We start from the raw sequence: 60,948 nt of genomic DNA, 5'->3' as shown, positions 1-60,948 counted from the left end.
AAGAAAAAGAAATTACGAGAATATCCCAGCTTTGACCAAATATAAACAAACAGTCTTACTCTCACTTGACTCAGTACAGTGATTTATATTATACAGCTATTCAGGTGGGCTCTACATGTGTGTTGAGGCAAATTAAACAAATGATCATAGTTATATCAATGCACAGCAGCTACAGTATAGTATGGTGAAATATGCTAAATACATTTGCAGTGTACAGCACTGTACAGTATGTCCACGTTGTAAACAAAGCACAACTTAATGTCAGTCTGATGCTCCACAACACAAGGAACACAGGTGGCCATATTTGCCTTGCATAGCCCAGTGATCGCACTGTTATGAAACTATTACAGATTACCCATGAAATCGCCTTTGTAAAGGTTTAGACAAACCCTCCCCACCGTCAACCGAAATAAAACGTCTCTTGTCCCCAAGGTAGAGCCAAAGCAGAAATTTAATTGCTCCATTTCTATTGAGAATTTCAGCTTAGGAGACAATTAGAATTAATTGGATGCAGTAGAACCGTTTTAGAACTCTGAAAATAAATTAAGCATTTTTCTTTTATTTTCTTATATTAATTTGAGAAGAAGGGGAAAGTTGGGAAACAATTATCTTCTTCCAGTCGTCAAAGTGCACAGAGGAGGTACGTAAAGGAACTCTGGTCAGAGGAGAGAAGGTCAGTTTTTCCTGGTTTGGTCAAGTTTTGGGCCAGAACGTGTTCATTAACACTTCACACAGCCAGCACAAACACACTTCTTCTTCACACGGTGTCTCATACGGACAAAGAGACCTGTGCCGAATCAATGCAAGTATTGACTAAACAAAAAAGATGAAAGAGTTTCATTTTGTTTTGCGGTTATCATCAGCATCGTTGGTTTAGAGGATGCTCAAAATTAATAGCAGAATTAGCCGAATGACAGTATAACCACTTAAAACGTACTGTAAATAACACCCATGGTTATGTGGAAACAGAACGTCCTCTGATCGGCTCAAACTGCAGTTTTACTTGTGTTTCATTTTAAAGTATTTGAAGACGCTACGCTTTGGTTTTCTACTGTACAGAGGTGATACATCACTCACTTCAATCAGGGATGGTTTCGCTGGTTACACATTTAGGGAGTGCATCATGGGAATTGTATTCTCTACCGTATTGGGTTATAATTATCTATGCATTACATTACAGTGAATCAATAGCGTCTGTTCCTGTGGGATCTTTTTAAGCTTAGGAACTGGCCTGCGTTTGTACTAACTGGTCGCTTGGCTTTATGTTTTCTTCTTGTTTGGGCAGAAGCTAATGGCACTTGACACTTTAAAGACACTACTGCTTTAAAGTCTTCATAAGGGACAATATCTGTCTCACTAAAATCCTAAGAGCCGCGGATTAACCTGTTATTGTATTATTTTGATCTTTTGATAGCGTGTTGTTATCCGTGTCACATAATTCTGATTGCTTTCTTTGAGTAATTTGGCAGCTGGTTTACAATTTATAGATACTGCACTAAAAAAGTTTACTATCACTTCTGGAATATACAGATTTATTAACTAGTTGTGTGCACCTCAGTGCATCAGAGTGCCAGCTAGTTTATAGAAATGCACATACATTGCCAGTCTGAATGATTAGCACCTTCATTAAAACATGAGCAAAAAAACTCTCAAAGACACAGAACATCAGTGAGACGTAATCTGAGCAATCTGATATATTCTGTTGTTATTGTTGAGTTTCAGTTCAGAAAGTAACGAAGTTTCTTCTCAGGAGCACAAGTGTCATTATATCGTTGTATTGTTGCACACAAATATCTAAAACTCTGCTATAGCGTTACGTTCAAACTGTTTTAACAATCCACCTCAGTTAAAAAAATAAAATGCATGAGTTTTATTTGTACTTGCCACCCTAAAACTCAGACAGATCACAAGGAAAAAGGGGAAACGTTATCCGTCAACCAGCTGTGGCAGTAGTGTACACTTGTATTTGAGAACATCCCTGTTGGCTGTTTATGTCTGGGAGAGTTTTGGCCATGTTAATATAGCCTGGAAAACTTGAAACAAGCTTATAATGAAAAACGTTTCAAGTTTAGCTGCATGAGGCTAGCACACAGACCTTTACATCAGATACGATTTTCACCAAAAACAAACGGCTAAAGAGATTAGCTGTGTAAATAATAAATAAAGGTCAATATAGTGACACTTGTTTGAGCATACAACCTAAATGAGGGGGCTGGACACAAGACAAAAGAAAACCTACACAATATATTGCAATCTAATACAGCACCATCACAAACTACAGACTCAAAAATGACCAAAGAGCTGAATCTGACACAATCTATCTGAAACAACCTGAACATTATAAACTTAACAAAGGTAGTATTTATTGCAGGGCTCTCAGGTTGCATTAAAGAGCAGATTAGATTGCATTAAATTGCATAGATGCTGTTGTCACTGTGTCCTTTACCTGTAATTAAATAAATCTTTTTTTTTTTCACCAAGCCATATAGTTTAAAAACCTTCAGCACAGAATATAGCTTATCGTGTGTATTCTTCACAGTATGCTTAGTTGCCAATATTTGTGTGTGACGCTGAACACAAAGAGAAGTGAGGACGGGATTTTATGAGCAGAAACCACTGACGGAGACTCAGGCGCTACCAGACAGAGCTTGCTAGTACAATACCCATTATTGCCGCGTTATTCATTGATACTTAGTGCAAACTCTTTGTGAACTTTGATCACTGGCCAACCATTGTCCTTCTGTAAGCACCAAGTTGACTAAAACCGCTGAGTCGATGAAGCTACTACGAGGTAAATATATTACGAGGAAATTGAGAATCTTAGGTGCCCATGGCGGGTACGAGTTGGTTTGATGACGAATATAAGAATATGTCTAACAATCCCCCCCCCCCCGCCCAGTGCAATTTCACACAATATACAGTACACATATTATATGTAGACCAGTTAGAGAGTATTGCTTTAACAACTCAGATTAGAAAATATGAAAGAAACAAAACAAAAACACAGAATGTGGCTACGTGGCCGTACAGTTCATTAGGACATTTATAATAACACACTTTCATTTTGAGATGAAAATAAGATAAACAAATTCACAGAAGCTTCAGGTGATATAGAGCAATGGGTCTCTGGTTATAACAAGACCTCGGTTGCCTGATTTCTGTACACAACATATTTATATACATCATCGTGATCCCATGTCAATTAGGTTGATATTCACCCTTTTTAAAACCATTTCAAGTCCCTTTTTCTTTTATGTTTACCATTTAAAAGTGTTAAAATGACTCAGTAGTTCAAGCTTCCTCCTTTCTCTGTCAATTGGCACACCGCCTTTATTTTTTATGGGCTGTCCCTCGCCTCCCATTGGGTGATGCAGCTGTCTGTCAAACATCTGACCCGAGTGTCAAGCCTTGGCCTCCAGCATCTCGAGGAATAGTTTGTGCATGGGGACTTTGCCCTGCATTTTGATGCTGTAGAAGTGCTGAACAGCCTTGGTGGCGGTCTGACGGAGCAGAGGCAGCGTCATTAGCAGCTTGCCTGCCCGTCGGGGGTCGTCTGGATGCTGGGAGCCCTCAAAGTCCTGCAGAGCCTCATGGAGAGAATCCTGGAGCCTCTGGACGGCCTCGATATTCTCTATGTGCATGGAGTCTGGAGCGAGAGGGGTGGAGGGGAAGGACGGAAAGAAAACAGAGAAGAGTTTTATTATTCGGGCTTTAAAGCTACACATTAAATGAAAAAATGTATCAAATGTAAAGCAAACATTTTCTATCTGCAGCATGTCAAAACATCTACAGCTGCAACAACAGCTTGGCATTTTGCAGCTTAAATTCTGCAGCATGTCTTTGCAAACATGCCATTTTGGAGAGAGGTTTTCTCTTGTTAGTGGTTAATGACGCTCCTTAAATAAATGCCTATGCGTGGCCAGGACTCTAGGGAGAGAACGGGAGAGGGAGAGGTACTGTAGGTCTGTATAAATATATGATGGGAGGGGAAAAAAGATTCATTTCTTTTGGTATCATGGACCACATACATCCCCCCTGCTAATGAATTCAGATGGCTGCATTACTAGGATATCGTTCAGCTGAATGATGGCGGCAGATGGCCTTCATTTCCATAAGAAAGAGCAGTTGGCCCCCTTATGTATAGGCTCTAAAATAAAACCAGTTGAGACTTATTAAAAACTGCTCTCTATATGTAAGTCTACAAGTCAGAAAAAGAAAAAAAAACAGCCTTGTCCTCCACAGGACAAACTGACGGGGAGTGTTTTTACGGACGAGCAGTGGTTTGCTGTCAGCCAATGTCACAGTATCAGGTTTAATCTGCAGACGTATCACATCCACAATTCATTAACTGATAGATAAAATCGTGCAAAAAAATGTGAACTTAATTAAATGTTATAATTGAATCAAAACAATTCATCTTGGTATATATTACAGCATAAGATGGACTAGTTTCATCCCTAAACTCGCTGTATTACTAGAGCTAAACCAAACATGGCTGCTGATTGAAGCGTGTGAGTGAATTAGATCAGCTCTGCTATGTGTCATGAAAGTTGTGGAGTAAGACCGTGTACAAACATGTAAATGAGGCAGAAAAAAGTAAAGTACAAGGCTAATTATGTTCCTAACTGACTGATTAAGTCTCTTTTACCAGTCGCCTTCTGTGTAAATTGCGTTTCTATCTTGGGAAATTAACTAGGCTATGTGGACCGCACATGTGTTCCAGCACTCTTCATTTGAAACCTTCATGTTAATACCGATCTGATCCTCGTTTGGCTGTGCGTGCACGTGCTTGTGCGTGTGTGTGTGTGTGTGTGTGTGTGTGCGTGTGAAGCAGAGAGAGGAGGGGAGAGGGGAAGAAAGAATATGTTTTCAAATGTGTGTCAGTGTGTGTAAAAGCACAGAGAGCCTGAGCGTTTTCAGATGTGTGTGTGTGTGTGTGTTGAAGGAGGTTAGGGGAGGAATGCAAAACTAACTTTGAAGAAACAATTTCCATGTAATCCGTCAGCAGGCTGGCGTCAATCCCGTCGATACTCCGCTAATTACAAAATCAATGGCCATGAATTTCCACAGCTGTCACACCCACAGGACCCCTGGAGCCGAAGCTCTCCGAGACTGTGTTCAAACGAGCCGAAGCTGCCCTCTCGCCCTCCCTGAGCCTCCCCCTCAACCCCTGCCTTCCTCTCTCACACTTCTCCCTTACCTTTACATCCCTGTCTTTGCATCGCCCTCCCTTCCCCTCCAGCCCTCCCATTTATCCTCCCCTCTCTCCACTCTCCCGTGGAGAGTTTGTCATCAGAAGACTAAAGCTCTGGGCTCAGCATTTTTCATTTTTCAGTCAGGCAGGAGAAAAGACTCCTAACAGGCATTGATTAGTACGGGACAGGCCCGGCCTCATGAAAAGCAAACTGTCGATACGGGCGCAGCATCTTCACATTGGAACAAACGAGGCCCGTCGCTCCCCAACGCTCATTCCACTCCACTTAACACATTTTATTGACAGCCCCTGTTTTCCTAATGAAATGCTAAATATATCTCCCTCGGCTGTGGCGCGCTGGCAGCTACTGTTATGGAGATGGAGAGAATGAGAGCGCAATGTGACAGTCACACACACACACACACAACACATATGTGCACACAGATTAAAATATAGATGCACACACACTCTCACACATAGGGAGTGTTAAATTAAACAACCATGCGTCTGACCTTTTTGTCCCCCCTTATCAGGTAACCTTCATTGTGGAAGTGATCGGCTCACCAGATATAGACAATCACTTGACATTTTTTTTGTTTTATTTCTTTGTTTGCTCTAATTAAATGCCAACTATCTAGATTCATTTAAGATTTAACGTAGCGATGAACCTTCCTGTCCAGCCCGTGAGACATTTGTAGGACAAAATAAAGGATATTTACAATAAAAATACAAGTCCCTAATGATACCTTTAATATATCATATTTGTTAAGGCGAGTACCTAAACCAAAAGGAATCTAATGTCACACTTGAAATATTTTCTATTACATGTTTCCTTTAATTTCCACTTTAAGCTTTAAGGTTGAAAAAATCTTACTCCACATGTGACAGTCATAAATATATTCCATATCATCTTGTTCTAGCTTTTCATTCAACATAATGTTTACACAGAGTGAAAAAAAACCCCAAACTCCATCAAATGAAAATATTCTTGATGTCTGAAATATTTGGTATATTTGGAAACTATGGAATCTTCGATAGAAATTAAAGGAAAGTTCTGTGTGCCTGAGTCTGTGTGGGACTGAGGAGGTTGACTATACCTGAGTTGGCGAGGGCGATGGCTTTGAGCGTGACAAACTCCTCCTTCTCCATGCGCAGCTTCTTGTAGCGTCGGACCAGTGGCAGGATGGCGACGTGCAGGTCCAGCAGGCCTGAGATCCTGGCCTGCTCCTCGTCCACCACGTAGTCCTCTGCGTACACGATCTCGTCCTCGCAGGGCAGCGAGCGAAACACGATGCTCAGCACCAGGATCTCCATCCAGGCGCTCTGCAGTAGACTCATCTGGTCTGCCAGCGAGAGCGTGGAAAAACCTGCAGAATTTAAAAGAAAATCTGTGAGTTTGGGAGATTTTCTTTCCAGGTATTGCACTCACACGGTATAACCACATGGCAAATCATGACATCCACCCATTAACCTCACTGCACTGTCAGTAGACGTCTCTAGTCCTCCATATGTTTTATGGGCTGTGTATATAACACTACATAATCCCCGGAGAAGTCCAACTTGAAACGGAGGCCGACGACTGCATGAGGTGGCTTAAGGGGCGAATATAAATCAGTCAAGTGTAGAGGCCTTTGAAACATGAGCCAGGGCTGCTTCAACCATCAGCCGTCGACAGTCGGTGCTTCTGCAGCCCAGCACATAAGTGCATGAGACAGCGCTTAGTGAGGACAAATCCACTCTTAAACCTAACCATCTCTTGTTCTTGTCACGGTAAAAGAAGAAAGAATACAAAATGAATCCTTCGTTATTGCAACAAAAAAAGTGAATTCTGGGTTTTAAAACTGACTAAATGAATGGGCTGAAACTTAAGGACCTCAGACACTCAAGCATTATTTCTAGTTTGTGTCACAATCAGTCATACCATGACATTATCCATCTAACTTAAAGAAGCCGTAAAACTGTTTTACTAACTTTTTTACAAACTTATTTCCAAAGGTTTCCACTGCCTCTCACAGCCTGCATCAGTGGAGCAGTTTTCTCAATTTCATTTGATTATATATTGGTTGTAATGTTATGTATATTCTCTATTTGTAGTAATTGATATTTCTCTTGTAAAGTGATGAACTATATACAGAGAAAATTGAATGATACCACCCTGATGAAGGCTGATAGCAGAAAACTTTTAAAATAAAATAAATAAAACAGCATATTGAAAAGCAGTATGTAGTAGTATGTAGTATTTAAGTTCACACTGATGTGCATCTTGTGTGTGTGCTATCAAAATCAAAAGTTATTATCGCATGATTCCTGGGAATCTCTTTGAATTAACTGCATTATCATTATTAAAGAGTGATATAATGGATTTATGATGGGAAAGCTGAGGTCTAGGACAAAATGAACACGCCTAACATTTTCCACACAGTAAACACCTCGATCCTTTTGTCTCTTATTTTCAATGCTCTCAACTTGGGGCAACAGTTCATCCAAGATATCGAGGCCGACCCATTAACTCGCTTCTCTAACATTCACACACACCACATTAAATAGACGGACATCTGAAAGGACCTCGAGGTCCACAATACCTTTCACTACTCTATAGTGAATAGGAAGGTGATTGGGGGTATTGACCAGGGCCTTGAACGCACCACTCTGCTTACTTAAATCTGAGGTTGTATGGATGGGGAATGGGGCAGGCTGACTTAAAAGAGGTCCTCCCGATGGTTCTTATCACGCAAATAGAGAAACGACGGGGAGAGAGAGAGAATGAGGCAGAGAGAAAAGAGTGCTGGGGGTGTCATTGATTAGTAGATTGTAATCAGTCCACCAAATGCGAAAGGGGGATCGATCCAAGCCTCAGATCTGACAAACAGACAGCTGATGGAGGACATCCGGTACACGTTTAGTGGGGGGATGGAGGGACTAAGGGATCACTGGATGCAGATACTGTAGGCTGCATCAGGAACTCATGAATTTACTCTTCGTCCCAAAACACACCTTTGCAAGAAAATGACTTAGTTTAATCCTATTAGGTAATTTAGAGTACTGAAGGAGGATCAGTGATTCCACTCATAACATGTTACATGTATGGAAAAAGTGACAGTAAGTTAAAACAAAAGCTTTCAAGTTTTAAAGGAGCAACATTTCACACATAAAATAACGGTTATTATGTGTGTTTAATACATCAAACCTCCCATGCGTTTCACCAAAAAAGTCTTAATAAATCGGATCATCTTTTCTGCTTGAGGCACCATTTCTTTTGTTACAGTGCGTGCTCAGCTTTCTCTTTTTTTGGAATCCTACTTTTCTTTACACATTTTGTGAAAGAACCGTCACCCTCTCCAGCAGTCTCCTCCTTTTCACCATCATTCTTTTCTTTTCCTCAGCCTGTGTTTTTTTTCCCTTTCCACTCAATTTACTGAAGCGATGGAGTGACTTCCTGGCTCCCCGGGGGTCGCCCCGGAGCTTCAGGTGCGTCGCCCGGAGGTGGCTGAGTTAAGTGTCGCAGTGGAGGGTGATTCCCCCTGATGAAATATCAATATTTCACCCTACTGATTTACTGCCGTTTGACCAAACATGACACAATATTGAGCAAAGTGGGGAATGTCTGTCTGTGTGTGCAGTTCTCTTTCCTTGTGAAGACAAAAAGCGTGAACAGAGACAAGAGATACCACAGGTTTCCAATGCACTACGAGAAAATGAATTATTATCTACTATACCGCACTACAAAAGGCAGAAAGCAGTAAAGGGAAGAAATTAAGGAAAAGGAGTTTAAGGTTTATAGGCTGTCAGGCAAACTGTGCTACAGATAGAGGGGCTGTAAAATCTTTTATACATTTTAAGGGTGAATATAAAGAAATCACTGTCACAGTCTATATGAGATACCAAAAATGCAGATACAGCACTCTGCCTGTGGACAAGCTTTCTTTCTTTCTACTAAACTAGTCATGTTGAATTAGTTTCTCTAAGCAAATAAACTATATATTACAGTCTATACTTCATGTGGGTTCTCTTTATATAATAAATGTTTGTTAAAATAACAACGAATACACAGTTTAATAAATTTAAACATGTAATTCAAAGGAAATTTAAACACACCAAACTGTGTGAGTACACCAGTCTCAGACTGAGATGGCCAAGACTGCCAAGCTAAGCTAAGCTAAGATAAGCTAAGCTCATCAAAACTAGTTCAGCTGTTTTTTCCCCACCTTAACATGCCACTACTTTAATTCGTTGTGCTGGATAACAATCTGAATTACCAACATAATGGTTCAAAATTGGCACGTTTCAATTAAAGAGAAAATGGGGTGAGAGTAAACTTAGCTTTAACTAAACCTGCTGCTGCTAGCTCACCAGCTAGCATGTAGCTAGTGGGTAAAGCATGATAAATGTTATAATATATAAAAAAATCATTATTATTATTATTAATAAAATACAGAAAAAGCGCAAACTGACTTGAAGCACGAGGCCTGATGTGTTTACTTCTCAGTCTTTCCCTAACCTTAACTAAAGTCTTTCTGTTTCTGAAACCTGATCACATGCAGGGCTCTGGGTGCAACACACAGTCTCCAGTGTTAAAGTCCATCTTGTCTTTGTAAAGCAGGATTAAGATTAGGATGGTGAATTAAACTGAAATTAAAATGTACTCTCTCAGACTGTAAATCTAAACCTAGCACTCTATGATGTTGCAGGCTATTCTGAACCACTGTACCATATGATTTAATGCTATACCATGTGTCTTTTTCTATAAGTTACCCAATCCTCATAGGTATAGGTGGGATGTTAGTGATTGTTTGCAGAAAAGAAAAGTGCTCTTTCTATTCAACAGTACAGTACAAGTACAGATCAGATAAGTAATTGAATCCCTATTCAGTGCAATGAAGAGACTGAGTGGTTGGCAGTGAAGCTTGAAGCTGTCATTGAGAGCTAGGTCTAAAACAGACAGCAGTTCACTCTCTATTCATTTAGTATCATTACAGGCCTCCTAAGAGCCCTAATGGGCCTAATAAAAAGACAGAGGTAATAATGAGACTAGAGGGCCCTATATGAGCAGGAGGAGTAGGAGGGGGGGAGCCAGGGGAACAAGAGAACAAGGAAGCCTGAGAGAGTGTGTGAAAGATATGATAGCAGAGAGAGTCTGTGTCTGTGTGTGCGTGAGTGGCAGAGAAAAAAAGCGAGAGGAAGAAAGCGATGCACTGAACTGAGTGAACGTTAAATACCAGAGGGCACTGGAAAATAAATCTACACATGTTGTGTGCAGTTACATGTCTGAGATGGTGTGTGTGTGTTAACAGCTGCACAAATTAGTGGCCAACTCTGACCCCCTGACCACCGTGCTGTGACTCCGTTTCCATTTCCATGACAGTGAGTGTAACATCCAATCAATGAGTTACATCCATCTTTTCCAACATGTTCAACTTAACACACAGGAAAACCCTCACAGGCCTCACAGTTTTTATTTTCAAAGCTTCTAACTTAAATTGGATGCAAATATTTACAATAGAATTTAAAGAAAAGGTAAACTAACTGATTAACTAAGAAACTAACTAAGTAAGCTAAGTTAACAGAGTAAATCACAGAAAGTTCTCTTGAGCTTTGCTATTCACCACAAATATTTAAGCCATCAAAATGACAACAGAACAGAAACCCCATTTAATGCTACATGTTTCCTCCAGGTCTCCACATCTGGATGTTGAAGGACTTTTACATTAATGCAGCGATCTGCAGTAATGACTCTTATTACCTCATCGTTAAGGCCATTTGCTCAGTGGGCTATGAGTGTAATGGTGGGAGTGGACTGTTAAACTGTAGGGACCCCTTTTGTCTTAATCGTTACTTGGTGACACCCTGACCTGGTGGCCCCGGGTAAAATGTCCCCAGAGTGTCACATGCCCCTTTAATAACTCCGTCGGGTCTGGATTTAGATCTTGATCGCGTACAAGATCAATAGTTACACACAGAAAATTTAACAAAGATTGAGGTCCAAATATATGACTAAATGTAGCTTTATAACATATTTCAGCACCCCTGTAGCTATAATTATTTTAAATGTGATTGTAGATATCCTGTTTGGCCTTTTTTCACTGTCAGGAAAATATCAGGTCCCATGATGCTTTTGTCCCTGTTGAAGCATCCTCACGGTGCAGCACCACTGCCTCACACCCCATCGTCCCATCAAAGCCAAATCTCCAAATCAGACCACACAGGTCCGCTTGTGTCTTTCCTCTGAGGTTCCCATGGATCAACACACCATCAGCCAATCAATGATTAGGGCAAACCTGGACAGACCAGGGAGCTTAACAGCTGGCTAGTGTCGTGCCAGCTGGGAAATAAGTGAATAAATTCACAAGCAGGAAAATTGTCTATTTGTGAGGGAATAATTCATTTACATGTGGCATTGCATTATAATTCATTATTTTGTTTTATTTTTTATTTTATTCTATTTTGTTTTAAGGAATAATTGTTTCAACATCAAGAACTATTTGGTTTCAGAGTCTCAAATGTGAGGATTTGCTGCTTTTCTTTGTTTCATATCACTGTGAATCAAGCATGGGTTATGTACGGTTAGTGGGACAAAATAAGACATTTGAAAACGCTACAGCATGCTCTGAGAAATTGCCTTTAAGTGATTCATTGAAAAAATAGCTGGCAGTTAATTGATTGTTGCAGCACCACACTGCAATCAAAGAAGTTGAACTGAGCTGAATTGGCCACATTTTGTATTTACTATACTTGATTGGATCAATGAGACGAATCTACTTTGAATCCAACCTGCGCTCCCTTTAAACATACAAGTGTTGACGGACAGAGATGAAAAGAAAAGAAGACCTTAGAGCATTTGCATAACAAGTCTTATTTAAGAATTCGTCAACAAGGACTGTGGAAATCCATCAGTATTTCCCTAAATAAATCAATTTTACCACAGGCCCTGTGTAGTCTCCTTAAGTAAGTAAGAGGATTGCTTTCTTTAAGTCTGGGATTGAAATGGAATACATTGACATAGGGGCGGATCCCAACCCCCCCCTCCGACTCTCCCACCCAACCCAGTCAAATCAAAGGTTTCAGCTGCTCTTTATTGATTAGATTTTAGAATATGGGACTAGCTTCTCCCTTAGGTGCAGATGAGTAGCAGATGTTAATTATCCTGTGTGTGTGCACGAATGTGTGCAAGAGTGTGTGTGTGTGTGTGTGTGTGCATGAATGTGTGTGTGTGTGTGTGTGTGTCATGGGGGTGTTTATGCGTGTGCAACACTCAGTGAACTACTTCAGTAATCTCTACTGTATTCATTTCAGCAAATTAAAGTACAAATGCAGGTTTACGTCCTTGCTTTACCAACAGTGTAAGACCTATGAATTTGTCATTCTTGAATCCAGTTATCAAAACTCCCAAATTACTGCATTAGAAATAGAGTTTTTTCTTAGAAATTTTGTGAACCAAAACGACTGGTCAGATAATAATCCTAGCTCTTTTTCTTATGTCATACAGTTATTTGTCTATCAATTAAAAAAAATAAGTATTTACTAAGTGCTTGAAATTGTTGAAATGCAATATCAAAAAATATCCCAGACACCACAGTCATTCATCAGCAGTCATGTCTCTCTACCTGGGATATGTTTTGCCCAGCCGATGATGACTACCAGTTCGCGGTCGGCCAAGTCGCACAGTGTGGTCAGGGCCTTGATGTCCCCGTCGGGCATGGTGGGGTCAGGCATGGCATAGATCTTCTCTGGCTCCACCACCAACAGATGGGAAACGATCTTCGTCACTGAAAGGTTGGAAGGGTGGATGCAGAAATGAAGAGAAGAGAGACATGTGTGAGGCAATTTTCAGGCAACGACATATTCAGGTTTTATAGAATATAACAAAAACTAAAAGTGTAATTGCAGAATTGCAAAGCAAAGCAAAACAAATCCTTTCTGTAACGCTAAGGTATCATCCACATTTGCAACATTAAACTGAGTGAAATAGAAAAAATAAAACCAAACTGTGCGACTCACATGGCTTTTTGGCTGGAGGCGGGATGGTGAGGCCGAGGTAGGCGCTGTTCTCTGCGTCCAACCTCCGTTTGTACTTCTGTCTCCCCCCTCTCACCCGGTCCAGACGCACACCTGCAGAAAAAATATCATACATGTATAAATGGCAATAAAACCAAAAAGTGCAAAAACTCATTGGCTATTTTGCAGAATATAATGAACTAGAACTTATCTGAGCAAAGAACTCCCATTCAGTTGCAACAGTTGTAGCTGAATGTCCTATTTGCTGATTCATTTTTTCTCTGTCCACTACACCTGACATCATCAGATTCATACTATTACATCCATTGCTATAGCTACAACTACGTGTAATGATAATATCATTTGTACATTTATTTTGCTGAGTCATAAAGCTTTCTGATGATTTTCAACTTTTCTAAGATTAATTTTCAAATTCATCATCACGTACCTTTTTCAACTAAAACGGAGGACTATTTCTTTAGTATCTTGCCCAAGTTTATTTTTTCTGGTCACAGTCTGTCACAGTCTGGTATACCAAGCAGGAAGCCTTTCAAATAATGTAGCAAGTTATCCTTGTGGTAGAAATTGTCTATCCATATATGTCCATAATTGGGACTACAGATTTTTTTTCCCTTTATTTTTGACCTTTTAACTGAAACAGGGACCGTTCAATACCTCCCTGTTACAGATGGAAGATTGTAAGTATCTAGTTAGTATACAAACGGACATATCTGGGATTATCTTGAAAGCCATCTCCGAGGACAGGGGCTACATCAGATGCACCGTGTGTGCTGGATTTTCACCCTTGTATTAAAAGTTGTTTGAGCATTGAAGGAGTGCAAACAGATTTTACATGGTCAAGTGGAATTGAGTCGTGTGAGATTTCCCAGTGACTCATATAAATTCCTTTGATTCCCCTGGAAACAAAAGAATCCGATTAGGATGGTCTTTCAATTTCCTGACACCGACTATCCACTAACCTAATTACCCACCGTGCCCAGAGGGAGCTCATTCTTCCCAGCAAACACAGTGAGATCATTTTATGCCTGGCAGATTGAAGCTAAATCGAGAGCCCCTCTCCTAACAGAGCTTTCCATTTGTTCGCCTTAAAGTAATCAATAAGGCTTGCAAATAGACTTCTTGTTCTTTGAACACATGTGGATGCGGTTTTAATTAGTCAGTTAGGCAGCCAGGCACTGGGTTTGCGATAGATGGAGCTTTAGTAGTTGTTGTTACCATTACTCTTGGTTAAGGTAAATTTAAAATTATAAATTGTGCTTCAGGAAACTGTGCACATGTACTCCAGATATTAAATCAGTTGAATAGATTCTCTCTATCTAATGACACACATAGGCCTGATAAAGGGATATGCAGTTAGTAAGGCTTTCAACAATAAGCTTGTGTAATGCAAAAACATATTAAGCAGGTGTGTTGTCCTAAATTCATGTACCATAGACTTGTCAGACTAAGTGACAGTGAATTGTTGGTGGTTTTGTCCCTGACATCTACCACTCTGCCACATCCTGTCATGTAGGCACACACACGCACACAGAAGCTCAGACACACGCACACACACACACACAAACGAACACACTGTTTCCCCTGCTGTGGGCTGCAGGGTCATGTGGCTGCGACAGGCGACAAGTGACCAAACAGCCGGAGTTAGAATTCCAAGATCCGCGGGGGCTGTTTGAACTGGAACATCCAACTGGCCCATAATTAATAGACGCTGACAAGAATTAAGAGCTCAGTGCTAACCAGTTTAAGTTTACAGCTTAGCAGCGCTGCAAACGGCAGAGACCAAAAGCAGGAGGGCAGATGGCATGACAAAGAGGGGAAAAAAATTAGACAATGTTGAAACACGGGAGGGTCAGGGAGTAAGACGGAACAAGCTGCTGTTTTTGGCCGAATGTATCAGTTTTCTGCAAGATCTCGGTTTCTCTTTCTCTCACTTTTCCTTGTCTGTCTGTCTCTTTTTCTCTCCCTTTCAGCATCGGGTGTACATCTCCTCCCTGACAGCCCCGCTTGTCCCAGCCAGCGCCTGATCCGACCAGTGCGGGATTATCTCCTCCCCATGTGATACGGCACAGTACTGAGAATCTGACCACAACAAGACAGCTGGATGAGGCCCCTTGTAGAGGGCGAGGAAGGGGAGAGGGGGGGGGGTTCGTGTCATCGTCAGCACCACATTCCACACCTCAGGCCCAAAACCGCAGCAGCCTTCATGCTTCAAGACAATCGGGTCCAGAGGAGAGCCTGTGTCTCAGCAGTGAGAGAGCCTGTGACACGGGGGGCCGGGTGGGTGCACAGATCATCTTAAAAGCATCCAGATCCATTTTTTACAGTTGCTGGCCCTTCATAAAATGTGGCAGCCAAAATATGGATGCCGGGGGAGGTTATGGGGTAAAAGAGCGTTGGGTGTGGGAGGTGGCAGAAATGTGTGTGCTGAATGTTATGAGCTCGGTAAGATCATACAGTGTAGTATGCTCATAACTTGACTATGAGAGAGGCGGCCTGAGACACAAAGATACTAGCTGACAGTCCATCCTTGCTCTGTGTGTGTGTGTGTATGTGTGTGTGTGTGTGTGTGTGTGTACATGTGTGTGGAAAGACGATGAGGCATGTTTGCATAGAAGCAATCTTTACAGCCACCTGACCCAGGCTTCCCTTTCACATTCAATATCTTTATTGACATGTGCAACCTTAAAGCCCATTTGTGATTGAGGCGGTTGTGCTTTCCTTTATGTGGTGACTGCTGTGTGCATGTGTCACATGGATTTATTTAATCCTTTTATGTGTTTATTATTTATTCCTTATTTGGGTCCCAATTCACTTCACCAAGGTAGCTGCCAATTCTCCTTTTATGTTGGCATAAAATAAAACAATTTAAAAATCTCACCAAATCCAAACCAAGACCAACACAAACACCAAAAACACTGAAAAAATGAAAGAAAAAAAAAAATCACTGAAATGTTGTAAGCACATGGAGTTGTCATATTTTATTTTTTTGTCATTAGCTTTAATCACATTTTGTGTAAATAACATTAAAAAAAAGACAGATCTGAACGCACGTTCTCTATCCTGCCACGAACAAAATTCAAAAAAAGAATACTTAATTTATTTATCTTTTGATTGGCCTAAAGGGATTTTAAATTTTGCAAATATTGATTCTAAAGACTGGAATAATCCTATAAAATACCATTTTTTAATTTTTTTATATTATGGCATGTATAACGTTAAAACTCTAAAACTCCCAGACAGAGTACAGACAACATGAGCAACACCGATTAAGTGGAAAGAAGGACCAGAATAAAATAGAATAAAAGAATAAAAATAATGAAAAAAGTCACAAACAAAAAGTCACAAAGTATATCTGAGTGAGCTCTGTAGGGAACAGAGGTTATCACACAAATGTACATATGGCTCACACACTGTTGATCAAGCTGGTGGGTTACACATGAACACGTGTGTGTGTCTGTGTGTGTGTGTGTGTGAGTATCTCACGCAACTATTTTCAGCCCCTCACCTGTCAGAGGCGCTTCTTTCTAGAGAATGTGTCAGAATTGGCTGGCTGGCTAACGTTGCCAAGAGGAGATTAGGAGCTCCCTATTTTAGCTGGGAAAAATCAGAGGGATGCAGCGTGCGCCCCCCTCCTACACAGTCGCTCACCCTTTACAAGGCACAGGGACCTTGTCCTTCCAGAGCTGCTTCTGAGGGCCGAGTCTGCAAAGAGCTCAAGGCATCGGACAGCTTTTGTTTGATTGTACTGAGTCTGGGTGGGCTGCAGAGAGAGAGGGAAGGTAGAGGAAAATGGGCATGGGACAAGAGGGGTTTGGGGTGGGGGGTGGTGGTGGTGGTGGTGGTGGGGGGTATCAGGATGCGGACCCACCTGCTCTAACCCCCGATGGGCTGACGAGACAAAGCTGGAGTTGTTCTCCCATAACCGTTCACACTGGCACCGCTCTCTTTATCATGTTTTACACTTTTCATAAATCTGAGCCGGCGTGTCCACAAGGGGTATTACTGTGCGTTACAGAGCCACGCTGACCACAAATGCGCCTGTAATCGAAAACATCTGCACGGCTGGAGATGGCCGGGTCGACTCAGGATCCTCTGTGTATTTTGGTGCAGCAGGCCTTCGGTTTGTGGTGTTCACACAAATCAAGTGGGTGAAAGAGAAAAAGAACTAGAGGGAGTAAGGTGCCAGCTGGAAACATGTACCTCAAGGTCCGATTCCATGTCACTTGTCAGGGGTGATATACATTTGGCATGCATGTACATGAATGTGTGTGTTGCGAGTTGAGTGCGTGTATCGGAGGGTTGTAAAGAGGTCAGCACTTCGCTAAATCCCCTTCTTCAGAGGAACACGTGTTAGCCTCCGTGTCTGATCTATCACCTGCCAGACAGTGAGGACAGGCCAGTGCAGAGCCGCTGGGTGGGCTCTGACTCTCAGCTGCAGTCTGCCAGCTACTTTGACACCCTAAAAAGCAAACAAGGCCGCATACATGGGCTGTTAGACGGACATGTTTGCTGTACAAGAACAAATTAAGTGGCATGGAGTCAGAGGGCATTCAGTCTTTACAGTCTAACTAGAGCAAGGCGGGTGAAACTGAATCAGGTCTGGTTGACATATGGTGTTCAAATGTATTGGCAAAGACTTTAAAGGCACCCATACAGTATAGACTTTTGCTATATCTTTATTTTGATGATGTAATCTTAGTATATAGATTGGTTTCTGATCTAAGCCTATTGATTGGAAAGGGACCTGACAATCTGTGATATTGGATATGGCTTTACTAATCTTTTGTGTATGTGGCTGGAGGAAAATAAGGCTGTAACGTTACCCCGGTAGCCACGTTCACTCAGGAAAGACTGCTGATCCCTATCTGTGGTCGGACGAGGGCGAGACAGCGGTGTAGGTTGCCAAAATAGTCTGGCAGCTTGTATTCATCCACCACATTACAGCTGTGTCAGAAAATCCCCACAAGCAAAGGATACGCCACAGAAACACCGAGCTAACACCAAAACCGACAAGCACTGACTTCAGAAGAGCAAAAGCTTAAGTGTCTTTTTATGAAATTGTTAGAACTTCTAATTCATGACAGAAATTCAAAGGGCCAACAGGGGTTGTATGCTTCTGTTTCAATAGCACATGCCTTTTAAACATGCTAATTTGCAAACATGATGATGTCATCACTTGATCAAAGAGCTACACAGATTTTGTTGCAACACTAAAGCTATAAAAAGCTAAAAAAAAATAAATCTTCCCTCTTGAGAACAACAAATGTTAAAGCAAAACTCAAATCACAAAGTCAAATAAAATGCCAATTCAGTCCAGAATTCTCGCATCATTTAACACCATACAGTAATGCTATGGGGTTATTAGCGCTGCTATTAGCTGCGGGCACTGACTCCTGGCAGTAGTGACTGACACCATACCTTCCGCGAGTTGTAATTACGTGAGGGTTTTTCCACTGGACCTGTGACCTTTTATCAGCCTCAGCTGGACATTTAAGGGGTCACTGAGCGAGGCTGGTTTCCTCAAACAGCCGCCTGCTGCTACCTTCCACCCCGCTCACCCAGTCGCTCTAGTGTGGCGCAGCAGCAAAGCCGGATCTGGAAAGCAGCCTGTCATCTACAATATTTTTTCCATGAGTCTCCTTGATTTTCCTCTCAGATACAAGATATGAAATACATTTTTGGTCTGGTCACCAAACTCATTTAATGTGGTCAAATCCCATTGCATTGCTGAGGGATAGGAGGGATGGGTTTATTTAATTTACTGACGCATTTTGCTCCTCCTGTTCCTTGCTTAAGTGTGAAGAGCTGCTGCTTCAGTACAGTTGAGCTGCTTGGATCTACACTGGGCTCCAAAAACACCTGAAGCCACCAAATCGGGCTTGACAACTGAAGTCAGCTGATTAGCGGCAGGTGTTACAGGGAGGAGGGGGTTCTCCTGCCCACCAATGGTGCTGGTCTATATCTGAGGCAGCTGGCACTTTATAATTCAGGATGGCATGCTTAGAGCGCAGCTTACAGGGTCCTGGTGGAAATATTAGACACTTTTAGAGCGAGTGATCACATAAGTTCTCTCTACATCTTCTGTGGGAGGCATTTCTTGTGATGCTGCCACACTGTAACAAGTAAGAATATAACTTTGGGGTGTCGTGAGCAAGAGAAGATTGTAATGCTAAAAAGGATAAATGAGGAAATGTGGATGATGTGAAACGTGAATATTTGGGTCACTATTTGTATGCTAGCAGCTGTAGAATAGAAAGAGGTTTATGATACAACATCTGGTGGTAAATGTAATGCAGGTCAAGATTAGGTTGCTTCATACACAACACTTGGATTTATATTACACTATGTGACTGTTCCTTTTCCATGAACAGTGCTTGGCCACTTGTTATACGGTGATCTCATTACATGAAGTAGGGCAAGCCACTGTCTCCCACTGATTCCATGATCAAAGCCCCCTCAAGTCCGTAAGAGGCCACGCCATGGCACTATGCCACGATTAAATGTCCTTTTTCCTTTTAATTGAATGCCATCACTTTCAGAGAATCACCTACTGTGCCACATGTCGCGGTGGCTGTGATGCTGCGTCTCAGGAGCGGCAGGCGGTGGCGGCTACGGCGTCAAATTCCCCCTCACACACACACACACCGACTGTCCACATCAACGGCTTAGCTCGGCCCGCCACAGACAATACCCCACCGTTTTTCCTCTAAGCATGCGCTAATAGTTTCAGCTTTATTTCTGAGGCACTGTTGTTTTTTCTGGCTGAGAGTCAAAGCCTCGGTGTGAGATTTTTGGGCCGGGATAAAGACATCAAGAGTGGGTGCATGTATAAATAGTGTGGTAATGGCAATACAATGGATGACCCTTCATCGTGAGATGAACAAACACAGCTACGTCAGGAAATAGTGCGGCTGTATTAGTGGAAGTGAACCAAGACGCTGACATACAATCTTGTGTTACCAGCACAGATTGCAGTTAACTGCTGCTGGCTTCTATTATGAGATGTGTTTGGTGCTGGCAGAACACAACAAAACTGTATGACCATGGTTTTATTTTAGGAAATGTATGACTGTTGTGTCTCTAAGTGGAGCCTATAAACAAATTCTTTAAACACTTATTTTTATGTTAGGATATACTGTATATCATACAATCAGTGCAGGCATTGGGCTGGACATAACCGGGTGTAATATGTCTCTAAACAAGGATACAATGTTGTACCCGTGTCATGTTGATCCTACCTTTGCTGAGGGAAGTTAATGCCATCAGAGCTCAAATAATATCCTATTGAATAAGTATTACTTTATCAACTAAACTTTAAAGTGAGTCTTTGTATGGTGGATCTAAGGCAGGGCAGAGCAGGGGATTGGGCTTCAGTAACTATAGTGCCACAAAATGATATTGCTGAATTTCGTCACACCTGTCATTATTCTTTATTCTATTTAGTAGATACTGATGCACTAAGTTTTGTAACTACAGTTTTCATAATGATTTGCGAGATGTAAACAGGAAGTATGTTGTCAGTTGAGACGCATTTAGTTAGATGTGACCTACAACTTGAGCCCAGTTTCTTTTTTTAGCTCATACTTATTTACGTTTTGGCAATTGGCACCATTGCAAGTATGCAGAATTACCTATTAGCAGTTCCTGTTTGCAATGTGCTCATGGATGTTCAGACAAATATCAGTGCATTACGATAATACTAAAGAAAACGTTCTGGAGTTGGAAATCATGGGGAAAAGAGACACTTCTTATAAGTGGATGTATGGATGTTTATTCCTGATGGATATAATGATATCCTCAGAAAGTGCTAGTTACACTGAATCTATGTGAATCAGGTGTGTGCGTGCAGAGTAAGCTGAGTTATGACTCCAAAAAAGGAGTGTGAATTTTGATGCTGATTGCAGTGATGAGGGGTGCAAAGGGTTTTAAAGTCCTTTTCTTTAACTCCCTCCATGAGATGCGTCTTACAGACACTTCTGCAACTCCAGCTGCTGGCAAGTGGGCAAACCCCCCCCCCCCAAAAAAACCAACAATAACTAAAACCCTGTTGTTTTCAGAACATCACCATTCATCTGTCCCTTTCATCCCATGCAGTATCTTCCCCTCCCCCTCATATCTCCCACCACACCTCACAGGTTGAAAAACCTGATTTAAAACTAACTAAGACCCAAGGAAAAAAGTGTTTGCCAGTGAAATACACGACACAAAATTCGAGAAATAAATGACACCTAATACACACTCTTTAGCTTGCACTCTGCACTGCCACCAACTAAGAGTTGTGTTGCCACAGTAACAAAATGTTCATCAAATCATTCTACGAAACTTGCACATTAAATGTCAGTGGAGACTGAATATTGACACTGTTATAAGAGTAAGTGATCACTGCGCTACTGCGCCATCTTTGAGTTTTTTTTTTTTTTTATCTTTGGATATTTCCCACATTACTGCTGCTCTGTCTGTGGTTTTGCAAAGAAAATATTAAAAATAAAATGGAATCTGTCAGCTTATGGAAAATTTATCAAATCGCTACCTTAGATGTATTTGTTGTCACAGAAAGAAACTTCATAAAGAAGGCGGCATATTTTTATAACATAAGGCATTTTTCAGGTTTGGTTGCATAAACATCCATCCAAAAACAACTGAGGTTTATACAGTGGAGTCCCAATTCAGCAGTAGGTGTAATGACAATTTCTACAAAAGCATCGCTTAGAGCTAGACTGTATGCAGTATGGAATAGTTCCTCTAGCTAAACCCACAAATGCAAAAAAACCCAAGCAAACAAAAAATACACCCGTTTTCTCTTGGAAAAAAAGAGAAAGAAAAATCTATCGGCTAGATTTTCCCTTTGTACTCCCAAAGGTCTCTCACTGGAGGAGAAACAACACATGCAGGAAGTGAGGTGGGATGTTCGGAAAGCATTTAGTGGATCAATATGCCAGGCAAGAGAGGGGAAGGGAGACAGACACAGACACAGAGAGAGAGAGAGAGAGGGAGAGAGAGAAAGAGAGAGAGAGAGAGGGTGAGGAGAGGGAGAGAGACACCCAGAGCCCAGGGGAGAGGGAAGTCTCGGGGGAACAGCCTGTGCTTTTCAAGAGTACTGTTACACTTCTCAGTCAATCTTGGTAGGAACATCCAGCTCAGCAGCTTTTTCCACCCGTCTGAGTTAAACACTGAGCGGCTCGGCGGTGTGAGGAGAGGTGAGTAAGGCTTGTGGGTGATGTCAGTGGTGTCTCCCCGAGGCCACAGTCGGCTTTAATACCTGATCACTGACCGTTCTTATAGCCTCCCCTTTTTTCTTTATAGTATAACCCTGGATAATGCGCCTTTGTTTGTTAGCTTTTAGGCTAAAACCTTGTATTAATCAACTCTTCATGAGCTAAAGAACACACTTGTTTAAAGCTTGGTCACAAAATCTTAACAAAATCTGTTCTGAATCTGAGGTTTTAAAAAAGGATTATAATTTGTCAGATTTTTGAAGACTTTTTGGTCACAGACAGGACCAGCTGAATTCTTTAAAAACATCCTATACGTTTTTTTTTTTTAAAACTCAGAAGTCAGACGATTTCCTATTTCCAACTAAAATTGCTTTCTTTATTAGAACTACATTTAACATAATTTTCTTGACCTGTTGATTATTGATTAATTTATCTATAAAATGTTACAAAATAGTGAAAAATGCCTCCCAGTTTCCGAGGATAGCCAATGTGAATTGTTCAAAATGCTTGTTTGAATGATATCATACAGCACAGGCAACAATATTTCACATTTGAGAAGCTCACCTTCTTTCAACATGCCAACTTTAAGACATTTCATGAAGCGGCAGGCTTGGCACGACTTGCGTCTCCTTTTGGTGATCTCACATTCATTGGTGGCTGGACAGCTGTACTCAATATTCCCTGCAGGAGATAAGAAAAACATGTGATTCATTCTGTGAGCATCAGCAGTTAGGAATTAGTTTTAAGATAATTGCATGGAAAAGCAGACCTAAAAAAAAATAGTAAACAACAGGCACAGAAAGGCTGTAAAAGACGCGTGCATATACACACAGACAGACACACAGACACACACACAGACACCCACAGACACACACACACACACACCTGTCCCAAGGTGACCCCGTGTGACACTCCTGAAGGAGAGGAGGGTTTAGTGGCATTTTGATGGGACATGTAAAAAGCACCTCCCCGCCCTGGAGTCCCACCCCCATTTTGATTCACAGATAAATTAGCTTCATTAATGCAGAGCGTCCTCTCTGCAACGCTCACCACGACCCCTTCCAGCACATCCTTCTTCACCTAAAGGATGATGGGAAAGCTGCCCTCCCTCAACAACACAAGGGCTAAGAGATGGACGCACAGCCAAGCGCTCTGCATAATGTTCCCCTGTAAAGACCAAGGGCCGCTGTTAGACTAGCCAATCTAAGGCTCCCATATCATGTAGCAAAGCTCGATGTATTATTCAAGTCCGTCTCGACGGTTGTTGGCTCACTATGGAAATATTTCCTATGCAATTTAATCACTCGGGTCCAAAAAAAGCCAGAAATGCAGACTTATTGAATCTGCTGCCATGTAACCGCTGCCTGTTTCTCTCACCAGGTTCCGGTTAACATTTTTTTCTGGGATCATTACACGATCACGTCAAAAGTTGATGTGACCCCAAGAATCCAATGACAAATCCTCTTTCCCAAGTATCCAAATCCCTTGATTGAATGTTTAAACAATGTCCTGTAAGCCCAGAGATGTATTAATGGTACCTAAAAACAGCAAACCAGGTGTTGTCTGTTGCAGACACACACACACACACACACACACACACACACACACACACACACACACACACACACACACACACACACACACACACACACACACACACACACACACACACACACACACACACACACACACACACACACACACACACTCTGTTGGTCAAGGAGAAGGTGCCAAAATTTGTCAGGATCCCTGGCATCGATGGTGCCAGCAGGGTCACATGCACAGTGAGGGGCCTGGGGCACCATGCCAGGATGTTGGCAGAGGCTGCTGCTGGTTTCAGGGTGGGTAAAATCTTTTAAACTGAGAGCCGTTAACAGAGGAAAATACAGTGCAGTGCTCATGTGTAGAAACACATGCTGTGTACCAATTCTATTCTACAGACTAACTGTATACAGCATGTAGGCCTACTATGTACTAACTGTTGTATTATAATGTTATAGCTAAAATATAACAATTCAATGAATTCCAATTTTGTAGCACGTACTGATTCTAAAACAGGTTTTAAATATGTACTGATGTTGTGGCCTACTAGCAAAAAATGATGTGTAATGTGTGTTTTGAAGGACATCAACAACCTGCACCTTCACTTTTTTCTGCTTAATTTCTTTTGTTTGAAATATCTTTCATGAGCTATCTGACTAACAGTGTGACAAAGTGTCCATCAACATTACGGCTGTGTCCTAAATCCCTCCCTATGTAATAACGGTGCACTTCATATCCATCATGCTGTGTGTCCAGATTCCGAGTGTGAAATTCATCCACTATGCAGTGTCCTCATAATTCTACAGAAAAACTTGTATGCGCAGCACTACTTTCTACGCTAACAATACCACAATGCATCTAATTTTACTATTGTGCAACACCACTGGAAACCTGTCAGTGATGACCCAAAATGATAAAGCTTCATACCTGCCTGAAATCTTAATTTACTGCTCACTATACAATAATAAGTAATAGAGTGAACAGTTTTTTAGTATGCATGCTGACTTTTTTCTAACATTTTCTCACCTTGCTTTCATTTTTGCAGATATTATGCAATAGTTCCAAAATAATAGAATACAGAAGATTTTCATCAGTTTAGAAAAGGTCACATTCATTAAATAATTTTATGTTTATTTAAGGAAACATTTTATACCTGTATGGATCAAAAATACCCTGTGTGTGTACGTGTGTATATGTTCATGATTGTGTGTGTACGTGAGGCATGGGCTGGGGGGGACTGCATTAGGGTCCACAATAGTCTTAAATTGCCTACCTCTAAAAGCTCACTGTCGGCATACCCTCTTAGTTAATCAGGTCTTGTGTCCACCTTTATTTCTCAAAGGACATTTCAACCACTCTAATCTCCTTCCTTAACCTCTCTTATTTTCCCTCTAAATTTTGATATATTGTTATGCCATGCTATTATCCACGCACTCATCTCCACTCAAGCTGGACCTCTCCTTGTCCTCCTCCTTATGGAGGCCGGGACCCCCCCTTCCTGATTACCATTCCATTAAGGTGACTTCTCCTTTCAGTGAATGACCATGTCCCCTGTCCCTTGTCCCTCTGCCTTTTATTTGGAGGACTCCTCAGTGTCTCTCTCCCCTTCCTCTGTTATTGGCCCGATAACACGTGCCTGAGCTTCTAATTGGCCCCCCATCTCCTCCCCCTTGGGTGTGGGCTGGAGGGGCCCGAGGGCAAAGAACAGATCCACACCTCCCACCCTTCTTTCTTGACTTTCTCCCAATGAAATGCCTGGTTCTTAATTACAGTCACCCAACACTGATTGTTATTGACTGAAACTCCCGCGGCTCAGGACGAATGACGGACAGATTAGGTTCATTATGGGCCTGTCCTCAGCGAAGGAGAGCAAGAGGAAGAAGAAAAAGAAGAAGAAGGAGAAGATGGGTAGATCTGTGCACACCAACACAAACACTACAGACCATCACTGGGCAGCCTTTAAATGACCAGTAATCAAACTGGTATTTAGATGTGGCTAAACTGCCAAGTTGTGTTAAAACAATTATTTGCATTTTATTTGTGTTTTCAAATATGGGACTTGTAAGTATGTCCCACTCATATGCTTTAAAAAATATTCCTTCGTAAATATCACAACATCCCTTTAACAGACTGACTTCATGCAGTGAGCTGATAGCTTGAATCAGCCACAAAGTAGCTGTTGTCTCTCAAACCATGCCCTTACTAATATGGGGACATTTGAAAATGCATCTTTTACGTCTGCTTCTTCTGTAATTTAAACTTCATTTTTCATTACAAAAAAGGTTCAAAAATGTTCTGCCAAGTTGATAAAGAAACAAAATCTTAAGAAAATGTTGTTGTGTGCTGTCCACTTGTCCGCTTAGCAACAATGTTAACAAGAAGGCTATTTCTTGTTGCCTCCACTTTGCTTTGTGATAACTTATTTTGTATGCCCAGGAAATAACGTTAGATTTGGTTAATGCTGTTCATTAATTCACTATTTATGGAAGACTTAACACATGTCAAGTATTTTGGGCTACAGTGAAACACAGGACGTGATTATAGAGAGCGACAGAGAGCAGTGAATCAACCAGCTAAGTTTATCAAATTAGTCTGAGTTGGTGAATGAAGATCTTTATTGCTTCAATAATTCAGAATTGCTTGGACAGAAAACTTTTCCTTTTTCAAAACGTACATGCCTCAGTGTGGCCAAGGCCTCACTAACCTGCTGTCATGTATACAGACACAAATCCTGCAGATAAAATTCAAAATTCTGCATCTCAGTTTGCAGCATATTATCTCTGTCCAAGTGATTATTCTGGATCAGCTCCCACACATGGCAGAGTCGATGCCAGATGTATGATTCACATGCAAACACATAAAAAAAAAAAATCACAACCCAGAACAGATTTACATTCTGGGCCTAATGCCTGCTGTAGACTCTCGTAATACTACGTCGTATTAGTCCCATAAGAGCGGAGGGTTGGATATAAGCACTGAGGAACACGTGGAACACATGACAACGGATTCCTCATCAGGTCAATATGCTTTTCTAATGATGCCTACGGTTGTGGTAAAGCTCATAAAAAGTATTTAGAATTGTTGTGCAAAAATAGCACTTTTGTACTTTCTTTGCAGAGTATTCAACCACCTGGGACAGTTAAACTTTAGAATGATTATATTTTCTGAGAGTGTACAGACATTGGAGATCAGCTCAAGTGAGCTAATGAAAGCTGGAAGAAGGAGTGGGAAATACCTTGTATCGTCCTTTTGAAAAAGGCTTTGCAGGCCTCACAGGAGGCCACCCCGTAGTGGTACCCTGAGGCGATGTCGCCACACACCAGGCACACCCTCTTGGGAATGGCATTGAGCATGTACTCGCACTTGATTGGTGAGTCGTCCACCACGCCGACAGAGCACTCCTCGTAGCGGCGTAAGCAGGAGGCGCCACCTCCGAGCATGCCAGGGTTGAACATTGGTGGGGAGTCCAGGGCGTGTGAGTGTCTGCTGCCGTTTATGTAGCCCCCACTGGCGTCAGAGTTGCCGCTTGGACTGTGGTGACTTCCAGTGTCTACTAGCGAGGAGGAAGGACTGGAGGGCTCGGTTTTGACGTAAGAACCACAGCTCGAGGATAGGTGTCGGTCCTCAGAGGGCATTCTGGTTAGCAGCCTGGATAAACACACACAGGGCGAGAACTGCAGTCAGTTTTGGTCCTGAAGTAACAGTAAATATCGTGTAAAAGGGAAAAAAGTGGTAATCAAACAGAAACGTATCAAACAGCAGTATTTATCTGTAGCCTTTTTTACCCTTCACAGTTCAGGTATTGAAACATTGTTCTTGACTGATAACTGAACATTCCTAACTGTTTGGGCTCACAGAGTCATAATTTGGTGTTTTTAGAGGGAATGTCCTTAATTTTCTAAATTCGTCATGGATCGTGTCTTTCAATTGAAAAAAAACTGGAGGGACAGGACTTCCAAACAACACCAACGAATCAAAAATAGAGCCTGTATACCTCACATGCAAATAAACACAGATTTTTTTTTAGAGAACTGAGTCACATGAAAGTAGATATACATCAGAAAACTCCAGTATCAAGTAAATTATCACCACTAAAAAGTCTGACATGATGTACTGAGCATTGCTTTCTTCCATCATCACCTGATCATTCTGTGAGAGATTCATCAATTGTGATGGATAGATTATGTTACAGACCAGACCATTTATGTGTTGGAATGCCCAGGTGATATACTACAGTAGCTTATTTCTCTCAGGCACAATGGTAACTAACGACCATGTCAACAGATGCCCCATACATCTTGCAAACAATGCCCACAATTGGTCGGCTGCCAGAAGTAAATGAATGAATGAAACTTCAGAAGGCTGTTAATGGACAGAGAGAGGTGTTACACTCAGCATATGGAGGATCATGGGTAATACATGACCCAATCAATAGTCCCGGTTAGTTTACCAAAGGACGGTGCCGGGTTACGGTGGACTTCAGTGAGAGGTTGGAGAGGCACAGGAAGAGGTGCTGACCTGGGCTTAGGTTCCCGAATCCCAAATTTCATTGTAAAGAAAATTTCATTGCAGAATTAATAGAAAATGTTACTTATGCACTTCTGTCTACATGGCATCTATTCATGTCTTCGAGACGGATTCCTCCTCTGTTGCTCTTCCTGGCATTTCGTCCTTTGTTTTCCCCAAATTAAAGGGATAATTTCCCTTCCGAATTGAGGCTGTAAGTATAGCGGTTGTCCTATGCTGTAGAAATTGTAATTGCTTTTGAGGCATATTTGTGATTTTGGGCTAAATAAAAGATAAATAAAACAAAAAGCAACTATTGAAGTTGCCAGATAATTACTAAGAATGATTAGATGTGAACACAAAAGGTTGCTGGAGGGGTTTTTGCATGTGCTGCATGTGCTGCTAAAACAACTTCAGTTGTATTTTAAAAAGGAAGTCTTTGTCGTGGCAGTTTTTATTTGCAGAGCTTAGAGAGGATACAGATTTATTTATTTGCCATGTAAAGTTTTATGTAAGTTATGCACTTTGCTGAAGAATGTTGTCTCATAAGTCCATGTGGGCGGGGAACTTGTGCATATATAACATAATAAATAATGACAACTACTGCTATTGTTGGACAATAATTTCTCTTCAAGGCAGTATAGCCTCTGTATGGTGTTGTGCTTGCAGTAGCTTCAGTAATATCCTCTCAAACAAAGCATGAAATGAGGCCTGAGTCCGTGTTAGAACTGCTGGCTCTGTCTGTCACAGTTGGTGCTGATCTTATACAACTTCAGCCCCACATGCTTGTGAGTTGTAAATATTGGGTGAGAACAGTGGAAAACAATGTTAAGAATGTCTGAAACTAACGGGGAAGTTAATGCTGACCAGATTCCTCTGAACTTCTGCACTTTTTGGCTGCCAGGGGCTGCCCCTGTTTTCAAATTTGGTGTTGTGGTTAGGAATGTATTTTCCCACTGCTGCCTCTTTGCATAAGTGTTTATATAAAGCCATGAAGTCATCAGGCCCCGACAATATGAAACCTCCCTTTTAACTGCTAACGGGTGGAGGGAGGAGGAGATAGCCTCTACCCCTGGGCCCAGATCAGATCTATTGATCCTTTGCTTCCTTCCTGTTCCAGATGAGGCATGAAAAAATAAACCCTCCTCTTACGGGTCCCAGACATTCCTTATGCATTTTTAATCAGTCAGGACTGTTAACATAGTGCGAGATGGAGCGATACAACATTATGTTAGTCTTCATTCTGAGGCTGTTGTGGTTTATAAAAGATTCACAGGGCTCACGTTAAATCCAGTTAACAATCAGCATGCACCTATAGTCAATTGGAAGGTATATTTTCCCCTATCTGAGGGAATTGGAGAGAGCGGCGTGGTAACAGTTAATACATCATTGCAGCCAGATAGGGGGATTCCCTATGGAATAGTACATTGTGGCATATGTAAAAAGTAGTTCATTCCACACTTAGCACACAGCAACGCTGGGGAGATGTTTTTTGTTAGGTTTAATGGAAATTTCTAATGGGTCCTTTCAAATCTGTCGAAATGAAATAATGGCACGAACCACCAATTCGCGTGGACAGAAATAGCTTCATAGTTTCATAATTTGGTTTTCCCCCTCTTATAATAAAGAGAGAGAGTTTTGTAAGCGCAGCCTGACTCTCCTCAACCTGCCCCACTCTCTTGGCAAAACACACACACGCACACACACGCGCACACAAACGCATTGCACCTAATATCTAATGGGGTAGTGTTTGCTCCGCCGCGCAGAAAAATGGTACAAACCGAGCAGACAAGCAAGACTCATCAGACAGACGTGAAGGTCACCTGTCTTCTCTGCTCTGCTGTTCTTAGAGGCCCAGACGGTCCCACAATGGACGCTGCGAAGCAACAGACACACAGGTTTCAGCCTGTCCTCCACACTAAAAGGAAGAGTGTCTTGACACAACTCCATGCAAAAACTAGAGAACTGTCCATTTTTTATATGACCTGCTATACATGCTCAGATCAGTGACCACTTTTTTTTTTTTTTTTTTTATATATTTTATTTTTATTTTGGAGCCAAAGGGTGGTGAGTGTGAAAATACCCCACCAGGGCAGCTTAAAATGTTAAATGTTTGTGTGTGTATATATTCTGGCATGTCTCCTAATGCTGGCAGTGTTGCAAAATCTCTGCTTCCCAACATAAATCCTGAATCCATCCACCTCTTCCCTAAACCATGAAATCTGTTTTCCAGAATCCCAAATTCTGCACAAACATTTTTTAACCAGCATTAAAACAAAACAAATCAATAATAAAAAAAAACAAACAAACAAAAAATCTTAAATGCACAATGACCTCATGCTATGTTTGGATCGACAAGTGAAGGGTTAAAAACCTGGTTCTCCATATTTTACTATGTATTTTCCCACTAAGGGGAAATATTATTGTTAAGCTTGGGGTTAAGCTTGTAGCAAGGAACGCAGCGTAAATCATGGTGCTGAACACGCAGTCGAACATGGAAGCGCAGAAGGACAGAGGCAAGGAGCCATGCATGAAATTAGTTCATTAATCTTTCTATGATAGGCTGTCCTTGTTTGGGGCAAACTCTATCAGCTTTAAACTGAGTGCCCCTTCCTGCCTGACACATAGATTACACTGTTAGTCCGCGGCCGGGGTGTCTGGGAAATGAATGGTCATGCGAGCGGGAAAATGGGGTAGCGTGTGTCGCCCAAGTGTTAAGTAGTAACAACAACATGCGCGTGACATAGCGTTTGGCACAAATGAAGGTCATCAAAAAAACGTTTGCGTTCCAAAATTTAAATGAATGATTCATACGCTGCTGCGGATAATGTAGTCGTTTTTTAGGGTGAAGACATTTGTCAAAATATATTCTTAAAGCCCATTTCAAGGTAATTTGTTGTTGTTGACTTAGAATCTGCAAGCTGTGCATGTCTTCATCATCTCTGGTTGTCAGCTCAGACCTCGCAGCTTCAGTTAAGTTCAAATACACCTAAATCACAGCCTCTCAGCCATAAGCTTAAATATTACATACAAAATTCTAGTTACTTCCTACCAAATCCTACATTTCTGTACCTTTCGTGATTTTAGGTCAGCTCACCAGAGAGATATGATTCATTTGTCTTTGTCTCAGGACTGTGAAATAATTTACCTCAATCATTAGACATTTAAACAAAAAAACACTTTTTTACTTAGCTTTTTTGAACTGAGGTAACCACATTTTTAAAAATGTTATTCCAGGTCCATTTTATATTTTGTTGAATTCTTTTGTACCTGCTAATATCTCGCATCTTAGGATGTGCACTTATGTGTTAAGTTTCACTCTTTAAAATGTCAGAAAATATTGGAAAATGTCCATCACAAGTTCCTGCTGATGAAGGCCATGGGATATGGTTGAAACATCTAGGAATAAGTAAGTGGACATTTGAATATTTACCTCAGATTTGTGTCCCAAAGGTGGAGAATGAATCTCCACACTACATTTTCACTTTCTTACAAAATCTTTTGTAAGTTTGTAAGTTCCAGCATTACGTTTATACCCCAGTAGATATACTTTGTTTCTGCTTCTCTGTCTCTCTAACACACACACAGACACACACACACGCTCGTACACAGAACTTCCAGCATATGGCCTTTTCAATGTCACTGCCACGAGGAGAGATTGCATAGATTTCCCACATGGATGATGTCTCCTTACCTGGAGTATCAACCCCCATCTACATACACGTCCACCACCTTCAGGAAATTGCTCTCCCTGCAAAGTCAAACACACCCCTAACTGCCTTTTAAAAAGAGACAGAAGAAGGAGGTTATGGGGGAGAAAGAATAAACGAGCAGAGACTTAAGCCGTCATTGGGAATCAGAGGGGGACTCATGAGGGACAGTTACGATATTGATTTCATAAATAAACAGAGATGGCCATCGATCCTAATGTTATTTTGCATTTCAATTACTGCCCAGAAACATAACCTTCAAACGTCTGCTTCTCCACAGTAATAACATCCACTGATAATCACAAGCGAGTCTTGTCCGGCGCAAATTGGCTTTTCTCTCTCTCTCTTCTTTTTTTTTTTCCCTCCAAATGTGTAAATGACACAACTTTGCATTTGCCTAATGGTATTAGGGCATGGGCTGAATTTCAAGTGAGACTCAAGCTGATACAGTAAGCGCTCCGGTCAATTGACACAATGCAAATTAACGTGGTGAAGAGGAATTAAGTTCACAATGTGAGACCTCGTGAAGCTACAATGAGGCCCATTAAATTAAACATGCTGGCTGACCCACACTCCATGATTAGACGCATTGCTTCTTCTTCTTCTGTGCGTGTGTGTGTTAATTTCATTTGATCAATAAAACAAACTCATTCTAACAAGTCCTCTCTGCTGCTTCCACTCAGCAGAGAGACACATTCATGTTTTGATTGAATAGCAGCTGCAAAAGAGCGCCCATCTACATCCTGATGAATTCAGAGTCCTTGACAGGCTGCCTAAAGGATATATCTATATCAAGCAGGGGTCATGACATGTAATGAAGTTATTTCTCCTCTCACGCCGTCACACAGCACCACTCTACCTTAGAGTTGGGCTGTACCCTCGCGTGCAGCAGCCATCGCCATCAATAAACGCATCAATCTGAGCACTTGGAAAAACCGTGAGGAAACACAGAAGTGTTTTGAATCGTTTTTGTCTCGGGTCATTTTTCTTCCTCTTCATGAAAACTCAAAGCAGTGGTAGAAAAAAAAAAAAAGTTGGAGGGAAGCAGCATTTTTTCCCCACAATGTGCTCACAACAGAGCACTGTCCCACCACCTGCTCCCTCCATCCGTCAGTGGGCTTGGTGCGGGTTGGCTTCCTAGTCGATTTGACTGGTCCCATCAGCCAATGTTCAGACTTAAATATGTGATAGATCACATGCCGGTGCGATTATTTTCTTTTTAGCACCAAAACGAACCTTGATCATGTTATTTAAAGTACAGTGAAAGCTGTTTCCATGACTTTGTCCACTCACTAGAGTGATTTCACAGATTGTAAGACTTTCTTCACAAGTAATGTTTTCACTAAGGTTACTAAGATTTCAATTTACCATTTCTGACGTATACAAAAATGCATTTGAAGAACACGCAGAAGTAGCGATAAGACCCGACTTTATCAGTTTCATATCAAATATCTCTTAAATCTTTGTTTCAAACCACAAAAAATGTGGCAGACAAACTTTGAAATCGCTGTCGCCCCCACATATCTCAGTGTGTTCTTTGAGCATTGGATCTATTCTAAAATTCAGTATCATGGCTTTTTTCTTTAGTTAAAACACTCAACTGTGGCACAACACAACACAAAACATGTAAGAAAGCAACTCCAGGAAATATGCACACGCTCTGGTTTGAAATATTCTGCTGTAATATACTAAAGATGATTTTTCAAGATGCATATTTAAATATATTTTCTCTTGATTTAATGTTTAGTGTGCGGCTCATTTGTCAAAAACCAAAAAAAAAGGTTTGTTATATAATAGATATTATCTGCGCTTTTTTCTTCCTTTTAATTGTGTGATTAAGCAGTGAACGCTTTTGACAAGACAAATAGTTAAATCATGAAGTTTTGTCTATTTACATAATTATTAGATTTTAGATAATTTGACCTTAATGACACGGACTGATGGAGAGATTTCTTAGATACATTCTAAACACAATATGACCACGTGCATAACTAGTGTAATAAATGCAGATGCAACACATGAAAAGATGATGTGTTTCTCTTAACAGACACAGTCAGGTGTTTCCATGATATGGCACCGCTAAAATTAGACCCCAGGTCAGTGTGTGATTCTTTGGTCTCATCTGTATGTGCACGCCCGTGTGTGTGAGTGTGTGTGCATACATTTGAGTGCTTGTGGCTATGCATTCCTGTTGGTTTGCTTGTGAAGGGCACCAATGGGAGCAGCAGGTGAAACGAGAGAGAAATGGAGCTGATTTATTAGATCAAACTGAACATAAGCAGTTGAATGTAAAGTGTAAATTGTCAAATCTGCCATGGGTAATGACAATAACAACTTTGACCATTTTCAAATCAACAATTACATCATGTGTCTGTTTCATAATTAAAGATATAAAATTACATTCTGTGCTAAGAAGAGGAGTGTGTACCATCAAAAACACTCAGTCTATGAACATATAGAACCTGAGGAGGCAGATTTCAATAGTAGATGACGAGTTTCATGGAATCTGGTCCAGTTCTTGTTCTTTAATTCACACTTTAAGCTGCACTTTATTTAGATTTTGGTTACACAACAATTCAAATGTAATTAAAAAATTGGTCATGAAACACCAAAACAGTCCTCATGTGGATATTTCATAAAGATTAAATAGCCAATTCTGAACATGGAAATATTTAATGCATATTACTGTTTTTAAATAAATGTACAATTACATTTCTCAATTACTTTTTTCCGCAGCGGAAACACATTGTATAAAACATTGTTATTTTTATCCATTAAAAAGGTTAAAAAACCCCATAAAACTACATTTATAGAGATATACTCTACAGGTCTATTTCTTTCATATCAGTAATGTGAGATGCCTAATAAACTAATATTAGTTTGTTAGTAGAGGAACGTATTTGCCTCTTCAGCAGAGACGTGGCGTGACAGTTGGACACAACAGTCGAGGGCTCTCTCTCACCTCGGGCCAAAAGGTTGGTTGTTGGGCCAAAAGTCCACAGGGGTCAATAAAAGCTTTCCCTAATGGCAAACTGAACTAAGCACAGCTTTAACTGACACTAAAATCACAGATTTAGAGTATGTAACTACATGTACAACTACAATTACTTCCAGGTAGTAAATGCATGCCAGTCTGATTCATAATAATCAAAGGTGAAAACACTTTTTAGAGTCATTTACTGTCCATCGCATACTGTAGCTTCCATTATGATGCTCTTTTATGAGAGAGAACTGCAGTTTTCCTACAGTTTATAGTGATGACAAGCAGTGTTATTTGAAAGCGTTATCATGGTTTGCTCTGCATATATAAAATATAATCATCAACAGTAACAACTCCCTGAGAAAATGCAGAATTAATCCCACAAAGAAGAAGTCATTTATAACCAGTACATGCACGGAGAGTGGTGAGTTTTTGTAAATGACTTTGTGGTGTTTTTGGGGGATGCCAGCGTGTCATAAAAAGTGCCGTCCTATCAAATGGGAGGCACTGTGAAAAAACATTTATATTTATACATTCAGACTGTATGTTTACAGCATACATACATTCATGTATATACATGCATGCACGCATGTAACCAGCTCCTGACTCGACAAAAGCACACATGCATATTTTTGTGTGTGTTCATATAAATGTATTCATGCAAATGCACACGAAAACGAACAAGTCCCACAAACACAGTAGCACACACACACATACAACACACACACTAAGACCTACTAAGGGTCACTATAGGTTAACAGCATTATATTGTTGCCTTTATCTTTTTTCTAATTCAACTTCATCTTAAAAGGTTTTTTTAAACACATAATGAAAAATATGATAACTTCAGCCCACGCATTTTAATTTAATGGATGTGTACTAAATGCAGTTTTACAGATTCTGAAAATTGATGATTGTGCGAAAAAGAGGAGCTCAGGGGTTGTGGGCTTTTTTTTTTTTTCAACTGCACTGCAATATGCACAGGAATTGCAATATTGAATGTCAAAGCCTTAAAAGACAATACATGAAATGGATATATTTAAACACAATATATTGAAATGAAACCCAGGTGTGTTACTTTTAACTGAGATATCAAAACAACTGATAAATTCTCTAGACACTTGTGGTTAAACAATACACTCCTGAATCAGTTCACTGAGAAATGAGAGTGATTAATTTCATTGTAGTAGTTAAATTTAATTCATGTACATGCTCACATTACGTGTATTGCACATTTTAGGCACTGTTGAAACAGTTTAAATAATCAACCTTAAACACTGTTTATTACTTCAGTGCAATTATGTATGCAGGTACAAACCTAAAATATAAAAAACGAATGGAAAAATCAACTGAATATACATTTTTGTTGTATGTCTATAAAACCTACATTCACCTTCAAATAAATGTTATGAATGCCTCCTAATGAAAGCAGTTACTTTTGAATGCAAAAATGTTTGTTGTCATTGTTTTTATTCGTCTGAAGTATCCCTAATCACAGTCCTGTAAAAAGTGCTAAGCAGGTTAAACCTTTCCAATCCCGTACACAGCTTAACATTAAGAGGATCCCAGCTAAGGGTCTCCCGTCACACTTGGTCAAGACAAGAGCGTGTTTCCAGACATGCAATGAGAGCAGTGGTGAGATACTGACGGCTGTTGCTCCATTTGAGATTTGAGTGCTTCCTTGACTCATCTTATCCCATTAATGTAAAATAAACTACTTGATCCCTGTACTTATGAACTAAATCCACAATGAAAATATGCATATGCAAACTGGGCAGAACTTATTTCACTAGAGGTAACACCATTTCTTTAAACATGCTGCCACTTTGAAGATTAAATCCCTCGTTGTCAATATAATTTCAGCTTGACTGAATCATAAGCCCCTAAATTAAGTGAAGAGCAAAACAAACCACATAAAAGTGATCGAAGCTTTAATCATGCACAGGCAAGCGGTTATCTGCCCCCTCAAACATACTCTTATCTGTCTCTCAAGAACACACACTCTCGCACCGACTGGGCGACAGTACAGTCACAGTTTTCCTTCCCTGGGACACTGCCGGACACCTTCTGCCAGAGGATAGTCATCTGGATATCTTCCGCATTAATCTGCCTCTGGCTCTTCCCTGTGGCTGAGGTTAAACCCTGGATCCTGATGCAGAGCTAGACAGCTGTAGGGCAACCGTCCGACCTGGACTCCCTGCGGGCTGCGCTACTGCAGCCTCTACTGATCTCTGCTGAGGCGGAGCTGGGATAATGCGAGGAACTCCCTGGTTTTTGAAACTGTTTACTTACAATGCTAAGATTTATTTTACTTACACGCAGATTTTACTCATAAAAAGTAGAGGCAAAGTAGTTAATGAAATTATGTCATCTAAAATGGAAACAACAGTAGAGATGAAATATAAACAGAGAAGAGGAAAAGATGTGGAAACAGATGCACCTACTGGTTGTGGTAGCAGAGAGGGTCAGGGATGCACAGTTCAGAAACATCCATCAGTCCGCGTTAAGCATTCCAGGTGTTGCAATAAAAAAAGCAGATAAACAAACAGCTGGGGAAAAGCTGGAGGAGGAGATCAGTTCCTAAGTCTCCACATATCTTGGTGAAACGCTGGTCAGGTGTTCCTGGGTGTTGTCTCCCCTCCCTCCCCTGCTCAACATACACAGAAAATAAAAACCTTCTGTCTCGGCCCGACAAACTCCAGTCTGCACAGGTGCTGCACACTCAGACTCAGGAGTGCGTGTGGAGAGAGGAAGACTGGTGGTGATGTAGGAAGGGGAGAGAGGAGGAAGAACCTGAGGTAGAGATGAAGAGAGCAAAGAGGAATTAAGTGTATAGAAAGAGAAGAGAAAGAACAAAGATCAGGGGAGTGATGGATAGAGAGGGAGAGAATAAAAGATAGAGACAGATGGATGAGAGCAGCAGTGGTGAGAGCGCACTCGAGCGAGTTAAAGTCAGTGAAGGGATTGAGTCTCCATTGAAGACATGGGGGCTCTTTAAGAGCAGGGAGGAGTGGTTTGGTGCATATGGAGCAGCTGCCATTGGTTGGCTTCAGGGAGGCTGTCCGGAGAGCAGCCAATTGGGATGAAAGATTACAGAGATGGGACGGGCTAAAGGACGACCAGTCGGTGTCCAGTCATTCACAAGGGAGCGCTGCAAAACACAGAAACACAGGCAGACCCCCCAGAAAGACAGAGAGAGAAAGAAAGCCAGATAGACAGGGAGATAGACAGATAGACAGGCAGACAGATAGATTGAGTGGATGGATGAGGAGTTTCTTTAGAGTGACAGTTGGTGTTTACAGCAGCAATAGTAAACTGAAGTGGACAGTAGTAATTGACAGGCAACAGAAGTAGCAGCATGTTCACTGAAGACGATTTAAACAGGTCTGTTTACTGTGCTTTAAAAGGCTCAGCGCCGACTTACAGAGCTAAACTGTTCCCTTTACTCTTTTATCCTCTCCATCATGGATCTGGCTTTCCACAGCCTGCCCTCCTTTAAAGTAATGGCAGCTGCTTCCCACAGCATTTCACCAGTCACACTTTGAAGAGAGGGCATCTACCAATCCCGAAGGAAACAGGATGCAAGAAACTGAGAGTGATAATGACCCCAGCAGGAATGATAATAATGATGACGACGACAGACAAGTTTGAGTGGATCTTTACCACGTCTGTGTAATGTGGCAGCCATCAGAGGAAAGCCAAAGCCCACCCCCCCTTCCCCTCTATCCCCTCCAACCCACTTCATCAACCCACATTTTCCTGATCGATGCAAAACCCATCACACGCTCTTATTGATCACAGCGTTGCTGTGTCGCCAGAAGCCTCGGGACAGACTCTGTTTCCCAACCGTCTTTTAAATAAAAAGGAATTATAAATTTGAACGTTTTCTTTTCATGTCAGTCCATATCAAAGTCACGGGAGCGATTGCTTTAATAAAGAAGCTGTGCATTCTCAATTAAATTTTTGATCAATATTTTGGCATTTAATGTACTTTCCTGCAGAGGGAAAATCAGGATATTCCCGCTGATCTGATTAAGACATCCAGACGTAATCAATAGCAGAGATATGTTTATGTTTTTAATGAGGCACAGAGAGAAGACACTAATGTTCAGATGACATGTATGATTTCACATTAGGGCTGAATACTGGGGAAGGTAATTAAATGAAAAAATAAATGTGGAAATTTTGTCTTTGCTGTTTTTCTTTTGTTAATTGAATGCATCTTTAACTGGAGAACGCAAAATCAAAATTAAAAATTGACATTCTCATCTATCAGGGTGGTTTTATTCCAGTCTCCTTCACTCCACTCTTGCGTTTGTGCTGCCACTTTTCTGATGGCCATATTGTAAGGCCAAGGCTCATCTGCCTCCCTCCCTCTCGGCCAGCCAGCTTACACAGCGACGGGACACCTGGCTTCATGGCAACTGACAGGAAATCTATTGAGCGCAGTCTGTAATCCCACAATCACGCTATCGCCAAACGAAGAAACAGTAATCCAATCATTAAGTCTGTATTTAAGTAAAACAGATTTTCAGCTCTACCACCATGAGTGTGTCTCCTTAAGCAGATCACAGCGAGTCTGGGATCCAAACACTGTGCATTTTGAGGGAGCAGCTCATGTTTTCATGACAGTTTTGCTCTCATTTGCCGTTTTTCAATCTTGGTGATGTATTCCCCATCTCCAGTGTCTCTGAATGCTGGAATATGGCCTTAATTTACCAGAGAACAGATGGATAGAAAAGGGAATTGGGTTTATTTTTGGACTAAAATTTAGGCTTACATGGTATAAACAACTGAAAATGAGTGCACTCATGAATAAACGCACATAAAACCTAATCGCAATTGACCAAAACATTTCTAAAACACAGATGAGAAACTGTGAGATTTAACTGTTTGTGCCATCAGCAGCGTGTTTCTGAAAAGTGAAGAAGAACAAATCGTTAGCTGTCAATAAATAGTAATTACATATTGTGTAGCACTGAGGGACACAATCTTCCTGTCACACTGGCTGTATGTAATTAAATTCCTGATTCATGAGCAAACTGGTCTTTTATGTGTGACCTTCTGACCTCTCCAAACATTGGGCGCAGCCGTGATGGCTCAGCAGTAAGATTACTGTGTACTCCTTCCTAACTGTGTACTGTATCTCGTGATAATCCAGCATGTCAACTTCTAACAATAAACGGGTTAAACTGAATTAGTTCTGTATATATGTATATATATATATATATACACAATATATAACAGTTTATTTATTAACAACAGTACAAAAGAATGAACTGAGTGAATTACCAGGCAACAGAAAAATAGAAATAGCTTCTATACAAAGAGGACGAGCTGATGGCTGCAAAGTTTTATTTAACAAATAGCTGCCACTTCGCTGGTTTTAATGAATTCATCACATGATCTTACGCTGCTTTCATCAAATTACTGGAAGTTACCAAAAAAAAAAAACAATGAAATGAAAAATGTAGAAGTTATGGGGGATGAAATAAAAGTAAAATAGTAATTTTCTTTCAAATACATTTAGTCAGTGATGGTTCTCTCTTAAAATGATCACAGAAGACACATTATGCAAAATGCTCTCTCTTTCTCTCTCTCTTTGTCTCCTACGTCATCTTTCAGTTAATGTCAGTTAAAACACACTGTTTAGATTTGGCCCCTCTTCTGAGGTCACCTGCAGGAATCTGTTGAACCCGCCCTCTGAAAACCTGAATTCACCTCACTGTCCGCCATTGATCTTATCTCGCTAACGCTAATGTGCAAATTGTTGCAAAACAGCCAGCATTTAATGAAATGAGGAGGATTTAATTTAATTTGAATGGAGTTGTGATGGAAGTGTCCCTACAACGACTGGAAAACTGGAATGTCTGTGAGCACAACTTTTTTTTTTTTTTTACTTATACTGTTTTCTTAATGAGGTACAAGTACAAGATGAAGGATGGATCGATACCAGCTCTCCGTGACCCAAATTCAGACTTAGAAGCTATATGTTTTGCCGCGTTAAGTTATTTTGCTGTTTATTTGCAGGCTAACATGGTTCCACTTCCACAGCCCGCTCAGGCTTGTGGGAGCTGACCAATCACAGCAGACGGGGCTTTTTACGGGAGGTGGGCCTTACATGAGTGTTCAGAAACAGGATGACAAGAGCACTATGCAGTATGACCCTGAAAATCAGCATATTACATCTCCTTTAAATTTTGTTTGGTACTTGAATAGTAACAAGTTATTCAAATCAATTCACGTCACCTTATTTATCTAAAATTATGACTCAACGAACTGCGTTTCCATTCAAATTAAATATTTTCTCCCCAGCTGGAGATATTTATATCTTACCTTGTGAAGGCCCACAAATTGATAGACATAAAACTATAACCAATAGATTGAGATAGTCATGTTCATCGCTGTAATTTAACAATATATTGATACAGAAGAAACTAAAGCAATATGAGGTGCAGAAATAATGACATACAGTGGAATCCAGTAGTTAAACAAAAAAAGATCGTAAGAGCCCGATAATGTTCCTGTGTTGCATCTTCTGGGAAGTAATTTCATTATATAACACCTAAAGCAATATAGAAATGTTATATATAAAAGTGGCAGACATAAGATGGGACTCATCAGAGGTCAATGTGACAGATTATGAATTAAAATTTCCAGGTGCTATTAATTCGTTTTGCTATATTTGGGTGCATCTATTTTTTGATTTACTCTTCAATGATGTTCTTTTGGTTTTCGATGCTGTTGTCAATGTTGCAGGTCTGTCTTTTAACATCTTAATAATTGCTCTCAATTTAACATCAACGTAAGTGTGTGAACAAATTAAATGAAATCAAACATATAGTTGAAGATAGAAATTATATTGTCATATACTTAAAGATGTATAGAATTTGAATACTATTAAGAGTCCATCTACATCAACAAAAATGTGTCTTTATCCAAATCCAGCCCTGCAGCTTGCTAAAACAGACCCTGAATCCCACAAATCCATCATTTGCACATTTCCCTCTCGCTGTCGCGCACTTGTTTGGCTCGTCTGCTGGAGGAGTGTGGAGAGGGATAATTACTATAGCCACAGGGCTGCATTAATCAGCTGGGTGCATTTGTTGGTTTTTATTATGTTACACTCCCCTCTCTGGGCCACGCTGACTGAGCCACCAGGATGAGACAGGGATAGTGGAGGACCACGGTCGCCCCGCTGCCCGTTCACGCTGGGTTAATAAATGCTATTAGCCTCTATCTCTTGCCTCTTAATTTCTCATTTAACTGAGGACAGTTAAAACAAAACTACACGAGCAGTGGTGTTAATCAGGGACTCGTAGCAGGACTCGAATATCTTGATTGAGAGAGCTGGACTCACACAATGAGGGAAAGAAATGTATGCTGGCATCTCTCGCGTTGGGAGTGGACCTATTTTTTCTGTGACTCTGCTTCATTGTGTGAAATATCCATGTGTGCCATGGACACTTGATCATTAATTACAGTGGTGATTTGATGTCACTAATTGTTAGCAACAAGAAGAGTATGTCCAAAAATGTTGTGAACACATTGTCTAATGTCCATATCTTCTCCCGTTTGAGCTCACACTGTAGCCGTTTACATTATGGGCACATATATTACAATCATATTAAGGTAAGCTGCCTTAATCGCACATTTTGATTACACAGTATTCAATGCAGAGACTGGGCTAAACAATAGTTTATTTTTCACTTTTTCCCTAATTTACTTTCATCATAATTTTAAAGAGAAATCTTTAATTGTTGTCTACTTGCATTGGTGCTGTCATGTATCCTGGTACCAACACTATCAGTGCACCACTCATTATTAAAATGTTTCGATCATGAGGTCATAAGACACTTTGGTTAAATCCAATCGCCAAATGGCATATATTATCTTAAGGACATTTTTCTAACGTACGTTGCAGCTCTGCTCCAGCAAGAGCCACAATTGTGATTCCAGCAACAGCAAATGGTCTCCACTGTGTTTAATCACATCAGATATAAACAAAATCAATTGCACCACCATGGTCTAATTTTAAATAGCTCCTTGACACCAGTCGAATCCTCTGCGACTCGTCTACATCACCTGCATAACACAAGAGGGTCTAGATGGAGTCACCTCTAAAGCGAAGCCAGGTTGTCATTGCCATCCAGAAACAGGATCAATACATTCCTCTCAAGTTCATTCCAATAAGGCAGCTGGCAAAAACGGCCCTCGTGGTGTCAGCTTTTTAAAGCTTTATGACGCTTATGCGTACGTAGCAAGCCTGCTGTGCTCAGACCCAGTGCAGATAAAACAGCTAGCGCCAAGAGAAGTGGGTAACTTTACACGGTTGCTTTGAGCGTCAGCTGGACAAACCGACTGATTAAACAAAACATATTAAGTTTAACATATTAAGGCATATTAAGTTTGCATCCAAAAGAGCAATATATTTAATGTATTTTGACAAAAACATTAATGCAACAGCTAGCTTGTGTGTAAAGATACAAAGAAAACTCACTGAGGAATATGATTGTATGCATACAGTGGGGCAAAAAAGTAGCCACCAATTGTGCAAGTTCTCCCACTTAAAAAGATGAGAGGCCTGTAATTTTCATCATAGGTATACCTCAACTATGAGACAAAATGAGAAAAAAAAAATCCAGAAAATCACATTGTCTGATTTTTAAAGAATTCATTTGCAAATTATGGTGGAAAATAAGTATTTGGTGAATAACAAAAGTTCATCTCAATACTTTGTTATATACCCTTTGTTGGCAATGACAGAGGTCAAACGTTTTCTGTAAGTCTTCACAAGGTTTTCACACACTGTTGCTGGTATTTCAGCCCATTCCTGCATGCAGATCTCCTTTAGAGCAGTGATGTTTTGGGGCTGTCGCTGGGCAACACGGCAACTTCCTCCAAATATTTTCTATGGGGTTGAGATCTGGAGACTGGCTAGGCCACTCCAGGACCTTGAAATGCTTCTTACGAAGCCACTCCTTCGTTGCCAGGGCGGTGTGTTTGGGATCATTGTCATGCTGAAAGACCCAGCCACGTTTCATCTTCAATGCCCTTGCTGATGGAAGGAGGTTTTCACTCAAAATCTCACGATACATGGCCCCATTCATTCTTTCCTTTAGGTATGGTGTTCTTTGGATGCAACTCAGCATTCTTTCTCCTCCAAACACGACAAGTTGAGTTTTTACCAAAAAATTCTATTTTGGTTTCATCTGACCATATGACATTCTCCCAATCCTCTTCTGGATCATCCAAATGCTCTCTAGCAAACTTCAGACGGGCCTGGACATGTACTGGCTTAAGCAGGGGGACACGTCTGGCACTGCAGGATTTGAGTCCCTGGCGGCATAGTGTGTTACTGATGGTAGCCTTTGTTACTTTGGTCCCAGCTCTCTGCAGGTCATTCACTAGGTCCCCTCATGTGGTTCTGGGATTTTTGCTCACCGTTCTTGTGATCATTTTGACCCCACGGGGTGAGATCTTGCTTGGAGCCCCAGATCGAGGGAGATTATCAGTGGTCTTGTATGTCTTCCATTTTCTAATAATTGCTCCCACAGTTGATTTCTTCACACCAAGCTGCTTACCTATTGCAGATTCAGTCTTCCCAGCCTGGTGCAGGTCTACAATTTTGTTTCTGGTATCCTTTGACAGCTCTTTGGTCTTGGCCATAGTGGAGTTTGGAGTGTGACTGTTTGAGGTTGTGGACAGGTGTCTTTTATACTGATAACCAGTTCAAACAGGTGCCATTAATACAGGTAACGAGTGGAGGACAGAGGAGCCTCTTAAAGAAGAAGTTACAGGTCTGTGAGAGCCAGAAACCTTGCTTGTTTGTAGGTGACCAAATATTTATTTTACTGAGGAATTTACCAATTAATTCATTAAAAATCCTACAATGTGATTTCCTGGATTCTTTCCCCCCATTCTGTCTCTCATAGTTGAAGTGTACCTATGATGGAAATTACAGGCCTCTCTCATCTTTTTAAGTGGGAGAACTTGCACAATTGGTGGCTGACTAAATACTTTTTTGCCCCACTGTATGTATAGGTACACTGATCTGTAATACTAGTTGTGACAAATGTGCGCATTAGAAAGTCAGAGAGGGAAAAAATTGTATGTTCGTTGAATTCGTCTCACGGAGCAGCCGGGTGGGCTCATACTGACTTCAACATCTCCGAACACCCACAGGGCACTAGTAAAGCTTCAATTACCAGCCTCACTCTGAGGATCGCTTAACTTGAGAACAAAACTTTCTGTTTCAAATGACTTATCGTGTGTTTGATAGGGAAATTATCCTCTTTGCTTGTCCCAACCCCTTGATAAAAGAGGCTGTTTCTGTATAAATTACCTCCATGGACGAGAGGATCGTCAAAATACTTAAAGTCAGAGGTGTATCCTGTGAAACAATAGTTATCAGAGCTTGATTCAAGCTGCTGAGAAATCATGAAATTATTTCAATGTATAATGTAAAAAGCTAGTGACCACGCGCATACACAAAAGTATCAAGAGTTGAAGTAAGGGAAAAAATGTCCGGTGGATTTTAAACTGCAGGAGATGCAACCAGTTTACACATTGCTGATGAATATAATACTAAAAACAAACATTTATGTAAAGTAGCGTCTGTTGGCTGTAAATCTCATTTTGAAGAGAGTCTTGGTATGCCAGACTTGGCTCCCCTAAGATCCAGGGATGACTTTCATTTAGTCTCACCTCTCCATCCAACTGGGGTCACCCCTGTTGGTATAGCAAGCACAGCAGTCACATTGCTCCACCATGCGCGCAGATTGCTTACTAGAACCGCCTGGAACCTTTCATATTTCCCAGTCAGCATTTTTACAGGATAATTTTGGCAGCCTTTAAGGATATCGCTGCCTTAATAGAGGATAAAAATAAACGGGTGGTGGAAGGGCTATATCAGGCCGGTATAATCTTGTATTCTATACTGTGGAGCTAAACGTCTGGCTTTGGCTCCATTCAATGAGATTAAACTTCTCCCCAGTTGATTCCAAAAGACCATTTGTCCTATTTTTAAAACTAGAAAGAGCGTTTTGAGCCAAGTATATCTAAAAAGGCCAGTTAAATTGATTAAAATACTATGGTGTAAATGGCATTATAGAGCAGCTTCCAAGAATGTCTTTGGTCTATATCCCATTGAGCGATTCTGGTCAGCAGATTTCTATAGATAGTTTGTCAGATTCAGTTTGTATTTGTACATGTGTGCACGCCTTCATGTGTACTGTATGTGTGCATCTGGCTATGTGCATACATATACTGTTCAAGCATTTGTGTGTGTGTGCTGTATGAGCATATTGGTATGGGTGCGTGTACTTACAGCAATGACTGACTTCTGTATAAAAAAAGCTTGTCAAAATGTCTCAAAGAAGGAAACAGCTTAATTCAATCAGCGCTGCCGCTTTTAAGACCACGAGGGAGCCGGCTAATGGTGTTAGAAACTTGAAAAGTTGGAAAAATAAGCTTGAGAAAGTTCTCGCTACCTGGGAAAGAAGTCTGTTCCTTGAGGCTTTCCTATACTGTATGATAGTAAAAGCTCCACTCTTCTGGGCCTTGTTGCTTCTCTGTGAGCTCAAATGCTGGATTTTAGTTTGTGCTCCTCCCATGAGGGGCAAAGCTTTGCAGAAGTTAGAGGAGGGTTATATGAAGTTCAGTAGAAATGTTTTCGAGTACTCAGCCAACTTTTTAATAAAAGACAAGAATATGGATCGAGATGTTCTGCTGGAGCATGTTTGGAAGTGAGTGAATGGGGAGTTGGTGAATATACAGGTTTAGTTAAATGTGAAAAAAGAAACCTGTCTTCTAAATAGACATCCTGTGGGCATTCCCTTTCAGAATTACGAGAAAGAGACAAATGTTATGCCAGAATCTTGACAAAACATGACTGTCTGTGTCTACGACTGAGCTGTGCAGTGAAAAACTATGGGTCTACTGTATGAGGCATGCACCTCGTTTGTTTTATGCGCCCTTCCCCCTTCTCCGACATTCACCCCCATTAATTCCATGATTGTGTCTTCCTCTCATTTTCTCCCTCGTTATGCATTTAATGTTTCCAATTTGCCGTCATCACAGAAAAACGCCACAAGAAGCTATAAATTCTTTTCTAATTCCAAATAATTAGGATTACACGGACCAGTGGTTTTCAATCAGTGAGATCATCTCAATGATAGATGGTAGGATAACTGGTCATTGCCGAGACATAAATATTGTGTCGTTCAATTAATCTGGTCTAATGAGGTGTCAAAGCTGCCACTCATCCATCAAATACAATTAGGAATAAACACATATGCATGGAGATGGGTAATTAATAATTAGCAAAGCAAAGAAAACAGTATTGGTTTCAGCAGCCACATTCACAGAGCAATTTACCACAGCTCTTTTTTCATTCGATTTTTCAAGTGAGTGAGACAATGCAACATCAAAGGAATTTCAATCAATTTTTACCCGTTTGTGTCTGATGTTTGCTACGCTCACTGATTCTGCCAAGACGTGTGTCAGTCTAGAAAACTGTTATGAACCTTAAAGAATCACATTAAAAGACAGTTTAACCTTAAAAAAAAAAATCTAGGTGCCTTTCATCCAAATGAACTGCAACTGGAACCTAAAAACAAGAGCACACTTTGTTAGAGTGCTCTGAAAACTTGATGGATAGAGTTCTTTTCTGGACCAAAAAAAGAGGAAAACATTTATTCTAGTTCTTGGGAATTGGGGACTGTCATCAACAGTTTGTCTTCATCTCTCTCTAAAGCCCACAAGGCTCATTGTCCTAAAAAAGACATTTCATACAGAGTGTTCATTGTCTTCCATTTTCAGAAGGCAGTCAAGCATCCTGGCAAAATTAAAGTGCAGTGCTGGGATGAGACCTCCAGTATGGTAAAAAGTAATTTATTCTGCCAAGTTCAGGACATACTTGGAAGAATAAGCTGTCAAAAGCTTTTATCAGACAGTAGAAATATTTGTGACCCACTTGTGTTGTCTCTCAGTCAAAGGTCCTGTTCATAAAACCTCCTCTGTGGCTCCAGAGTTGACACCTGTCAAACCAGAGCACGGGGGGTAGTTTGCCTTTGACGTGACACAATAACAAGACCTCACCTCCACACATTTGGTCATGTTTGCTGAAACCCGTTAGGAACACGACAAATCAAAGAAACAACCATGCTTTCTAGGAATACAACAATATATGGAAAACACAATTTGTATTAACACAAAGAGAAACACTGTTAACGTATCTGGTAAGTGAAAATATTGGGAAAATGGTGATTGACAGTGCATTTAATTTTCTGCAAAAATCATAAAAACATCTGCTCGTAGCGAGTACGGCATTGACCACAGTCAATACAAAACACACACAAAAGAAAGAGCAAAGAAAAGAAAAACATTTTTTAAGTGAGAACTGTGTCTTAAGAAGTGAAATAAAACGGGGGACTGACACTGCAAGCCTAATCTTCTCATCTTCTCAAGCAGATTGTTCTTGAGGCTCTGACAACAAAGGCCCCGTCACCTTCGGTTTCGACCTAAGAGGGTAACATCACCCAATCAGAGGAACTTGGTCTGCGTCATGGCTCATAGGGGGATAGAAGATCAGAAACAAGGGAGGGGCAGGATCATGGCTGGCCTTAAGAGTAATTAAAATAATTTCAAAATTAATCCTAAAATAAAGTGGCAGCCAGGGCAAGCATGCTAGAACAGGAGTGACATGGTCGCTTTTTTTGGATTGAGTTGAAAGCCGAGCTACCACAGGTGGTTAATTGATTTCTGACTGAGACATATATATCTACAATTACAATAGCAAGGCAAGAGGACATGATAGCATGGACTGAAATAAAAGATCTAACCTTGGCTATATTTCTCAAATGATAAGAACATAACTTAACAGCTTTCTTTACATGAGTCCAGATCAAAAATCACACAAAAAGATTTCCGGATGAGGGTTTAGCATAGGTTGTTAGTTCTCCTTGGTTTGCTATAATGTGAGTTCTGTACACGGGTGGACAAAGTACAATGACATCAGTTTCTGTGCGGTTTAATTGGAGAAAGTTGTCCTTCCAGTGTTTTATTTCAGCAAGGCACTGATGGAGGGTTGCTATATTACACTGGTGCTTGTAATGTACATAAGGTGCAGAGTGGCCCTGCAGTGTCAGCTGATCAGCAGTGTGTCAGCTGGTGATGGTGGAGACAGGCGATGCAACAGAAGTCAGTGATGTCGTCTTCCTGATATGAGTCTACATAACAGGCCAGAGACACCGAGACACCCTGATGGTTTAGTTCAGCAGCAGCAGCAAAGAGGCAATTACCCAGAGGCATCAGGGCGAAAGACAGGAGGAAAATCAATACATAATTTCAGCATTTCAGAGGGTGTTTCCTCCAACTGAGTCAATGTCTCAATTCACCAGTGTGAGTTAGTTGTTCTTTGAGTTAATCATCTTTTTTTTTTATTTCATATGGTACAATGAAATGTTAATAAATAATGATTTACCCATAATTTCTTCACCTGTTGTGGGTTATATAAGACTGTTTCAAGTGTATAAATGCAAATGCTTTGGAATCTGAATCTACTGAATGTGAGGTCTCGCATTAATAAGAATTGACAGCATGCTGCCATGAATTTTTATTCTGAAAAAGCTGATTTTAAATTCACAAAAAAGGTTACACAGACACTGCTAGGCATCCTGTGAATGGCATATTTGGGAGAAATTCACTTCACCTGACCCCGGGTTAAGTGTCTGGGAAGAATTTCATCTCGTCCTAACTGCACAGGAGTGTGGTGTAAGTTCACACAAAGTTTACAGCTGCCGCACAATACCATTTTGTACCCTGTCACACTCTGTTATGGAGGTGGGCAGATGGGCAACCCCTGCCTACCCAGCACCAAGATGCCATCGTTAAGTGACAGCAGCCAGACACAAAAATGAAACAAATCAATAGTGGCGTCTCTTATGGAGAAGATCAGACCACAGCACAACATGATAATGACCACAAACCCACTCAAGCGTTGAGGCTACCCCCAGAGAGGCGTGCCTCTTTAAATGAATGTAGGTTAGTATGATTGACTAATCGCCTACTAAATTAGAAAAGACAATATCATACGGCTTTGCGCTGCTTCTAAGAGCTTCGTCTGCTCTGACTCATAGGAGCCCCTATGGCCCATGATGATTGTTGAACATAATAGTACACCTTCTTCCATAACCTGGCAATTATACCGCCTGCAAAAACTTCAGGCATTATCTCCTTACAAAATAGTAAAAGACCCATTTTTAGGATTAGATATGGCTAACTTTTATGTTGTGGATTTGAATATGAAAAGGAGACTGGTGGGGAGCGCAGGGAGCCCAAGGGACCCAAACACAGACTTCCTCTAAAATGTTAATCGTTTGGCTAATTGAAGGTATGTTCTTTGTCGGCTCTGCGTTTTGGTGGGTACCTTCTATGGACCGAGCGAGCACAAGGTAGCAGCGCTTTCAGATGTTATTGTATTTGACTGCTGCTGCACTGCGGTGCCAGTGGATTTAGGTGCTTTTAAGATAAGTTACGGGGACACGCACGCACATCCACAGACGTGCGTGGAGACACACGCAAACCTGCATGCGTACCCACCAACCCACCCAGTGACACACACACACACACTAACACATGTACATGACAACCATTTGCATTTCAAAAGAGCATAATTGCCTAGGGCGGTGGCAGGAGGACTGTGGCCTCAGGATTCCCCGAGAGCGCCTGTGAAGTTAACGAATCATGAGTCTAGACTCAGCTGAAGCTCCTCTTTCATACAAGCATATTCACACCAACATCCTCCTGAGTAATAGGCAGGTAGAGTAGTCATACACCTTTACACAGACACCCCATTTACTCCTGGTTGCGGTTCAGGACGAAAACATCTGAAATGATCCTTTCTGTAAAAAGACTTTCCCTTCCCTGTTGTTCAAGGATGATTTTAAAGTGTTTAAAATGTTGAGCTCAGCTTTGACCCATTTTACATTCAAGCTGACCAGCATTGTTATTATATGCACAAAAAAGACACAACAGTTCAGACTTTTGCATGGACTGCAATAACTTGGTTACTGTAGAGGCCACATCTACATACAGTTTGTCAGTGATCACATTTTTTTTCTCCAAATATTGTAAAACACACCTGCTGTACTGAAATAAATGTAATTCTCTCACCAGAGCATTGAATTATTCCCAAATAAACAAAAGACATAAAGAAAAATTACATGTTTTTAACATATCTTTCTCACACATTCTAATCTGCCATATAATGCAGTATTACACAGAAATAACAAAGAAATATATAATTCCCATTGACATGACCAATAAATCATCTGAATTAGTATTAAACGCCTTACTGGACTATGCAATCATCTAAGAAAAAGATCTAAGAAAGAAGTCCGCAAACACAAAGAGAGGTAATTAGACAATAGGTAACCAAACAGGAAGATGGAAGTGCAGAACTAGAAGTGTGCACCCTTAATGATCCACTACACTGTTAAGACGAATAATGGGGATTACCTGCTCTGTGTGTTAACGCAGTGAAGTGGAAGATAAGTGAATGTGAGGGCCAGTGTGTATGTGCGTATGCATGAATGTGTGTATCTGTGCGAGTGTTACCTGCAGTTAGTGAGAGAACCGCTCCGTCACACTACGTACTTGAGAGCGTGTAAACAAACTGCAGATAGGAATGAGCGGAAACAGACAGGATGCAATGCTTTGATTCAGCGTATAGAGATGTTTCTTACACTTCAGATGGCCTTGCACATTCTGGCAGTCCAGTGGGGACGGATGAGGAAGCTGTGGCAATGCTGAGTCTGGTACAACATGGACTACAGTCAACTGAAAGGTAAGCTGCCTCGTTGCTGGAAAGAGTGATGGCCTGGCAGTAGTGTTATTTGTCTTGTATTGCTGGGTGAGGCCTCACGTCCACTCAGGACGAGATGAAAGAGGGACGGACGGTCTGTCTGGGAGAAGTGCTAGCAATGTGGTGGAGGACAATCCGTCACCAGCAGTCATCACTTAACTGAGCCCAGAGCTGCACCACTCACTCAATGAGAACCTCACCAGACTTAAATGGGAGCGCTGGGCAGAGCCAGAAAGAGACATGATTAAAAATATGCATGAAATGAAATGAAATGCAAATCCTTCACACTTTTACTTTAGTATTGAGCTCAAAAATCTGAATGTAGAACAAGAGACACAATTTGACACAAAAGGGAATCACTAGCCTACAAAATCAGAACAACAACAACATGAAATATTCAGGATGATAAACTACATTTGACTCTTATTTGACCTTTTCCGCGTATAGCCATATTCATCCTGCGTTAACACCTGTATGTTTCACAAAATAACACACAAACACACTCTAGTATCTAATAGGAGCCGGCATTGCACGTGGAGGTGAAGGACGTGCAGAGAGGCCGCCCTGTCTCATGACACAATAAATGACTGTGATCCAGGTTCCAGCAAAAACAAGGACTGCTTTTCAATTCCACCTCTTTTACCCAGATGAATGATGAACCCTAGGTAAGAGGTGCAGTGTTGTGGTATTAATATACATCAGGGGCCAGAGCGCCACACTAAATCAGGAGCCACAGTGCATTTGTTATTCTAATGACAAGCAATAGCCACGTTCGGGCTGTGTGGAGTCGGGAGATCCTAAACTGTGAGACGGCTAAACTAAAAAAGACAAAGTAAAAACAGGGAAAGTTCTTAAGGGGGAATGACTTGAAGAGTGAGACTTTGCCGTTTTTGTCATTGCCATATGGTGTTTGATCTGTTTAAAAGGGGGCTTTTTACTTTGAGTGGCAACAAAGTCGACCAAAACTGGAAAGGATGACAAATAAGAGCCCCTATAGAACTCAGCAGTACAATGTTACACTGATCTACACAAAAGTAATCTCTTTGAGTGCTAAAATGAAAAATATAACCCAGATAACGCTACATTTCAATCAAGGTAAGCCACTTTTTAAAATCACATTAAAGCCTCTTTACTTCAAATCACTTTTATTCATCTCTGAGGTGTTTTAACCAACAGCTGCTCATCTGACCCAATGGATCATAAATTTCAGAGGAAGATCGAGTGAAAAGGAGAAGAGAAGACGGACGATTCTGGTGAACTCTGCGGATTGAATAATCAATACTGACAAAAATAAATGGCTTGACTATTTATCACAGTCTGTGGTCAGTGCTGTAGCAGAAGCCCTGTAATGTATATTTCATACACTTTTATACTCATTGATTACCTGCCCTGTAGTTTGTAAATTACGTGTATATTGATCTGCTCATCATACAGCTCTGGCTTTTACTGTCGCCCATTTGTGCCACTGATAAAGAGATCAGGATTGAAGTCTAAATCTTGAGCCATTTTCTGCCAATATCAGAAGATATTATCAGGTAAAATATATACGAATGCACTACAAAGTAACATTTTCATTTCTTGTGTGGCTTATCATCAACGACACCTTATTATTAGATTACACAAGACAAATGAAATGCATTTAAAGAAGCTGACAGATTGCAAAAAAATGAGGTTATAAGAAAAAAGATTATTGCCTGTTGATGAACATTTTGGCTTTATCTTAAAAGTTTTTGAGTAATGGTTTCCTTTCAATTCTTGAAATCACCCTTGACATCACACTCCGAGAGACAGAAAATTGCACTTTCTGCACCATTACAAGGTTATTCCTGCAGCTGATGCCAAAAATATTGATTAAAAGCTGATTAATCAAACACGAAGAAGAGAGACAACAGTGGCAATAAGGAGTGCCATTTATTATCATTATTTGAGCTGATGCATATATTCCATAGGGAGACTAAAGCCAAAAGATGAACGGCAGCGTCCCGTGAATTCTAGCAGATTTCACTCCTACAGCCTGCGAGGCACAGAGAGAGTTGGGGTGGGAGGGAAAGAGGCAAGGTGTGGATCGATGGCGCCAGATCAATGATCAATAGGCCGCTCTCACCAATACACTTCCTGCTGACGCTCAGAGCTCTGGTTACACAGATGAAAATGGGTGGGCAGGGCCAGGGCGTGATGATGATTTATGTTAGCAGGGCAGATGTTTCATTTTGGAGAGCGACAGTCTGATAGACGTGCCTTAATGTCATCGCCTGGACAGTGAGGGAGTATTTTAACATTCACACCAATGGACTGATGCTGGTCTGCAAGTGATAATAACACCGAATGGTACAAACTATGGCTCAAACACAAACTCACCTCGAAATAAAGGAGTAGTTTTAGCAAATTTTGAGAGATTATTTCTTTTTAAAGTGGTAAAGAACAAGCAAAAGTCCTGTAGACATTAAACTGGATGCCAAGAAGGAAATTTGCCATTCAAAGTCCAACTAAATTCATCACTCTAGCGTAGGGTTGGGCACCAGGGAGGTTGAATATCTGACATAGGGGCGGAAGAAGAAGAAGTACTTAAAGGCTAAATTTAGTCTGTTCACAAGTAATGGCAAGTGATTTTTAATATCTAAGCCAAAGTGTTTTGTTGCAGGCCAAAATCTCTTCTCTACAGACACTACACTCAGTGAAAAGGATGCAGTAAGTGAGGGGGAAAGATAGCAAAAAAGATCCAAATCAATATCAAACTGGCCGGGCAACCAAGAACAAGGCAATAGATCATTTCCCTGCAGTAACATGGATGATATTTTATCATTATAGATTACAAATATACTGTAGTATCTTCATCACAGTTTATGTTATAGAATTTCTCCACTGTGGAGGCTTTTTTCTTGGAAGAAGAGAAAAAGTCGTTGTTTTGTACAAGATTTAAGATGAAACAGTAGATGAAGATTTAAGGGGAAATAAAATGCTGAAACTCATCATTTCTCTTATGGAGTCATTTAATCATTTTTCAAGCTCAAACAAAAGGCATATTTTTAAGCTTTCTACGTGACATTAATCTCAGTTTGAGTCTGAACTGGAACAGAACTGTAAGATTCACTGAATGCCCATATCAACATTATCTTTCCTTTTTTAAAAACAAAGTGGGAAATTAAAGAAGCACAGGAAATACACATTACACACACAGTATGTTCCACTTTTGTTGCCATGAAGCATAAACATTCATAATGACTAAAAGCAAACACCATATGCTCCAAAATGGTCATTTCACTTTATTTTTAGGATAAGCAGCTATGCGAGTTTCCTGTTCTGAAAACCTCAAAGAACAAAAGTCACCTGTGTTTTGCAGTTGTGATTTATATAAAATACTGTATAAGTGATGTCATGCCCTTGCTGTAAAGAGTAGCTTATGTCACCTGATGTCTTAATGTCTAATGTCAACAAAATGCTTTGTTTCCTGGTTTACAAGGTTACCGTAACAAAGAATGACAGGAACAACAGTGCCAAAATTCACAATAACACGTCCTATACTTTTATCACATCAGTGCCACCAACACACATCCCTGTGCACATACACAGGGGTGAACATGTGCACACACCTAGACATACAAATGAGGGCCTCGTTTTCGACCTGTCAGTCACCCATGCCTCTCACACCCAAGGTTTAGTGACAACTGTTAAATCAGAGCATGCCTTCATCCCTGCCATGGCTAATGCTGTTAACTGTAGAGCAGCATCTCGGCTAATGCACCCTGGGTAACTGTAATTGCCCCCGAAAAGTGTCTCACACCTCCTTCTGCCCATATGGTGCCCAACTCCACATTGTGGTGGGGGGGGGAACAGGCCAGCTGATTGTGTAAAGGGCCAAACATTATCACCAAACAGTCCATTTCTTGTCAATTTCATAGTACAGTGCTAAACTCTCCTCCTGAGCTCAAGTCAATGTCTCAAATCTCTCTGTTTCTGTAACAGGAGTGGAGCTAAAGAAGATGTGACCCCCCCCAGCCCCCCTCCAGATCCCACCTTAAGTTACCCCTTGCAACTGTGTCCACCCAGCTCTTAGATGTGGTAAATTGGGTTAACTCTCACTAAGTGTCCCATCGTTAGCGTTGTTAATTGACTACTGCGTGTGATAATTAACAGGGAGCGGACTGCCTACCTCGCTAATCTTATTTAGGTCATTTGCATTTAAAATGGTTTTGGTCTCCCTGGCAAGTTGGAAAAAAAAAAAAAAAAACATGCTTGATGGCAAGTGACGGAGCCACTTAACATAAAAGCCTGTGAAATTGTCGGTAGATGTATTTTGGGTGAAATGTTGTAAGCCAGAACTATACTTTTTGTATTACTTTGTACATAGAAATGATTTTAGTATAAAAGAGAATAAATTAGTACGAACCTGATGATCAGAAGTTTTGTAAACTGGACTTTCATGGCTGCATTTACCAAAGGCATGCTGTCCCATAAAAGTTCACCACATCCCATTTCTCTTACTAACTAGTGTTGTGAACTCTTAATGTATGAAGGTTGATTTTGTTGTCGTGCTGTGATACCTCCAGATGAATGTTTCCTTTGTTGAAGCACCTTCTGTCCTATTTTGGCAATGACATGAGTGCTCGGTAGCTACAGGGGAGACACACGACTGAGCACTCCTCCTGATTCACACAAGCATTAACACAGCACATTAGCTCGGCGGAGTAGTGGGAATGAAAGATGGGCTAACACCGCTGCCCCAGGCAAAGTGAAGACGTACACTAAAGCCAGCTGCCATCTATTATGGATAGCCAGTGCCGACCCCCACTGTTGGTGTTACGGGGGTGACAGTGCTGTCCTTGCCGAGGCGTTGACCTTCCTTGGTGGGGAGAGGGCGCTGGGCAGATTAAAAGTGGACTGGCTCACCGTGCAGTCCAGGCGTGCCCCTGATGTTCTGCCCAGATGGTAACCACATACACTCTTGAACACACACAAGTAAATACATACACACACATTCTGCTGCATCCTGGGATGGCAGATGTGGGGTACGAACACAGCCGCTCCTCAGGGCGCCCAGCCTTCAGAGTCTATACACTCCATGTCTCCATTTTTTTCCACACACACACACACACACGCACACACACCGCATGCAGCCCTCAAAGGTCTAACCAACCCTCACCTCCTCCACTCTCCTTCTGAGTGTTTCTCCATCACTTAATTCTGGCTGTATGTATGTGAATCATCCATCACTCACTCAATCAGTCCATTGAATTTCATTTAGTGCGGTGTTACACAGGGCATGTGATTGATTCACTGGTACCTTTTCACTGAAGCTTGAATGACACACAATGCTGGTTTGTAGACGCTTGCACACACACACACACACACACACACACACACACACACACACACCGCTTGCTTATACCCTACTGCACTGGGTCTCCATTGCCAGGGGGGAGAGTTGGGTGCCCACGCTGCCAAAGAAGACCCCTTTGAGATTTACTCAAGGTCGCCATGTCCAGCTGGCTGTGCCAACATCTGTTCAGAATGGCCTCAAGACTGGCATGAGAGAGGCCTGTCTACGCTGCTTGACCTTGGATCAATGGCCACATTTGGAAAAATAACTGTTACCACAGTTACTGCTAGCTGACATGGTACAAAGTCCATAAATGACAAACATTGATTTTGACTGCAGTCAAACCGTAAACTTGGTCAGACTGATATATCAACTTATAATAGTTTATTGCAGAGGTATATGTGTATACATAGGCTGACAGGTAACAAGAAATTGCATAACACAAGATTTTAGGTCATTTAAAAGTGTGTCTATTACATAGTTTGTCCACCATAGAGCACTGACAACTTACATTACATTACATTTATTTAGCTGACATTTTTATCCAAAGCGACTTACAATTAGTGCGTTCAACCATGTGGATACAACCCAAAAACTGAAGGAATTGTGCTGGTCAACTTCATCAAATAAGCTGAACTGCTTCAAGTGCTACAATTAGAAACAATAAAGAATGGTGTTTTTTTTTTTTCTTTCATGGGTCTAGGTGTTGGAGTATAATTCACAGAGCACATTTCTAACCCCAGCGCTCTGCAAAATGTCCCAATGGAGGCAGGTTTCCGAACCCCAGGTTGAGGCTTCTTGCCTACACAGTGGCCCTCAAAGCATGATATTTTCTCAAACCCTGACCAGACCGACTCATAGGGTCTCCATGTCACCTTGCTTCATCAAGCTGCCCCCAGTGCCTGCTGTAGTCCTGGGTATACAGTGGGGCCCACACATTCAGCTCACGTTTGAGTGGTTGACCGTGTCGATGGTACATTTTTCAGACTGTTGGGGTGTCTGAATAAAGGACTGTCAGAACAATGGCATGGAATCAAAACTGCAGGATAGATTAAACTCTACATGACAAAATAAGAGGTGTGTAAGTAATAGCTGAGTAAAGAATTATAGCAGGAGGATTTCATTTTAGTAGATGACATCAACTTCATTTTTGATGCATTTCTGAATCAGCCACAGCAAACCCAAATCAAAATCCTATATTTCCCATTTAGGAAGAGCTATCCAAGCCTTTTGAAAGAAGATTAAAGCATCTGTAACACCCAGTGTTAATGTCCAAGAGTACAGGTGAATATCATCTGCATAACAAGAGAGATATATTATTGTACTCATATGTACTCGAATATGAAATTGCACACTATAGCACACAAAATGACTTCTAATTTCAGCATAACCTACAAGGTTTTTCTGTAATTAATAGATCTACAATTAAAAAAAGTCAGCATATTTCACAACCATGTTTTTATTCTGCTGCCTGGAGTAAACCAAACATTTCCTGCATCATCATTTGAGTTTCATCTGTTGTTCTGCTTCATGGTGACAGAAAGTTTCGGAGAGGCAAATAACATTTATTCATCGCCGCATCAGTAAGCGTAGTGTTAGTGGACAGAAAAATGATTGACCGCTACCAACACTTTCCTTGTTTTAATTCTTCATGGAGGTTGTTCTCTGCCAAGCAAGGCTATCGATTTTTCTATCAAATACGAAAACAGGCATTGTGGAGAGGCCGCAGAGGTCAGTGTGAATTAGAGCAGAGGTGTGTGTGTGTGTTTGTGTGTGCATGAGGGCGTCCCCTCCTCCTCTCCTACATCCTCATTGTCACTCCCCAAAGGCCTCTCTGTTAAATTGGCTGACAGATAATAAGATCATACAGGAGAGTACAGGCACAGAGACCTTTGTCCCACAATCCAACAGTCTTACTTCTGGTAAAGCTCCTGGTCTGCATCACAAACACAGCTGGGCGAGTGAAGCACGGACACATCAGAAAGGAAATTAATTCAGCTGAAGTATTCTTAGTTTTTGTTGAATAAATAGTTTCATTCAATCAAGAGACATTAAATTCACCCAAAGAATTTCTATAAACAATATATTTCATCATAATATTAATTATCAAGCCCTGATTTATGTTCTAGTTGTCCAACTTGATTTTAGAATTCTATAAGCCAATAATAAATGTCAACACATCACTAACTAATATAGTAGACAGTTTTCCAAAATTTGTGCAGGGCAAGTTGAACTTTAAACAGTTCATCACCACATGGTGAATATGCATTAAATGTCATAAAGAGCTTGTTTATTTATAGATATTGTTGGTCGTAGCATGTTTTGCCAACCACCATCAAAATTAAAAGTGTGACAAAGGTGAAGATTTATCCCATTTTCTGTTGTTTTGATCTGAAAATACAAGTCTGGAAACAGGCATGCAACATGTACACAGCGTTTTCAAATCAGTCTACATTAGTAAAAGTTAGATAGTTGCAATATTTATACAAGCTTCTCCCACTTTTTCTCATTATCTCTAAATCTCTTTGCTAAAATCCCAAATGGGCAAATTCTATTCAAACTGCATCTGCTTTACATTTATCTATAGTATTCATATTGAGATCTGCAGCTTCTCTTTCCTTCACACCCCTCAATACATCCCCATAACGTGTCCTCAGGCCTTCTGCCCCAAGGGCTCATGGGATACGAATAATCCCTGGGGCTGCTGTTTTCACAGCCTGTGAGAGAGACACTCGAGAGAGAAGGAGAGAGAACAGGAGAGAGGCTGCAGCAGCATTTCTCTGTTTGCTTGATGTCACTATAATGGAAATATGCATAAGTGAGAAAAGGCATAGAGGGCCTTTGGGGCCCAAGAAGTACAAATATTTTAATAACAAACACTTTCAGTGTTTGCCTCCTGTAACGGCACCTGGGTATTATTTCAGTCAGCCTGTACCGAATTCTGTATGCATAAAGATATAGATGTTTTCTTCTTTTACTGGAAGTGGTTTTTTATTGCTGTGGAAAGTTTTCCTGGTGATATGTCCTTTGGAGAACTGTCATTAATCAAAAGTCAAAGTCACCTCAGATCTCACATTAGAATAGACCAGTTTAGCTACGGCTGAAATTGCAGCTGACCCCTCTTGCTCTGAGCACTTATTCAAAATCAGCAACACGGCCATAGGGGGCTAAAACAACTAAATTGAGTGAGGTTGCAAGAAGCTAGTAAGAGTACTGAGGGAAAATACCCAATAAAGCAATGCCAACTGGCAATCTCAAGGGTTTCCTTGAGCTTTCTAATGTCCTGATGGGTGACTTATAGCTTTGTATACTCTATAAATGTAAACGACAAAGGGGTTATACTGTAGAGAATACAGAAAGAAAAAAAAACGAACAAAAATGGTGGTGCCAAGCCAAAATTGTGACCTGTGTCCAGTGAAAATGTACCCGTGGTCAAAAATAGAACTGAAAAGCTTCTGACAAAAGGCGTCAATCTCCAGTTTCACAAGGTAGTTGTGAAGTCGCTCCTGGCATCTCAGCAACAAACCCAAAATCAAACTACTACTATTACAGGTGAAATTACAAAATTCTACTACTATCAAAACTGAAATTAAAGTGTGCACTT

General features: G+C 40.9%; 1 protein-coding gene across 1 annotated transcript; it reads right to left on the bottom strand.

Annotated features, from left to right (window-relative positions):
• Positions 1-3,401: 3,401 nt before the first annotated feature.
• Positions 3,402-37,654, bottom strand: LOC139217514 (steroid hormone receptor ERR2-like). Its single transcript, XM_070848838.1, has 7 exons — positions 37,605-37,654; positions 27,200-27,612; positions 22,987-23,103; positions 13,190-13,300; positions 12,796-12,957; positions 6,292-6,561; positions 3,402-3,646 (listed from the first exon to the last, which is right to left on the bottom strand). The coding sequence occupies exons 1-7, from the start codon at positions 37,652-37,654 to the stop codon at positions 3,402-3,404; spliced, it is 1,368 nt and encodes a 455-aa protein (XP_070704939.1).
• Positions 37,655-60,948: the final 23,294 nt, after the last annotated feature.

The sequence above is a fragment of the Pempheris klunzingeri genome, chromosome 18 (genome assembly GCF_042242105.1).
Source record: "Pempheris klunzingeri isolate RE-2024b chromosome 18, fPemKlu1.hap1, whole genome shotgun sequence".
Classification (NCBI taxonomy): Eukaryota; Metazoa; Chordata; class Actinopteri; order Acropomatiformes; family Pempheridae; genus Pempheris; species Pempheris klunzingeri.
Note: the sequence above shows the minus strand (reverse complement) of the source record. Positions and strands in the feature narration are given on the sequence as shown.

What these genes read in the sequence shown, in the direction of transcription:
- LOC139217514 (XM_070848838.1), bottom strand. Translation starts at nt 37,654, where the DNA reads ATGGATGTTTCTGAACTGTGCATCCCTGACCCTCTCTGCTACCACAAC. An exon ending in CCTCTCTGCTACCACAACCA is followed by an intron (nt 27,613 to 37,604) that starts GTAGGTGCATCT and finishes GTGTTTATCCAG; the next exon opens with GCTGCTAACCAGAATGCCCT. An exon ending in TTTCAAAAGGACGATACAAG is followed by an intron (nt 23,104 to 27,199) that starts GTATTTCCCACT and finishes TATCTCCTGCAG; the next exon opens with GGAATATTGAGTACAGCTGT.